Genomic DNA, 72,089 nt, shown 5'->3' with positions numbered 1-72,089 from the left:
GAATTTTTTTGCCTTATCGGTTTCAAATTGGACATGAGCCGAATTTGCCAGAGTAGCTGTAAATGGCATGGCCACATCAATGGGACATAGTGGCTGGAATCCCAAGCCCATCTGAAAAGGGTTGTGGCCAATCAAGCTATGGAGAGCCCAGTTATAATTGTGCTAGACATAGGGGAGGATCTCATCCCATCTGCATGGATGCTTTGAGTTGTACATGCGCAGAATGTGTATGATCAACTTATTGACAACCTCTGTCTGGCTGTTAGTTTGGGGATGGAAGTTATTGACTTAATGAGATTGGTGTCCAGCATTGACCAGAGACTGGACGAAAATGTACTTAGGAACATGTTGTCTGGATCTAAGATGATAGAATGTGGGATCCAAAACTGTACCCACACTCGTTCAAAGAAGAGTTTAGTAGTGTCTTCCACTGTGATACTCTTCTGGCAAGCCACCATAATGGCCATCTTCAAGAATCTGTCGACGACCACAAAAACATAGTCGTTGTCATGCTTAGTATAAGGAAGGCCCAACATGTAATCCATGGAGATGGATTCCCAAGGTCGACTAGGGGTAGGTAGCAGAGTATATAGGCCTTTATTCTTGATGGTTGGTTTGGCAATGGTGCAGGCAGTGTAAGATCTAATGTACTTCCCGATATCCTGTCAAAGATTCGGCCAATAGAAATACCTCTGGAGTAGTGCCACCATTTTCTCAACCCCGAAATGCCTAGTGGACCGACTGTAGAGTGCTTACCAAATCATCTTGGCACACTCGCTTAAAGGAACATAGAGGTGTCCTAGGTGGCATAATAGGACATCCTGGAGGTGAAAATATAGAACTTGTTGAACCTCCGAGAGAGTCTGGTATGTGTGGACAAATTTTGGGTCACTTTTATAGAGAATTGGACAATCAGAACTCTCGTGCCCACAAGAGTTGAGCATGGTTGGTAATGCCATGATCGGTGGTCGGCAAGTGCTAATGAACGAACTCAAATCAATGGTTCAAGCTTTTCCCACCCAGATCAACAGTGGGGAAATGCTTTGTAGCCCCCAGCTATAAAATGAGTTAATGGTGAGGAGACGTGCAAAAAGTGGTTTCAGCCCATGTGGGCCCGCAACCTACGTGTCGCCCTCTCAAGCTTTCACACCCCCCTACTCTAAACTACTTACCACTATACCCCCCTTAGAAATCATTATTCCTTCTCCCGCCTCTTCTCATACCAGCTCAACATCTGATCCTTCCACTCCACCTTCATCCAATATTTCCATGCCACGTGTCCACCACTATTTTCATAGCCATTCTTGATAATCATTCCCGCTATCCGTTGCTAAATAAATGTTTTAAATGTTCCACTATAAATACTTATTTGTTGCTACAATCCTTTCCCGTTAAGTCATTAATTTGCTGATTATCCCATTATTAACGACTTCTGCTGTAATGGTAGCCTAAATTTTCCTATAAATGTTCATTGTCCCCAATACTAATACTTTTATTACTATTCCACTACTTCTAAATTATTCAGTTTTCCTGCACATTTTTTATTGAGCCAACTCTGCAACCTGAATCATCTCTCAAGATATATTTGTTGTTTTATCATATGACCGTTTCTATCAAATATTACGGCTCCTAGGAAGAAGGAAAAATATTTCATTGGTTTTTCTTCAGCACAAGAAAACACGCAAACTCCTGATCCTCTTGACCTTGACCATATCCCATTAACCGAACAATAATTCAAAATCATAGATAGTGAGTGTTAATTTGAGATGCTTGAATTGCACAACTAGCTCAGACAAACATACCTTGATTTAGAGGATGAAATAAACCTTTGGGAATCAAACCTTCCTCTGTACATGTTTCCCCAAGCTCATCCATTCCCTTATTTGGGTATTTGGTGTCAATCTAAGTATAATCCCTTGCAAAGAATAAGAGTGGCTCAGAATGGTGAGATTCTGATAACCATCACTACTGAAACAATAAACAAAATGCTTTTGATACCTGAGAGTGATTCCCTCAACTTTTTCTCCCTTGCAACTCTGATTGACCTATATCATAAACTTGCATTCCCTATGAGAACTCGGACCTTTGAGATTTTTCTCCTTGAAGATGCTGAGCTTTCCAAGAAAAATCGTCCTTACTCAGCATCCATGTTTCCAGAGAGAGCCAAGAAAATTATTTCCCTCATTTCCTACTTATTAGGCTACCCATCAGATCAATGGGTAGGCGAGGCTATCTTAGGATATCTGTCTATATTTTCAAAGGAAAACAAACCTACCTTAATGTATAAATATAGTCAATTTTTGGTTGATGCTATGTATGAGCATCTTATGAGTATTACAACTAAAGGAGTATTCAAATACTCTTTTGTCTTATTTCACATGTTTATTTTTCGTCATGGAGACAAATTACCCATTGTTTTACACAAGAAGGATGATCACCCGGATGATCAATCACTTATTCATTGGATCTCGTTGATCATAAAGAACTCAAGTGACTTCAAATTTGCAAATTTCATAGACTTTTTCATTCCGCCAATATCACAACTTTTTAGCAGTCAAAGTGAACCAAGAACCGGTCCGAAAATCAAGAGGATCTTGCACCTTAGTGATCAAGTCAGAACAAGAGACTGGTATCTCTACCAGAACTACGCAGATATCAGAGTATATGGGTGTGAATTGGATCCATACAAGTTGCCAAAGTATGTTCCAATGAGAATTTTCTCTTTGGAATATATCAGGCAAATGATGAATATGGATGAGCTACATGTCATCTCAGGCAAGAGAAAATCACAGTTTAAGCTTAGATCACATGTTGGGTCATTCATTTGCAAAGCTAGATCAGTTGGCTCTATATTCAAACAGATGGTGTTTCAACCTAGCTTCAATTGGTCCTACGATACATTTAGTATTATTTCATATTTAAGGGTTGAGCTTAATACTACTTATAATCACACACCTAGGCCTGAAATTGAGAAATTTAGAGATCAGGAATAGTGGGAAGAGAATACTCTTGAAGAAGTAGAGGAACAAGTCTTACCTCCTTCTACTCATCAGACTCTAGCTTCTCAAACTAAGATAAACAAAAGGCCTAGTGAAGGATCATCACCATCATCAATGGTAGAAAAGGAGTTCATCCACTACCATAAGAAAACAAGGATTGAATAAAAATCCACTACTATTACTGCAACTCAAGTTCAAAATGAGCCTACTAGTCATCAATTTGGATGATTCACAGGTGTCTATAGGCACTAAGGAGCCTGTAATTACTACTCCTTCCTCTTCCACTTCACAAAATTTGCTAGAAATTACTCACCCTATTGGTCCAAGTGAAACAGAGGATTCAAATGTTTTCACTAACTTTCTTGAGATCGGGCAAAAGAATGAAGCTTTAAATGCTAATGTCTATGCACTGTTATGGAAATAGACTCCCACTTCACAACATAGGTTACTGACAGCATTTGACAGTGAGAATGGAAGAATGCAGATGGCCTTTCTGTAGGCTCAAGTACCTTTTCCCAAGGGTTCTATTGATTATAAGAAAATTATATTCTCATTTGATGCCAATCAGATTCATCCAATTGACCAAATGGACATGCATAGGCATTCTGGTGAGATGTTTTTCTCAACCATGACCAACACTACTATGAAACTTTCTAAGCTTAAAACTGTTCTATCAAATGTCCAGTCTCAATTGAAAATTGAGAAAATATCATCTCTGGTGAAGGATAATAGGGTTAAGTCATAGGAGGAGTTAGTCATTAAAATAGGATATGACCCTATTCATGTAAACATAGTAGAAGATGTAATCAGAAGAAAGAACACATATATTACATCATTGAGAAAATAGTTTAAAATGACTTCTACAGAGGACCCCAAAACTAAGGAAATAACAGAGTTTGAACAACATAAGGAAGAAATTCTCAAACTGATAATTGAGAAAAATGTATAGATTAAAACCATGGAGGAACAAATTGAGAAGTTGTTGAAAGAAAAAGTGAAATTTACTCAATTATCTATAGCTCCCATCATAACTATTCCTATTACATCTTCATCAGCAATGGGGGAATCTACATTGACAACAGAGGATTTGAAAAAACTTTCACATGAACTCATTCATCAAAAGAAAGAGAATGAGAGGCTCCATAAGAAATTTCAGACTTTGGAAGCACATAAAATAAAAAAATGACAGTTTGTATGTTGAGGAGATGCTAAAAACACAGGCTAAACAGAAGGATCAAAGAATTGCAAAGTTAGTCACTAATGCAAGAGACCTTGGCCCGAGCTAGGGAAAGAATTTTGTCATATATTAGTCAAGCCATAACCTGAAATATGGCCATCCATTCAGATCATTTTCAAGCACGAGGAATTCATCAACAAATGTCAAGTAGCCATTGATGAAGTGAAATAGTTGCTTAAAGATAAACCTAGTGAGGCTACTGATATGATGAGGGTTCTTAATTCAAAGAGCAGGACAGAGTTGGAGCAGATACAAATTTTAGAGAGAACATAAACCATTTTGGAGATCAAAAAGGTTCTCCAAAAGAAGAACTTGATGACACAACTTGAAACAAAATGTCAAGTATTAAGGACCTTTGTTCAAAGATTTCACTTTAAGTTTAATTTACTTAACCAGAGAGGATTTCTAGGATTATTTTCTCCAAATTATAGGATTATTAGTTTGGAAGATTACTACAAGTAACTTTACAGCAAAGAAACTCATAAGTCAAGTTTTTCTGGCATAAAAGAGCACATTATAGGGAAGCAAGCACTGGAAGCATTAGACTTTGACTTGACCATTAAGAATGAAATATTTTTTTTTTTATAAATAAGCCCATTTTTTAGAAATAAATAGAAGTAGATGAAGTTTATAGGAAGTTGGTGAATCTCACGATACCAAGTGAAGAAATATGAGATCACTTCTGCGAAGTAATTGAGTAATTTTCATCTTCAACCGATATACAGCTGAGCAACACCTTTTGGGGACCAGATATCAACAGATTCCTAAAATATAGTGCAACTACTTAGCAATTTTTAATTCCCTATTATTTTGTACTATTTTGGTAAGATTTTGTCAGAAATATCTATAGAAGATATTTAGTTTTTTTATAAATAACTCCTTATTCGATTTATTATGGGCCAAACCCTTATATGAACATTGAGAATGGAATTGTAACTGAGCTGGAGAATTGCAAATCTAATGAAAGGATTCTGAATTTTCCTACTATAGTTTTGTCTTCTTGTAAGTTTTTAATGTGCTTATTTAATTATGTATTGCTTCATATATTCAATTCTTTATGCAAAGAACTGGATAATATCATACTGAGTATTAGTCAGTCTTAAATCCCCTATGAATTTATCAACAATAACTAGGGACTATCTTATAAGACTATTTTTTATTATAAACTCCCCTATATCTAAGCATGATCTGAGGTTGTCATTGATGTCAACCCAAGCAGCACCAGGGGCTACACTGATCTTGCAAGGGAATTTTGACTTGACAACATACTCTATTTTTAACGAAGGGTCTTATAGATAGATTCTACTCATTGAGATGTTTCCGTTGATATATGGCACGCCAAGTAATTCTTCGCAATTTGAGATATATTCATGTTTGAATTTAGTAACCCCAGTTAGTGGGATAAAACGCTATGGGGTTGCTACATGGCACTCGTAATTTCTTTTGGTCATTGAATAGTTATTAATTTGTAAATTTTTAAGCTCATAAAATCCCTCCAACATTCTCTATAGAAGCCCCTCTCAACTCAATAAAGAGAAATGTCATATATCCTCTAAATGAAGTGATTGTGGAATTTTCTCTATAACTTGATTTCTGCAAAGTCTTAGATTATGAAATTAAACACCATTTGATTTTCAATCCTGATGAACGTCATGACCGAATTTCAGATATTGGTGTGTTATATATTCGGAGATATGATCTATGGAAGTTATGGTTTTTGCAGGCTGCCAAATTTCATGTCAAAGAAGTTACCATGGGAAAATCGTCATAACTCTCTCTCCGAGAAGAGGATTTGAATTTTGTAAAAAGTGGTGGATAGTGCATGGACTTTAGTTTTTTTTGTATCAATTTCAGAGCCGAAGGAGGAAAAAATAACACGTGGAACATCGTACAAGTTCCCTCTACTGAACTAGTCCATAATTATGTCATTGTGAGAGATTGGGCATAACTTTGACTTGAAGAATCCAAATCGGGTCAAACCTATGGCATTAGAAATAAGACTCAGATGGCTTCTATAGGATCGAAGATCACATGTTGGGGATCTAAATCACAGAGATACATCATATTAAATATCATGCTCCTAGAAGGTAAGCAAAACATGATCAAATGTTTTCAAGGGGTACAAAGGACCAGACTTTCTAGGGTAGCAAAGAGTAAGGTGTAGCAAAATGATGCAGAAGAGGTAAGCTATAGGTAAGTATCTTCTGTATATGCATGTTCATCTCTTAATTTCATTAGGTTATTTGTATTCTAATTTGTTGTTTTTGTTTAGCACTAACATATGCTCTACAGGATGAGTTAAGTTTTTCTATTATCATGTCAGGGGTATTTCCTTAAAGAATTTTTGCAGGTATTATATATTCATCAAGAGAAGACTCAATGCATAATCTAATGTTCTGAAGAATAAGAAAAGGTAGCATGATAAGAGCAGAAATGAAGGTGTAGAACAACAGCAAGAAGTTTACCACATGAAGTCTTCAAGTCAGCAGTGCTACATACAGACATTGTAAAGTATCATTGTACAAAGTCATTGTAAAAACATATTTGTAAAAGTTGTACAAGTGTATATCTTCCAAGAGTTGAAGAGGCAGTGTTGGGAGGTCTAGGATCATCATTAGGTGGTTGTGTCATAGTTGGGGTTATGGTCTAGTATGTCTTCTTCTTCTACATCATTCTATATCATTGTAAAGTGGACCATTTTCCCTTGTACGGGAGTCGATTCTTCTTTTATTATTCTATAGGGTGGTACGTTGGTGCTAGGCTGATGCATGAAGTCACTAACAAGTTCAAGCCTGTGAAAAATTCAAGGTGGTAGGGTGGTGGTAGGGTGAGTTGTAGCCCATTTGGTGTTGGGTCATCCGTTCTGCCGATTACTGAAGAATCACGGGCGTTGGAGCATCCATCCAGTCGGAGATGGAGAAGAATATTTTTCTAGATTCTAGGAAGTTGGATCTTTCTTTTCAATTGGAGTTGAAGATTAAAGAATTATTAGAAAAGCATTCAGTGGTTTTTGACTAAGAGGGGGTTTTCCACCTAAAACTTTGTCCCTGTTGTGTTCTTTTATTCACTGTTGTTACTGCATAAACATTAATGATAATTGAAGATTAACTAATGCACTGAAAAGATTTAAAAGTGATAATTGCTAAGGAATACTGATTCACCCCCCCCCCCTCTTAGTATTTTCCAACAATTGGTATCAGAGCTTGGTTCCTTCAATAACAGTTTAACAACCGAAGCGAGGTCATGGAGCATACCAAGAATGGTGTATCTCTATTCAATGAAGATAACTATGCACTCTGGAAAGGAAGAATGGAGGTCTATCTCTTGGCCTAAGGTTACGAAGCATGGGACATTGTTCAAAATGGCTTTACACCAACATCAGATGAACAAGGTAAGAAGAATTTGGTAAATGATGCAAAAGCAAAGAATATTATTATCAATGGACTTATTGAATTTTCTTATCATAAGGTGTTGGGTTGTAAAACCACCAAAAATGTATGGGAAAAGCTGGAGAATATATGTAGGTGACTCAAATGTGAAAGAAGCAAAGCTTCAAATCTACAGAGAAAAATTTGAGAAACTTAGAATGAAAGAAGATGACAACATTGTTCCATACTTCCAACACCTTGATGAAATAACCAACACTCTTGTAGGATTGGGAGAGCCTGTTGATGAGAAGACTATTATACGAAAGACTCTTAGAACGTTACGAGAAAGATTCAATCCAAAGGTATTGGTCTTAGAGTACAAAATCAGTAAAGAGGAATTACATGGAGTTTTGATAACATATGAAATGAGACTTGATGAAGAAGAGGGTACTTCTCATCTAGAAATTGTGTTCGCTGCATCTAAGAAAATCAATAAGGAGAAAAAAACTTCAAAGGAAAAGACCCGCACCTGCACCTGCAACTGCGAAGAAAAGGAAGATGATCAAGAAGGTTTTTTAGATGGAGAATATGCTTACTTTACGAGAAAACTAAAAAATGTTAAGGGAAAATTCAAAGGTAAACTTCCATTGATATGTTTCGGTTGTGGTGAGGTTGGGCATTTCGCAGCAAAATTTCCAAATAGAAGTGATGGAAACTCAAAAGCAAAGAAAGGCTTTAAGAAATTCAACAAGAAAGGCAAGAAGAAAGGATTCAAAAGGAACTTTCCCTCTAAATAAGATAGCTCATCATCCGATGAAGACAATGACAGAGAAGAAGAAGCCAATGAGAGAGTATTGTTTATGGCCAAGAACAATAAACAAGAGGTATCAAACAACAAAGAAGAAGGGTTGACCATAGAATAATTTTCTAAAGAGGTAATCAAGCTTATAAAAGAGCTCAAGGCTGAGAAGATCCCTTCCAGTACTCTTGAAGAACAAGTTCAAGGTCTCAAAATTGAAGTTGAAGAACACAAATGTATTGAAGAGTCACTTCAAAAGAAGTTGGAAGAAAGCAACCGAGAAAGGGAAGCATTAGAAGCCGAAGTAGTCTCGCTGCGTAAGGAAGTGAAAAAGGGAAAAATTGTCCAAAACTATGCCAATAGCTCAAGGGCATTGGAAGAACTCATCAACAATCAACAATCTTACAATGAAAGAACTAGCCTCAGTTACAAAGAGGAAGAAATAGGACCTTCTACAACAAAATACAATGAACATATGAGATCTAACAGGCATGTAGACTTCATTGAACAAGATTCACAAGAACAACCTTGGAAGACAATTCCCCGATGAATATTTCCATCTAGGTACCAAAAAAATTTTCATGGTTATTGTTACTCATGTGGAAAATTTGGTCATAAAGTTGTATAATGTCGCATGTACCCTAGGAACCAATATAATTCATAGATATCTGTCAAATATGAACCTCCCAGGGCTCAACGAAACATCAATAGATTTGAACATTTAATAAGTGATATTGAATGTTACAAATGTTGAAACTTTGAACACATAGCCATAGACTACAGACTTGAAAATCCTTCAAAAGAATCTTCGAAGCCACAGAACGAACGAACATGGAAGAAGAATAAAAAAGATAATTGTGCTCTGACTCTCAAGGCTTAAAACAACAAAGATGTTTGGTATGTGTATAGCGGTTGCTCAATGCATATGATTGGAGATAGAAAGAAATTTGTATCTTTGAAAGAGAAGAAGGATGGAACCATGGCCTTTGGAAATTATGGATCTTCAAATGTTATAGGATCAGGTACCATCAGTCTCGAAAGTGAAGAGGCTCTAGCCAAGAATGTTCTATTGGTTGAAAACATGAATCACAATTTGCTTAGTGTTGGAAAAATGTGTGATCAAGGACACACAATGCTAATCAACTCCACAAAATGTGAAATCAGGAAAGGCAGATATGGTAAAATTGTGGCTACAGCAAGTCGAGCTCCAAATGACATATATGTTATGGATGAAGCAACTAAAGCATGTCTACGAGCTAAAGAAGATGAAAGGTGGTTATGGCACAAAAGAATGGTTCACATAAACTTTGAAAATATTGTTAGGATAAGAAAAAAGGAAGCAGTATGAGAAATTCTGAAAATCTCAAAACCTTCCAACACATTATGTGATGCTTGTTGGCATGGAAAGCAGAAAAAATGTAGATTTAAAACAAGAAAATACTTTACATCACATACATTAGAATTGATATATACTGATCTATGTGGTCCTATGGGAACAAAAGGATCAGATGGAGAATTATATTTCATGTTAATGATAGATTACTATACCAGGATGACAACCATCAGTTTCCTAAAGAAAAAATCTGAATCATTTGATTGGTTCAAGATCTACCAGGAGTTGGTTGAAAATGAAATTGATCTACAAATAAAGTGTCTAAGATCAGATAATGACGGAGAATTCACTTCCAAGTTATTTCAACAATACTGTGACGAAAATGGAATAAAAAGACAATTTTCAACAGCATGAACACCTCAACAAAATGGAGTTGCTGAAAGAAAGAACAGAACCGTACAGGAAATGGATAGAACAATGTTGAAGGACTCAAAATTGGATGAAAAATTCTAGGTTCAAGCAATTGATAAGACATTCTTCATTAACAAAATTCTTCATAGAAATAATTGCAATAACACCCCATATGAATTATGGAAAGGAAAACTGGCTAATGTAAAATATTTCAGAATCTTCAGAAACAAATGTTATATCAAAAGAGAAGATCAAAATTTGGGTAAGTTTGAATCATGTGTTGATGAAGGTATCTTTATTGGTTACTCACGCAAAAGAAAAGCCTATAAATGGTATAATCTTAGATGAAAACAGATAGTGGAGAGCATAGATGTTACATTTGACAAAGATAATGTTCTAAAAAGTAATGATAAGAATCTAGAATCTTTGAAACTTGAGACAGAAGCTGAAAAGGGTACAAAGAAAATTCTAGAACAAGAAGAGACTATCAACCGGGAAGAAGTAAATAATGACCAACAAGATATATAGGAACAACAACAAGAAGCTCCTCCAAAGAGAACAAAATAATGGATTCAAAAGAACCATCCATCAAATCAAATCATTGGTGACATAAATGAAGGAATTCGAACAAGAAAAGGTTGACAACTTCGTTCATCACAACAAGCTCACATTGCTTTTCTAGAAACTTTTGAGCCTAGTAGTTTTGAGGAAGCCTTCCAGAATGAACATTGGATAGCAACTATGAATGAAGAATTCAATCAAATCGAGAAGAATAACACCTAGGAATTAGTTCCATGATCAAAAGATAAAAATGTCATTGGGACTAAATGGGTGTTCAGGAGAAAATTAAATGAAGATGGACAGGTTACTAGAAACAAAGAAAGATTGGTTTGCAAAGGCTATGCACAAGTGGAAGGAATTCATTTCGATGAAACATTTGCACTAGTTTCTATAATGGAAGCCATCCAAATGTTTCTTGCCTATGCATGTTCAAGAAAAATAAAAGTCTACCAAATGGACGTTTAGTCCCATTTCTAAATGGAGAATTAGAAGAAGAAGTTTACATCGAACAACCTCAAGGTTTTCTACTATCAGAAAAATATGTCTATGTTTGTAGGTTAAATAAGCCTTTGTATGGTCTCAAGAAGGCTCCCAGAGCATGGCATGCTCTTCTTGATGGATATCTACATCAACAAGGGTTCAAGAAAGGTATTGCTGATAGCAATCTTTACGTACAAATAGATAAGGATAATTTAACAATCGTTGAGGTATATGTGGATGATATAATCTTTGGTAGCAATGATGATTGACTAAGTAAGAACTTTGCTACAAATATGCAAAGTTAGTTCAATATGTCTTTACTTGGTGATTTGACATACTTCTTAGGGCTTCAAATATCTCAGCAGGAGAAAGGAATACTTATATGTCAAGCTGAGTACATCAAGGAAATGATCAAGAAATTCAAAATGGTAGATTGCAAACCTTTCCTTACTCTGATGGTAACATGTTGCAAATTGTGCATAGACAACTCATCTAAGGATGTGGATTAGAGGTTGTACAGATCTATGATAGGTAGTCTTCTATGTGTAACACCCTTCCGACCAGATGTTATGCAAGCAGTTGTACAAGTAGCAAGATTCTAAGAAGCACCAAAATAATCACATATTATTGTCGTCAAAAGAATTCTTCGATATATAAAGCGCATAACAAAATATGGCTTGTGGTATCCCAAGGGCAACAATCTCATTATTCAAGCCTTTACAAATTCAGATTGGGCAGGAAGCATTGATGATCGTAAGAGTACTAGTGGAGCAACATTCTATCTAGGTGGTTCTCTCATATCATGGTTGAGCAAAAAGCAAACCTCAATCTCGTTATCTACAGTAGAAGCAGAATACATTGTAGAGGCAACTTGTTGTACTCAAGCCCTTTCAATGAAACAAACTTTGCATGATCTTCAAATACAATTTAGTGAGCCTATTTCCATGTTCTGTGATAACATCAGTTCCATCAACATCTCCATGAATCCTGTCATGCATTAAAAAACAAAACACATTCCGATAAAATATCATTTTGTTAGAGAACAAGTCGCTGAAAAGAATACCAAACTTGAATATGTTGGTACAAAAAAAAATCACTGATATCCTCACTAAACCTTTACCTCGTGAAGCATTTGAATATCTTTTCCAGAAGCTTGGGATTCTCCCAAGTTCTCATTAGATTTCCCTTATTCAGAAAATAAAGGGGGAGTGGAAGTGTGTGCAGTTCCGCAGAATGGTTGTGCGTTAGGAGGGGTTGCCCTTTGCCATTGATGTCAAAGGGGGAGAGAAGGTAATAGGAAGAGGTTCCCTGATCACATGGGGAGTATGTGTCTTGCCATCAATGCCAAAGGGGGAGATTGTTGATATAAAGATGATTTGAAGTTGTCATTGATGTTAACCCAAGCAGCACCAGGGGCTACCCTGATATTGCAAAGGAATTTTGAGTTGAAAAATTACTCTATTTTTAGTCAAGGATCTTATAGATAGATTCTACTCATTGAGATGTTTCCATTGATATATGGCATGCCAAGTAATTTTTCACGGTTTGAGGGATATTCATGTTTGAAGTTAGTAACCCCAGTTAGTGGGATAAAACCCTATGGGGTTGTGGCATGGCACTCATAATTGGTTTTGGTCATTGAATAGTCATTAATTAATAATTTATTAAGCTCCTAAAATCCCTCCAACATTCTCTATAGAAGCCCCTCTCAACTCTATAAAAAGAAATCTCATATATCCTCTAAATGAATCGATTTTGACATTTTTGCTATAACTTCATTTCTACAAAGTTTTAGATTCTAAAATTAAAACCCATTTGATTCAAAATCCTCATGAACTTCGTGACCAAATTTGTGATATTGTTTCACTATATTTTCAGAGATATGATCTGTGGAATTTAGGGTTATTGCAAGCTCCCGAATTTCATTTCAAAGAAGTGACCTTGGGAAAATCATCATAACTCTCTCTTTGAGAAGACGATTGGAATTCTGTAATAGGTGGTGGATAGTGCACGGACTATAGTTTTTTGTGTATAAATTTCATCCGAAGGAGGAAAGAATGACACATGGCTTGTCGTACAAGTTTCCTCTACTGAACTAGTCCATAATGAGGTCATTGTGAGAGATTCAGCATAACTTTGTCTTGAAGAGTCCCAATCGGGTCCGACCTATGGCATTGGAAAGAAGACTTAGATGTTTTTTGCAAGACGGAAGATCACATGTTGGGGATCTGAAATCACAGAGGTATATCAGATTAAATATCATGCTCCTACAAGGGAAGAAAAACTAGATCAAGTGTTGTCAAGGGGTGCAAAGGACCAGACTTTATAGGGCAGCAATGAGCAAGGTGCAGCAAAGTGTTGCAGCAAAGGTAAGCTATAGGTAAGTATATTTTGTATATGCATGTTCATCTCTTAATTTCATTAGGTTCTTTGTATTCTAATTTTTTGTTTTTGTTTAGCACTAACATGTGCTCTACAAGATGAGATAAGTTTTGCTATTATCATGTCATAGGTATTTCCTTGAAGACTTTTTATAGGTATTATATATTCATCAAGAGAAGATTCAATGCATAATATAAATTTCTAAAGAATTAGAAAGGGTAGCATGACAAGAGCAACAATCAAGGTGCATAACAGTAGCAAGAAGTTTACCACATGAAGTCTTCAAGTGGGTAGCACTGCATACAGACATTGTAAAAGTATCATTGTACAGAGTCATTGTAAAAGCATCTTCGTAAAAGTTGTACAAGTGTCTATCTGCCAAGAGTTGAAGACGCAATGTCTGGAGGTATAGGATCATCATTAGGTGGTTGTGTCACAGTTGGGGTTATGGTCTAGTGTGTATTCTTCTTCTACAACATTCTATATCATTGTAAAGTGGACCATTTTCCCTTGTACGAGAGTCCATTCTTCTATTATTATTCTATAGGGTGGTAGGGTGGTTCTAGGCTGGTGCATGAAGTCACTGACAGGTTCAAGCCTATGAAAACTTTAGGGTGGTAGGGTGGTTCTAGGGTGAGTTGTAGCTCAGTAGGTGTTGGGGTATCCGTTCAGTTGACTACTAAAGAATCACGGGCATTGGAGTGTCCATCCAATGGGAGCTAGAGAAGAATGATTTTCTAGATTCTAGGAAGTTGGGGCTTTCTTTTCAATTGGAGTTGAAGATTAAAGAATTATTAGAAAAGAATTCAGTTGTTTTTGACTCAAACGGGGTTTTCCACCTAAAATTTGTGTGCCTCATGTGTTCTTTTATTCATTGTTGTTACTGCATAAACATTAATGATAATTGAAGATTAACTAATGCTCTGAAAATATTTAAAAGTGTTAATTGCTAAGGAATATTGATTCACCCCCCCTCTCAGTATCAGTCGGTCTTAACTCCCCCATGAAGTTATTAGCAATAACTAGGGGCTAGCTTATAAGACTATTTTTTATTATAAACTCCGCTATATCAATTAATTGTCATACAAATTTTCATTCATTTGAATATTTGTTTTTCTACAGGAAACGTTGGTTCCCTATATTCTTTTCTTATAACCAATCAAATATTTTTTTTGAATATTTAGCAAGTTATACCATCACATATTCTTCTATTCATTCACTTTAAATCAATTAAATGTAGCTAGACACATAGAAGCCCTTTCATCTAGTTCAGTAATTGTTAAGGCTTAAGAACATGTTTTAAATATTTGATATCATTGTTCATCCATAAAATTTAAAAGAAAAAAAATATTTTAGATGCTCTGGCATGCCTAACTAACCTAGAGTCATCCCAGGGGACAACATCATATTGGCATCACTGTCAGGGAGTGAAAATTGTGTTATTTTCCTTGGGAAAATGATTAAATTTTTTTCTTGAAGGTGAATAAAGAAATTGTAGGTTCAAAATAATTCACGTGGTGAATCCACTTGACCAAGTTGGCTCCTTCAAAACATATCAGATCTCACTCTGGCTCTCAAATTATATCTCCTTTATCTGATCCTGAGAGACTGGTGAGAGAGGCCTCGTTTAGAAGGAGACTTGGAGCTTGTGCTTCTTCTTCTATACCATTACAACCTCAAGATATTCCAGCTTCTGATCCCTTCACCTTTGTTTCATCCCAATTAGATTTGGCTGATCTAACACCTAGGGTTTTCGAGCTTTTATCTAAAGGAGTTGATCTGCAGTCAGCTCTGTTAGTCCAATCTTTGGAATCTTACAAACTTCCTGAAATATTTTCAGATTCTCCCAAGTCAGAGGAAAAACTAGATGTACATTTACCAGAGCTAAAACCAACTGATTTTATCTCACCAACTCATTATATATTCCCATCCAGTTCTGCCCAACCTGAAGAAACCTTCTCTGTATATCCAAACCCACTTCTTCAAAGTAAATAGCAGGTTGAAACAGAAGTTCAGAAGTTAGTAATAAAAACACCTTTGAAAACTTTTAGATCTCCTCCACTTTACCATTCTCCTCCTCCCACTTTTACACCTCCATCTTCAACCACTGCCTCACCACTTGCTTCATCATCCTCCACTACATCATCTCTTACCACTTTTACTGAATCATCTTCTTCTTCATCTTCAGATATGGCATTTCAACCTATAGTTCAAGATATGCCACCTTACATCTTCCCAACCAGTTAAACAATTTTCCTCCTGGGTATTTGAAAAAGATGCCCAGGTATAATGGTGAATCTAGCCCGATTGCAGAAGATCATCTAGCTACATTTTTATATTTTTCAGATAATATGAATATAGAGCATGAGTATGTTTATATGTGTTTATTTGTTTAGTCTTTAGAGGGAAATGTTAGCATATGGTTCAGGTAATTGAGGGTTGTTTCAATTCATTCATGGAATGATTTAAAATATATATTCAAGAATCAGTGGGGTGTAAAAAGGGATGCAGTTTACTTCCTTATTCTGTTTGAATAACTTGAAAGGTACCATGGAGAACCTATGGAATATTTCACTAAACAATTAAATAAAATCTACCACAAAATGCCCCTTGATAGTAAACCTCCTATTGCAGCCTTTGATGATGACTTTGTAGTCATGCTGAGGGAAAGGATATCTCCCACCCTTCAAGACATGCAAACTAATGTTATTGAAGTTGAGGCTAACAGACCAACTTCATCTAAACTCAAAGCTAAAGCTGAAAAGGTTGAAAGAAAAATCAAGTCGAAAGAGGAAGGATCCTCCTCAAAGTCCAAAAATGATGATAAAAAAATAGACGAGATAACATATTTACTTAGAAACTTATCTAATAGAATTTATAAGATTTAAACTCAGCCTAGAACCATACAACAAACTGTTGTTAGACCACAGAACCAGTTTAAAAGAGCCCCCCAAACTCGAATTTTACAGAGTCCTAACACTAATCAACAAATCCAACCTCCTCTGATGATTGATGACCAACAACCAGATGATATTGGTCCTCTAATTTTTTAATACATAAATAATTTTGATTCTACATATGTACATAGTGTTATTGTTCCTCACCCTTCAAATTAGTCTTCCCAAAATCAAGAAGACAATCAAATTTCTAAATTACAAGCCTTCTATGAATTCCTAATTGGTGAATTAAATAGAACATATGATCTTAGACCTAGGGAAGGACTTGGTAGATCTCCAAAGGGCCCCATACAAAATGAACCTCACATAAAATCTGTTGAAACCCAGACAACTATCATTCAACCCTTAAATCAAATAGGTGAAACAAGTCAAATTGATAAAATTATTTTGACAACCTTTAATGTTGAAAGAGAACTAGAAAGGGTTAAAATACTAATTCCCCTAGTTGAACTGTCAAAAATTCTAGGGTATAAGAACCAATTTTAAAAATGGATTTCATCATCGAGTGTGGATGCTGAAGGGGATGTGATAAGCCTGCAGGATGAAAAACCCTCAGTAGTTTCTGGTCCTAGTTCTGACATGATAGATGAGAATGTACCACCGTTTTGTGTGACTGAAAATTCATGATTTCCTGCTATATAGCTGTATGCTATATTTTAGAGCTTCCCGTAATCGAATGCCTAAAGTGATCATGGACCAATTGCAATTAGAAGTCACTAGAACTTATCATGATCTTGACACTTTTGACCCCAAGAAATTTCCTTGTCTTGGACTCATTAAAGATTTGGTGGTAACCTTAGCTTAGATCCCTGTCAAAAGTGTGGTTTTAGACATAGCATTCACTAACATTCCTCCGAAATTTGGCATGCTGCTTTCAAGATCTTGTTGTGCTAAACTAGAAAGGAGCCTACAAATGGATATGTCTTATGCCACAATCCTAGTTTATGGGGGTGAACATCTCAGGTTGTATACAGAAGTCAAATTTATGAACACTGTTTGTAGAGATGATTAGGCTAGGAATCATCCTATTTGTGATGTTTATCAAGACTTTGGGGTTTTGAACTATCTGTAAATAATTCACAAAATACTCAACCAACTATCAAAGATATTGTTAATCAACCTAAAAGCATTGAAACAGATATTTGGAGAATGTACTTTGATGGTTCTTGCTCAAAGGAAGGAGCAGGAGCTGGAATTGTATTAATTTCTCCACATAAAGAAAACATTACCCAATCATACAAAATTGAATTTGAGGTAACCAATAATGTAGCAAAGTATGAATATTTTCTACTAGGATTGGACTAAGAAAGAAGTCTTAAGGTACAGAACTTAAGTGTATACAGTGATTCTGAACTTATTGTCAGACAAGTTAGGAATCAGTGTCAAACCAAATGCCCAAGGTTGACATCTTATAGGAATGAATTTTGGGATTTAATTGAAAATTTCTTTTCATCATTCACTATTACTATTATTCCTAGAGATCAAAACATGCATGTAGATTCCCTAGTTGTTTTTGCAAGTTCCTTTAAAATACTTGATAAGATGCTTGTCCACTATCAAATTCAACTCAAGTATAAACCATCTATTCATGAAAATCTTAAGTACTGGAAAATTTTTGATGATGACGAGTAACTAAAATCCTTTTTGCAAGTCATAGATGGATTTTCAAACATGCAAATTGTTATGAAACCAGCTCACAAAAAGATAGAAAAGAGAGATCCACGCCTTAGAATTCAGCCTCTTCGAGGGGGAAACCTCCTTTACATTACATAAATGAACAATTCTTGGATGATACAAATGACAAAACCTCCTTTCTATATATAGGAGTCTAAGGAGTCACAATATAATCTAGCCAACCTAACAATAATAATATAAAGCCACAAAAATAACAATAGAGGGATTCTATGGGGCACAGAAGTAACAATATGGGGGTAATAGGGGCACAACAATATAAATAAGGGGTATAACTACAATAGTAATGGGGTAATCACTAGTAGTATAGGGGCCTAACATGCCCCTCTCCTTCAAAAAGCGTTGTCCTCAACGCTTGAGTAGTTCTTGATGCTTCTGTATAAAATTCTTGTCCTCCCATGTGGAATCTTCAGCGGGTAAGTTCTTCCACTTGATGAGATACTCTGAAATTGATCGATTTCATAGCTGTTGGGTTCTTGTTTCTGTGACTGCTCCAGGTTCCAATATGATTTTTCCTTCCTTTTCAATATCTGGCAATATTGTTTGAATTGGGATCTTTTGCAAGTTTTGAATAAGTGTCCATACTTCTTTGTCCTTCTTCCATTCATCCCTTGCTTCATTTATCCAATCTGGTTGGATAATAGAAATAGCACAAAAAATTGCTTCCACATCCTCATCCTTGAAGAGTCTTCCCATTTGGTAAGGTCGCCATTTTTTAAGTGCATGTAGTATTGCCAACGTTTCCTTCTCATAAATAGCTTGCTTTAGATGTAGCAGTAAAAATACCCAATCGCTTACATTAAAACATTTTTCACTATGATGTTGATCTACCTGTTGTTTCATTTGATTTTGCACCGAAGTGGTGCTATCCCTTAAAAGTTGGAGAACTTGTTGTTGATGCTCGATGTGATCTTTCACTGCTTGAACCTTTTTCTTCTTGATATGTCCTTCTATCTTTAGATTTTGAGGAGTGGTAATTTCTTCCAATCCTTTACAAGATATGGTCGGATTCATTTCTTGATGCTCGATGTGATCTTTCACTTCTTGAACATTTTTCTTCTTGATATGTCCTTCTGTCTCGCTAGTTTGAGGAGTGGTAATTCCGACCAGTGAATTACAAGATATGGTTGGATTCATTTCTTCTTTCTTGATGTGATCTTTCACTTCTTGCACCTTTTTCTTCTTGATATTTCCTTCCATCTTGAGCGTTTTATGAGTGGTCATTCTTGCCAATAGTTTACAAGATATGTTCTGATTCATTTCTTCTTTCTCTGGGGTCGGGTCCTGGAATATATCCTCTTCTTTTGATGTTTCTTGATCATTTTCTTCCTCCTCTTCATACTCTATGTAAAATAATTTCTTCTCTGCACACTTATGACCTTTAGTGCATTTTCTATCACAATTGTAACAAAGCCCTTTTTCTCTTTTTCCTTCCAATTGTTGTGGTGTAACTCTTGTACGTTGTGGAAGGCTAGGAGGAACAACACGTCCATCTTTATAGTTGTGAGGGGTAGACTTCCTTGTTGCCATAATTTTACTTTCAAATATGTCACAAAGCCCTTTTACTCTTTCCAATTGTTGTGGTGTTGCTCTAAAGAAGGTGTTGCTTTTTCTATCCTCATAATGTGCTATCATTTCCTCCATGAGAATTGACCACGTAACAAGTTTTTTACGAGAACAAAGCCCTTTATACCATAAAAATTGATCCGGTTCTAAATATGAAGATGCAATACATACCTTTTTTAATAGTGGTACACCATGTAGATCAAAATATTGCTCCATCTGAAGTATCCAATTTACCGGATCCTTGCCATCAAACTTCCTCATCTTGCTTTTTCTTGATTTTAGGACCTCGAACTTGAAACGACTGTAACTCTGTACTTGCAAATATTTAAGTTCTGAAATTGCTACCTGTAGTATCCCTCTATGTCCTCTTTCCAATGCCACCAGTCTGATCCAAATTGGATTCCCCAAAAAATAGTTATGCACAATCTCCCAAGATGACCTGATTATAGACCTTTCCAGAATAGAGAACTTGTATGAAGTGCCACATGTCAATTTTTCGACCTATGGATCTGAAAAATGTATACAAAAAACTACAGTCCGTCCTCTTTCTATACCTTCTTACGAAATTTTAATCTGATCCTCAGAGAGAAAGTTATGAAGATTTTCCCCAGGTCACTTGTTTTGAATGTAATTCAGGAGTCCGCAAAAAGGCCAACTTCCTCAGATCATATCTCCGAAAATATCATGCAAAAATCTCTGAAATTCGGAACCAAGGTTCAGCGCGATTTCTTCTCAAATGGGTTTTTGTTGTGACTTCTGAAACGTCACAGAAAAAAAGTTATAGCGAAAATGCCGCAATGACCTGTTTGGAGCAGCGAAACCCTAGAATCCAATGCTCTAATACCAAATGTTATGAAACCAACTCACAAAAAGATAGAAAAGAGAGATCCACGCCTTAGAATTCAGCCTCTTCGAAGGGGCAGCCTCCTTTACATTACATAAATGAACAATTCTTGGATGATACAAATGACAAAACCTCCTTTCTATATATAGGAGTCTAAGGAGTCACAATATAATCTAGCCGACCTAACAATAATAATATAAAGCCACAAAAATAAAATAGAGGGATTCTATGGGGCACAGAAGTAACAATATGGGGGTAATAGGGGCACAACAGTATAAATAAGGGGTATAACTACAATAGTAATGGGGTAATCACTAGTAGTATAGGGGCCTAACACAAATTGAGGAAGAACCACTCGATAATGTTGAAATTGGTATTGAAGGTCAAACACCACAATTTGATTCTACAATTGTTGATCATAACATTATCCAACTCTCTAACAATTTTATTCTGAAAGGGTTAATCCCTCTTGAGAAGCTCTTTGATCATAATGATGTTCCCAAAAATACACTTTTTGATTCACATCATGAAAATATTCAAATTTATAACATTGGAAGTTCTAAAGAGATCAGAAACGTTAAAATTTCTGCATCCCTGTCAATGGAAGCTAAAAACGAATATTTAGCCCTCCTAAAATCCCAGAAAGATTTTTTTTTCCTGGTCACACTACGAATTTAAAACCTATGATACATCTCTTATTGAACACAAAACTACATTAAAACTAGAAGAAAAACCTTTCAAACAAAAATTGAGGAGAATTAATCTTGTACTTCTTCCTGTAATTGTAAAAGAACTAAGGAAGTTACTAAATGCTAAAATAATACTTCCATTAAGATATTTAGATTGGGTAGACAATCTAGTTCCCGTGAGGAAAAAGAATAGTGAAATTAGATTATGTGTAGATTTTAGGAATCTGAATAAATCTTCCGTGAACGACAATTATCCATTACCTAAGATAGATCAATTACTTCATAAAGTTTCACAAGCCCAAAGAATTTCCATGTTATATGGTTTCTCCAGATATAGCCAGATTATGGTTAGTCCACAAGATAGAGAAAAAACTGCATTTACAACTCCATGGGGCACATTCATGTATAATCAGATGCCTCTTGGGTTAACTAATGATGGAGAAACATTTCAACGTCTTATGGATCTTGCATTTGTAGGTAAGATCAATAAATTTTTTTTTATCTATTTAGATGATTTAACTGTCTTTTCCAACTCTGATGAAAAGCATTTGAAGCATTCAAGAAAGGTTTTTGAGAGGTGCAGAAAATTTGGGATTTCTCTTAATCCCAAGAAGTTTTTGTTTGCACTTCAAGAAGGAAAAATTCTTGGCCACATCATTTACAAATAAGGAGTAGTGACTGATCCTAAAAGAGTCTCAACAATTCAGGTACTCATATTACCAAGGAACAAGAAGGAAGTTCAAGCTTTCCTTAGAAAAATTAATTTTTTAAGAAGATTTATCCCTAACTATGCATAAATAGTTAAGGAAATAACAGATATGCTGGAAAAGAATCATGAAATCAAATGGAATTTTCCTTCTAGGTATGCATTTGATCAGATTAAGAAGGCCATTGCAGAAGCTCCCATCTTAGCCAGTCTAGATTACTCCCAACCTTTTTGTGTCTTTTTTTTTTGCTTCTGAAACCACATAAGACATGGGAGGACTCAACCAACATAAGACACGGGAAGACCCGGTCTTTTTCCCTCGCAGAACATGTGGACAAGTTGAACCATGACATATGTATTAAGGAAGCCTGTGTTATTGCTAAGATTGCGCCTTTTCATCATCAGAAATTTAGGGAAGCCATAGAAATCAAAAAAGTCTGAGCAATCTCAATAGGGATGACGACTGGAAATTAGTAGTTGTTGGATCCCTGCCCTTTCATGCTAGCCACCCCCTTGTGTTTTCATTTCATTATTATTATCTCTGGTCCTTTCACCCTCATCCTCTGGTTGGTTTTTCTATTTCTTCTCTTTGATTTTTATTCTGTAATTTATTTATTCATTTTAATCTTAAATTTTCTAACTTAAAATTAAGAATTAGTTGTTTTTTGGTTCTAAAAATTATTTTTGACATAATATAATAATAATCTTTTTGTCCTAATCATAGATAAATAAGATTATAATAAGATAAACCTATTAAACATGTTGTACCTTCAGTAAAATAAATAAAATTTCTGAGTTTAGACTTCTGTGATCCATATTAATCTTAGAAAATTATTTTGGAAAAAATCACATAGGAGCAATTTCGTCGATGCGTTTCGAACCATCCAGTGTGGTTCATCTTCAGGACAAGATGATGAATCAGATCCAGGCATTGAAATAAATAGACAAAGAGAACAACTAACTAGCCGTTAGAAAAAATAGCTAGTTTGACTAAGTTATTTATTTTCTATTTTATTTCTATTTTTTATTTTAATTTGTTTAATTTTAACTAAAAATGATTTTAATTATTATTAATATTGTTATTATTATTTATTTATATTTTTTTCATAGTTAAAATGTTGTAATAAAATAAATAAATAAAATGTATAAAAATGAATAATAATTATAAAAACAAAATAACGAATTTAGCCCTTTATTAATATTAATTATTATTATAATATAGATGTTATTTATCTAATAAAATCATAATATAGATATTATTTAATTTTATTATTATTATATAGATATTAATTTACATTAATATCTATATTATTTATTTATTATTATCTATATATACATATATATATCTATATATATATATATATATATATATATATATATATATATATATATATATATATATATATATATATATATATATATATATATATATATGAGATGAGGGCAGGGATCCAACACCTGTTGATGCTCCAACCATCATTTCTGTTAAGATTAATGGGCCTTTTTTAAATTTCTAAGGCCTCTCTGAATTTATGATGATAAAAATGGTCAACCCTAGCTATGATTTTAGCATCTTCTATACATATGAGATGATTGGTATTTTCTACATGTTCTGCCAAGGCTTAGGAGCGAGACCTCCCATGTTTGATGTCCGCAGCATGTTCACAAATCCTCTGATTTATGGATCGATCAGTCTCTCCAATGTAAGGAGTCCCACACGAACAAGGAATAATATAAACTCCCTTCACATCCTTGGGGTTAACCGAGTCCTTGACAGAATGAAGAGAACTTCGAGTAGTGCGAAGGGGTCTGAAAGAATAAGGAATATTATATTTCTTCAAGATCTTTGTGATTTTGTCCATGGTCCCCTGAATAAAAGAAATATGAACCCCATAAATTCAATCCTTGGGATTGATCCTCTTCTTAGGTCCTCTTTCCGCATTATGGAAAGCTCTCAGACCTTGGGATTTGTTATAACCATTCTTTTTAAAGACATTAAGGAGGTGGGCCATTTTCATCATCAATATGATTATCATCAGAAACTCGTAAAGCCCTAGTGGCTAAGGTGTTGAGAACACCTAGTTTCTGGGCCGAGAAATGATGGGAATTTGCATGAAGATATGGCTCTGTGTGAATTTTATTTCAAAAAACTTGGGAGAGAAAGAACCATCCTCCTTTTTTGAAATGAGAACATCAAGGAAAGGAAGGCTACCATCAACCTCAATTTCCATGGTGAACATTATGGAATCTAACTAATTGTTAAGGTGATGGAAAAATAACTCCAACTTCTCTTTACCATGAGACCAAACAGTACACGTGTCATCCACAAACCTTTTCCACAATGTAGGTTGGAAAAGTGTCGATGACAAGGCTTTGGATTCAAAGAATTCCATAAAGATATTGGCAACCACAGGGGAAAGGGGGGAACCCATAGCAACACCATAGGTTTGTTCATAAAATTCTCCCTCAAAACTAAAGAAAGTAGAGGTAAGGCAAATCTGAACTAAAAACGTAGTATCAGGATCCGTGATACAATTAACGATGTCAATGGCCTCATTAATAGGAATATTACTGAATAATGAGACCACATTGAAACTAACTAACATATCACTTGGATCAATTCTAATATCCTTTAGAAGAGGCTAAAGTCATAGCTAGGGTTGATCATTTTCATCATCGTAACTTCAGAGAGGCCTTAGAAATTGAAAAAAGGTCGATTAATCTTTACAAAGACGATGGTTGGAGCATCAGCAGGTGTTGAATCCCTACCCTGATCTCTTTTATATATATATATATATATATATATATATATATATATATAATCTATATTAAATAATACAGATATTAATTTAAATTAATATTAATAAAGGGCTAAATTCATTATTTTATTTTGTAAAATAAATAAAATTATAAATCTATTTAACTAACTAATTGATAATAATTATTTTTCCATAATTCTTCTTTGACTTTTATTTATATCCTAATAAAAAATTGCTACATAACTAATATAGTTAAAATTTTTACTAAACTAATAATTAAGTCAAATAACTAACTAATTAGGTCATCACTCATTTCTTTTTTCTTCTTATTATTTCATACAATAATATTAATATAAGTCTTTCAAAATATTTTTTGAAAATTTAAATAAGAAAAGTTTATTACTTAGTACTTAGTTTACTATCAACTTAGTTGTATACAAAAAATTCCATTTAATCAAAAAGAAATTAATATAATAAAACAGACTAATTAATTGAATAACTAATTATATTTTCCTTGGTCTCGTCTGGTTACCTAGTCTAATGTAGTCATTTCCTAGTCAAATGTAGCCATTCTTGGTGAAATATAATCGTTGGATGATCTTCTCTCCTTATTTATCCTATAGCCATGGTCTAGTTCTTCAATTTGACCTGACGATGAACCACACTTGTTGGTTCAAAACACGTCGACAAATTAATTATGATGTGATTTTCCTAGAAAAATCTTCTCAAAACCACATTAATTGTTGTTCTTTTGCAAAGGAACAAATATGGAGATGACCAACCCATTGCATTTTTAGCAAGGTTATGAGAGATGTTGAGCTAAAGTATGACATCATTGAAAAACAAGCCTACTCATTACTTCAAGCTCTGAAATCCTTTAGAGTCCATCTCCTCGACTCTTTTATCATTTCTTATGTGCCTAATAGTTTTGTCAAAACTGTTCTAACTCAGCTTGACACTAATGGAAGGAGAGGGAGATGGATAACTAAAATTTTAGAGTATGATCTCATCATCAAGACTACCAAACTAATAAAAGGTCAAGGCCTCACCAAGCTCCTTACTGAATCCAATTGAAAGATATTAGGAATAAATTATTTTTTTGACATCCTAGCTCAGAAGAATACATAAGAACCTTCTGCAACCCGTACACAAGAGAACCCACAAAAACCTTCTGAGAACCAAACTAAGAAGAATCCACAAGAACCTTCTAAGAGCCCAACTAAGAAGAATCCACAAGAACCTTCTGAAATCCCCACACAGGAGAATCCATAAGAACCTTCTACTTCATCTAAGACAATTTTGATTCACATTGATGAAAAAAATTGTTATCAGATTGGAACTTTGACATTGTGAACTTTCTTAAAGAATTTGAATATCCAACTTAATTTAGCAAAAATCAATGTAAAACACTGAAATTGAAAGTTGTTAAGTATTGTATTGTGAATGAAAATTTGTACTGGAAGGATCCTCTTAATATCCTTCAACGTTTCCTAACAAATAATGATATAGAAGGGATCATTGATGAATTTCATGCAAGAATTTATGGATTCCATTATGCCTGGAGGGCCACAACATACAAGATCCTAAGGGCAAGGTTTTATTGGCCTACTTCTTTTGCACAGATAGGAGCAAAGGTTAGGAGTTGTAAACAGTGCCAAATGTTTGCTGGAAAGTAGAGATTAGCAACTCTTCCATTGGTTCCAGTCTTAGTCCAAGCACCATTTTTCCAATGGGGAATGGATTTCATTGGTGAAATTCATCCTCCATCAAGCAATCAGCACAAATGGATATTAACTACTACAAACTACTTTACCAAGTGGGTAGAAGCCATTCTATCATAAATGAAACTGATACTGTTGTGATCAAGTTCATTGAAGAATATATATTGTCTAGATTTGAATCCCCTCAGCAAATAGTGACACATAATGTACAAGCATTCAAAAGTACAAAGATGATTGAGTTATGTGAGAAATATCAGATCTTGTTGCATCATTCTACACTATATTATGCATAGGGAAATGGACTAGTAAAGTCCTCAAATAAAAGCTTGGTTAAAGTAATAAGGAAAATATTAGAGGATCATAAAAGGAGTTGGGATATTCATCTTATTTATGCTCTTTGGGCCAACATGATTTCACCAAAAACTCAATACATAAATCCCTTTTTCATCTTGTTTATGGAAAAGAGGCAATATTTCCCACACATATAGCTTTCCCTGTTTTAACGTTTTTGCAAGAGTGAAATGAAGAAGTTGATGGCTTCTCTCAAAGAATAAATTAGATCATAGAATTGAATGAAGATGGAGATGAAGTACAATGCAAGCTCAAGAAATATCAAAGTAAAATTAAAAGCTTGTTTGATAGGAAAGCCAAGGAAAGAGATTCCAGGCAAGATGATTTGGTACTGAGATGGGATGCTATGAGAGAAGACAAAAGAAAACATGGAAAGTTTGAAAATGTTTGGTTGGGACCTTTTAGTATTGCTGAAGTCAAGGGTAATAACACTATATTCCTCATTTCCTGTCAATGGGAAGTAATTGAATCACTATATTCAGTATTGAGAGGTTTCCATTCATTCATCGTTGTATTATAGTGGAGAATTTTATTTTACATGCAATGTGTATTTGTTTCTACAAAAGATGACATTAGTCCGAGGAGAAGGAACATGGATCTGTAAGTTCTCTACCTAGTGTAGGAGGAAGCAGTCCCCATTTGGAGCCAATGTTGTAACATAATTTATTTTTGGTAAGTTTGTTGTTATTTTATAAAAGAGGGTATAAAAAAATAAAGGAAAAAATGAAATATGAAAAAATAGAAAAATCAAAAGAGATGAAATAGAACCCCATCCAAATAAAGTCAAAAATATTTGAATAAGTGTGCATGTTTAAAGTGGCACTTCATGAAAAATGCCATTTGTAATAATAAAGGCCTGCGTGCAGTTTGTTTTTATGGCATAGCCCTCTCTTCTGATCTGAATCAAACTATTTAATATTGATCAGATCGTTTAAATTTTTGTTATAGTCTAGAGAATTAATTCAATCAAGAAGTTTGATCTTGGTTGAAATTTATAAATTAGGTTAGATTAGGACAAATAAAAGGCCAAATATGCTTAAAAAGTGGCCTAAAATCATATAGATTAGGTTTAGAATGGTTGATTAGTTGATTAGTGATTGTATTAATTCTTATTATTGTCAATTACCCTATTTAAGTGGTGATTAATGATTGAAAAGGGTTATATGTAAATGTTTTTAATCAAGCTCATATACGAAAAAAATGCTTATCGGAAAGTGTTAATGGATGAACTCAAATCAACAGTTGAAGCATTTCCTGCCCAGATCAACAGTGGAGAAACGCTTCGCACCCCCAGCTATGAAACGAGTTAATGGTGAGCGGGGCTACGAAAAATGGTTTCTGCCCATGCAGGCCCCCCGCCTACCTGTTTCCCTCTCAACCTTTTGCACCACCCTCCTCCCCCCTTGCGCTCTAAACTACTTACTGCTACCCCCCCTTCCGAAATCTGCTATTCCCAGTCCCACCTCTTCTGATACCACCTCAGCATATGATCCTTTTGCACCACCTTCATCCAATATTTTGTGCCATGTGTCTGCCACTATTTTCATAATCGTTCCCGATAACCATTCCTGCTATCCATTGTCAAATAAATGCCTATTCCATTGTTGAATAAATGTTTTAATTGTTCCACTGTAAGTACTTATCTGTTGCTATAATCCTTTCCCGTTATGTCATTAATTTGCTGATTAGCCCATTATTAACGACTTCTGCTGTAACAAGAGCTTAAATTTTCCTATAAATACTCATTGTTCCCATTACAACTGGTTTTCTTACTATTATGATACTTCTAAATTATTCAATTTTCTTGCACATTTTCTATTGAGCCAACTATGCAACTTGAATCATTGTTCAAGCTATCTTTGTTGTTTTATCATATTGCCATTTCTGTCAAACATTATGGCTCCTAGGAAGAAGGAAAACCCTTCCACTGGTTCTTCTTCAACATAGGAAAACCCACAAACTCTTGATTCTCTTGACCTAGACCATATCCCATTAACCAACCAATACTTCAAAATTATAGATACCAATTGTGAATTTGACATGCTTGAATTGTACAACTGGCTCAGACAAACATACCTTGATTCAGAGGATGAAATAAACCTATGGGAATCATACCTTCCTATGTACATGTTTCCCAAAGCTCATTCTTTCCCTGATTTGGTTATTTGGTGTCAATCTAAGTATAATCCCTTGCAAAGAACAGTAGTGGCTTAGAATGGTGATATTCTGATAACCATCATTGCTAAAGCCATAAAAAAAATGCTTTTGATACTTGAGAGTGATTCCCTTAGATTTTTCTCCCCTGCAGCTCTGATTGACTTATATCATAAACTTACATTCCCTCAAAAAGCTCAGATCTTTGAGATTTTTCTCCCTAAAAACGCTGACCTTCCCAAGAAAAATCCTCCTTACTCAGCATCCATGTTTCCAAAGAGAGCCAAGGAAATTATTTCCCTCATTTCCTGTGTGGTAGGTTACCCATGAGATCAATGGGTAGATGAGGCTATCTTAGGATATTTTTCTACGTTTTCAAAGGAAAACAAGCCTACCTTCATTTATAACTACTATCAATTTTTGGCTGATGCTATGCATGAGCAGCTTATGAATATTACAGCTGAAGGAGTATTCAAATACTCTTCTGTCTTATTTCACATGTTTATTTTTCAGCAGGGAGACAAATTACCCATTTTTTTACACAAGCATGATGAGCAGCAAGAAGATCAATCAGTTATTCATTAGACCTCGTTGATCAGGTAGAACTCAACTCAGTTCAAATTTGCAGATTTCATAGACTGTTTCATTCACCCAATAGCACAACTTTTCAGCAGTGAAAGTGAACCAAGAATGAATCTTGAAATCAAGAGGATCTTTCACCTTAGTGATCAAGTCAGAACAGGAGACTGCTATCTCTACCAAAACTACATAGAGATCAGAGTATATGGGTGTGTGTTGTCTCCATACAAGTTTCCAAAGTATGTTCCAATGAGAATTTTATCTTTGAAATATATTAGGAAAATGATGAATACGGATGAGTTTCATTTCATCTCAGGCAAGATAAAATCACAGTTTAAGCTTAAATCATAGGGTGGGTCATTCATTTGCAACACTAGATCAGCTGGCTCAGAGGCAGATGCCATACACAAATAGATGGGTTTTCAACCTAGCTTCACTTGGTCCTACGATCCATTCAATATTATTTCAGATTTATGGGTGGAGCTTAAGTCTACTCCTTATAATCACACACCTAGGCCTGAAATTGAGAAATTTAGAAATCAGGAACAATGGGAAGAGAATACTCTTCAAGAAGCAGAGGAAAAAGTCTTGCCTCCTTCTACTCATCCGACTCTAGTTTCTCAATCTAAGCTAAATCGTCTGCCACTACTACTACTACAAATTAAGGTCAAAAGGAGCCTATTAGAATCAATCTGGATGATCCACAGGTGTCTATAGGCACTAGGGAGCCTATAATTACTACTCCTTCTTCCTCTTCCACTTCACAAAATTTGCTAGAAATTACTCACTCTGTTGGTCCAATTGAAATAGAGGAGTCTAATGTTTTCACTAACTTTCTTGTGATCAAACAAAAGAATGAAGCTTTAAAAGCTAATGTATATGTGTAGTTCTGGAATCAGAATCAATGTAGGTTATTGAGAACATTTGAGAGTGAGAAGGGAAGAATGAAGATGGCCGTTCTACAGGCTCAAGTACCTTTTCCCAAGGGTTTTGCTGATTATAAGAAAACTATATTCTCATTTTATGCCAAACAAATTCATCCATTAAGAAAATGGACATGCATAGGTAGGCTGGTGAGATGTTGTTCTCAACCATGACCAACACTGCTATGGCATTCCCTAAGCTTAAAACTGCTCTATCAAATGTCTAGTCTCAATTGAAAATTGAGAAAATATCATCTCTGCCCAAGGATAATAGGGTTAAGTTATTGGAGGACTTAGTCATTAAAATAGGATATGACCCTACCGATGTAAAATAACCAAAAGATATAATCAGAAGAAAGAACAAAGATATTGCAGTAATGAGAAAATAGTTGAATGCCTTCTACAGAGGACCCCTGGACTAAGGAAATAGCAAAGACTGAACAACATAAGGAAGAAATTCTCATACTAATAACAGAGTAAAATGTATAGATTAAATCCATGGAGGAACAAATTGAGAAGTTGCTTAAAGAAAAAGAGAAATTTACTCAATTATCTGTAGCCCCCATCACAACTATTCTATTACATATTCATTAGCCATAGGGGAATCTGCATGGACAAAAGAGGATTTGAATGAAATCTCACAGGAACTCATTCATAAAAATCAAGAGAATGAGAGGCTCCATAAGAAATTTTATAGTTTGGAAGCACAAAAAATAAAAAATGACAGTTTTTATGTTGAGGAAATGTAGAAAACACACAGCTTGAATAGAAGGATCGGAGAATTGCAAAGTCAGTCACTAATGGCACAAACCTTGGCCCAAGCCAAGGAAAGAATTTGGTAAAAAATTAGTCAAGCCATAACTAGAATATGGCCATCCATTTAGATCATTTTCGAGCAGGAGGAACTCATCAACAAATATCAAGTAGCCATTGATGAAGGGAAACAATTGCTTAAAGATAAACCTAGTGAGGCTACTGATATGATCAGAGTTCTTAATTCAAAGAGCAGGTCGGAGTTGGAGCAGATACATATTTTAGACAAAACAAAAACCATTTTGGAGATCAAAAAGGTTGTCCAAAATAAGAACTTGATGACACAACTTGAAAAAAATGTCAATTATTAAGGACCTATGTTCAAATATTTCACTTTAATCTTAATTTACGCAATCATAGAGGATTGCCAGGATTAGTGGCTCCAAATGATAGTCTTATTAGTTTAGAAGATTTCTTCCATAAACTTTACAGCAAAGCAACTGACAAATCAAGTTTTGCAGGCATAAAAGGGCATAGGGAAGCAAGCATTGGAAGCATTCGATTTTGACTTGACCATTAAGTATGAAATAAAACATCTTTCTATAAATAAGCCCACTTTTGAGAAATATACAGAAGTAGATGAAGCCTACAGGAAGTTGGTGAATGTCACCATACCAAGTGAAGAAATATAGGATCATTTCTATCAAATAATTGAGTAACTTTCATTTTCAACCAACACAGCTCGGCAACACTTTTTGGGGACCAGTCATCAACAAATTCCTAAAAGATAGTGCCACCACTTAGCAGTTTTTAATTTCCCATTATTCTGTACAATTTTCATAATATTTTGTAAGAAATATCTATAGCAGATATTTAGTTTTGTATAACTAACTCCTCATTCGAGTTATTATGAGTTGAAACCTTGTATGAACATTGAAAACATAATTGTACCTGAGATGGAGAATTGCAAAGCTAATGAAAGGATCTTGAATTTGCCTACTATAGTTCTATCTTCTTCTAGGTTTTCACATGTGTTTATTTCATTATGTATTGCTTCATATATTGAATTCTTTATGTAGAGAACTGGGTAAGATCATACTGAGTATTAGTCAGTCTTAAATCCCCTGTGAAGTTATCAGCAATAACTAGGGACTAGCTTATAATACAATTTGTTATTACAAACTCCCCTATATCAATTAATTGTCGCATAAATCTACATTCGTTTGAATATATTTTGTTCTACAGGAAATGTTGTTTTCATTTATTCTTTGCTTATAACCAATTAAATATTAGGTTTGAATATTTAGCAATTTATACCATTACATATTCTGCTATTCATTCACTTTAAATCAATTAACTATAGCTAGACAAATAACAGCCCTTTCATCTAGTTGAGTAATTGTTAAGGCTTAAGAACCTATTTTAAATAATTCATATCATTGGTCATCCATAAAATTTAAAACCAACAAAAATATTTTAGATGCTCTGGGATGAATAACTGACCTAAAGTCATCTTAGACGACAAGAGAGTCGATGGTGACTATCGTAGGTAGGAGACAGAGATGGAGATTATTGGGTCAATGCAGCAATGACCATGATTACACAAGATGATTTAAATGGAGTATGTCATTGAGTTGTGCCAATTCATCCATGTGGTTCCTTGCATGCTACAAGGAACTAAATGAATATCAGAGCCTCTGGGACAGGATATTTCTTCACAGAAAGGACAAGAGCCTTGTTGGAGTGTGTAGGTTGACTAAGATTTAATTCTCAGCACAGAGAATCACATAGTGACCCATTCTCTAAATTGATTTTTGAGTGGCTGGGGAGGACAAAATTCTCAGAAGCCCATGCTTCACATTTAGTATGATTACAGTAGCAGAATTCAAGAAAGAGATGCAACAGAAGGATGAATATGCCATGTAGGAGTACACTTGGGAAGTGTGAATAGTAGAGTGATGGCTGAAAGGGACTCCATAGTTCTTTGTGTGACAATGAAATAAAACCTAGGATTGCAGTTAAGCAAAGGTGGGAAAGCAACATTGTGGCCAGTGAGTTCAAAGGAGAGGTATGTGTGTGTGCATTGCTGAGGGAAGACTGAGTGAGCGTAAGCTACAGAGAAAGGAAGAGAGTGCCTTTGCAAAGGAAAAAGGCCCAGAGTGTGCTAAGACTACTGTGTGAGGCCGAGAAAGCCTGTGGAATAAGAAATGAGGTTGAGTGCATTGAGTGTTATAGTGTGGCGCCAAGAGAGCTTGTGAAAAAATAGAGGGTTGAGAGAAGAAGGACGATGTTGCATTAGGGAAAGCAGTTTTAGGGTTGTGTATGAATGACTATTGTTGAGTAAAATAGTGGGATGCTACAGAGTGAGTAGAGGGCATAGTGCAACATGGGATATGTAGAGGAAACATATTTTAGGAGAACATAAATGATATCAGGCACAATAGCTACCATGTACATTGAGCAGTGAGTTTCATTTTGAGTGTGTGTTGGAGCATGCATGGAGGAAGTTGGTGCTTCCATCTCCAGTGGGTGTATGAGAAGTCTTAGGGGTTGGTTCCTCCTACAAGTTGGTGCTTGCATAGATCGAAGGAGTTGCGAGTTTGTGTTTGCAACAAATACATGAAGTTGGTGCTTCAATTGGTGCTTCTGGTAGGTTGATCACGTGTTTGCATAAGGAGTGAGTTGGTGCTTCCTACTAGTGGACGCTAGTAAACAATCAAAGTAGTTGGTGCTTCTTGTGAGTGGTGGCTCACAAACATATTAATGTAATAAAGTAGGTTCTCTAATTTTTTCATCAACAACAACAACAAGCTTTGGTGGTTTTTTCCTGAAATGGTTTCCACATTAAACCTTTGTGTCATATTTGTGATTCTCATGATGTGTATTCTTCTGTTGATTCATATGGTTACTGTTATGGTTTTGTTATTGGTTTCTCTCATTTAGTGGATGCCAAGTTTGAATGAGTAACGAAAAATCTATATAAAAGTTTGAATTAGCCTTAATATTCATTCACTCCCCCTTGCCTCTCAGTATTAACATTGCTTCCAACAATTATTCTTGGACATTTGATAAATCAACGCTCCTCATGTGTTTCATGACATCTGCTTAACTACCTCTTGTGGATCTCTTAACACTGGTGATGCGTCTGTTTACTAACACCTGTAGGTTTTGGTGTAACGACAATTGTGATTCTAAGAAGCGGTATCCGAGACAAAGGTCCCGAGTTCGAATCACACCTAGTTCGAATTGGGAGTGAGATTAATGGACATTGGATAAACTAGCACTCCATGTGTGTTTCATGACATGTGCTTGACCGCCTCTTGTGGATCCGTTAAGTCTCGCGATGCATCCATTTACTAACACCTGAAGGATTTTGGTGTAACAACAATCGTAATTTTAATATTGTTAGGAAACTTTAACAAAGATGGGTTAAAAAGAAAATCAAAATATATGCAAGTTAAAGGAAAATTTTCATTAAGAGTTTAAGTGTGTATATATCATAGAAGACTCTGAATAAGGTGAAATTAAGTGAGAAAAGTATCTTGATAAAATATTGTTACATTACTCTTACCAATACTCTTATTTTCTTCGGTATGTAGAATCCTCCTACCGTCACAACCTCTACAGATTCGTGAGGCAGACCTAGCCGTGCGGGTGGGTATAATCGGAGAGTCTCTTTCACCACATAGTAGAGGTATTTCATGCTTGCCAAATCCGACTCCTTTACCCTACCATGTTTTCCAACGACCGATTCAATTTCTTCCTGCAATCGCGTCATTGCATTGGGATGTCTGAGCAGCTCACTAATTGCCCATTCAAACGTAGTGGATGTCGACTCCAGGCAACCCACGAACATGTCTTACACACAAACACATACAAATCCAATTAATGCAAAATGATGATGGACTGAAGTTCAAGAATGAGGATGTCAAATAATATAAAAAAGCAGAATCCCAAGATATGTACAATCACAAGGGCCTTGATGGTTTCCCGTGTGATATTGGTGTCCGCCTCGGCCATTCGGAGCAACACATCCACGAAGTCTTGAACGCGAGGCTCTCCGTCTGCGCTTTTCTAGAAATTGAAATGATTGAGATTAACATGCTCATTTATCATTCTCTCGACGAATCCATCGAATGTTTTACGGAGCTTCTTGAGGCGTTGATTGATACCTTTCAAATCAAGCCAATCCAAATACGAAATGAAGTCTCCAATATTGAACTCTCCAACCGCAGCTGTCATCTCTACCATCAGATCCTTGAACCCTTTGAATTCGCCACCCAAATCATCGTCACTAAATTTTCTCCCCGCCAATATCCGCAAAATTATATTGGAGTTGACAGTAGTGACGGCCTTGCTCACATTCACGCTCACTATTCCGCTCTTACTCTCCTCCCATATTGATTGGACCATGGCAGACACCTCTTCCTCTCGCACATGCCTAAAGGTCTCGATTCTTTTGGCAGTCAGGAGTTCTAATACGCATATTTTTCTCACATGCCTCCAGTGATCTCCGTACGGAGAGAACCCCACATCTTTACAATTGTAGAACATTAATCTCCCAGCAGCGATTGGTGGTCGGCTGGCAAAGATCAAATCATGAGTTTTGAGAAACTGTTTTGCTGTCGTAGAAGAAGAAACTACGACTGCAGGGACGGAGCCCAAGCGGAGAAACAAAATGGGACCATATTTGTGAGCAAGGGCTTTAAGATTACAGTGAGCAGGCAGTTTCAATTGGTGCAGATTTCCGATGATGGGCCATGCACGGGGGCCTGGTGGCAATGTGGCAGTAACCCTTCTCTTGTGCAATAACCATATGAAGAAGAAAGGGGAGAACATACAAAGAATGTCTATTGTTAATGTTAATGCAGGCAAAGCTAGAGACAGAGGCAAACTATGAAAACCGATATCGTGCACACCCTTTATTGTTGGGGATTTTTCTGTCAAAATCCCAAAAAAAATATAAACTGCCACAGAGACAATACTCTGATGCTGCTACAGATACAATACTCTGATGCTGCCACAGGATCTTTAACACAGCGGAATTTTAAAAGATTGTTTCTGAGAACAGAGTATAACATGCATAAAATGGATTTGTATTAAAAAGAACTTGGTACAAAATTCATCCTCTTTCACTCAGAGGGATTCACCAGAAAGAAATATAGTGCTATTCTATTCATTCATTTCCCTTTACATTCAGTATGCTACGCTGCTGCCTATTACAAACATTCACTTGCGCTGCTGCCTATTACAAACATTCACTTGCGCTGCTACGCTTTTGCACGCACTCACTCTCTCTGTGGACTTCTGAGCTCTACTACTTTTTCTTTTTTTACACAACTACATAAAAACTGATTACATACAAAACTTGAGCGAATTAATGAATGAGGATGGAGACCCATGCTGTGAGCTGCTCGAGGCTGTCCTTCTTGTCCTCGACTGAGTTTCATATTTACTGTGGTGGCTGAGAAATTCAATGTGAAAGAGTTGGATTGCAACCTATTTCCTTCTTCAGCCATACTAAGAATTGAATGCAGTCGCCTACTGCTGTACTGCTTCACGTCAGCTCTTAACTAGCTCCGCGCCAATTCTCTGTTTCTCCTCATATTTGAAAATATATGAAAATCACTGCAAAACACACAAAGTTTCCTTTTGACGGACTTCAAAAGTTAAACCATTATGCTTCGGAAACCCATCGGGTCCGGGCTTCATCGCATAGCACTCATATAAAAGATTGTGTACCCATGGTTTCCCCGATTGCGATATGCCGATCGCGCTATGGGCCGATACCTCCGATCATATATATATATATATATATATATGCCTGAAATACATTAAAACACGAAAAAGAGCCGCTTACGGAACTGAAATAATATTAAACAAAATTTTGAATACTCGTCAGGTCCGGGTTATCGGGTCACAACATAACCCATGAAAAGCCTGCCATATTGAAAATGCTGATAGCGATACACCGATGCGATATCGGCAATCGCTCATTGCAACCTTTAAATGCATTTTTGTAAGTCCTCCACTGCGACTTCGCCGATGCGATATCGGCGATCGCTCATCGGCGATATTTCTTATCACTGCCACTGCCTACCTGCAATTTGGTTTTTCTCATAATATTGGAGTGTTTATGCCTCCCGATCCTTGGTAACTTTCCGGCGCTATTTTGGTAGGAATGCAAGCGCTCGGTCATTAGCTTAGTGCTGCTGCACGCCTCAACTGTTGCACAGTTGAAATTACATTTTCAACACTCCCCTTTAATTTCAACTGTTGGGCATTCAATCATACCCAAACACTTCCTCAAAAATTCAAAGCTTTTCTGATCCAATGGCTTTGTCAAAATGTCTGCTACCTGTTCCTGAGTCCTGCAATGTTGTAAACTGATTTCTCCATTGCTTACCAATTCTCTGATATAATGAAACCTTGTATCAATGTGTTTCGTTCGTTTGTGAAACACAGAATTCTTGGACAAGGCAATAGCAGAGCTATTGTCACAATAAATCACTGTTGCTTTTGCCTGCTCTTGGCCTAAGCTCCTCAACATTCTTCTCATCCACACTACTTGACATGCTGCTGCTGTAGCTGCCACGTACTCTGCTTCTGTTGTGGACAATGCCACAATTGGCTGTTTCTTGGAAGCCCATGAAATGGCTCCTGAACCCATATGAAAAGCATAACCAGAAGTGCTTTTCCGATCATCCACACTTCTAGCCCAATCGCTATCGGTGTAGCCAACTAAATCTGAATTTTCTGAAAAAGTATATAAAATGCCAAACCTCTTTGTACCTTTGACATACCTCAGAATTCTTTTTGCTTCCTGCCAGTGTGCCTCTTTTGGCCTCAAAATGAATCTGGAAATCAAACTAACAGCAAACATTATGTCAGGCCTAGTTGCAGTTAAATACATAAGACTGCCAACTATGCTCTTATATAAGCTAGGATCAAAATCCTTGCTGCTGTCCTCTTTGCTGAGTTTTAATCCCATTACCGTGGGAGTGTTTGCTGCTTTGCATTCTTGCATATTAAACCTGCTCAACACTTCATTTACATATCTTGCCTGAGAGATAAAAATTCCATTTTCATTTTGATTTACTTCTATCCCTAAGAAGTATCTCAGCAAGCCCATGTCAGTCATCTCAAACTCTTCTTTCATGACTGATTTAAAATTTTCAATGAGGTAGTCATCATTACCTGTAAAAATCACATCATCAACATACAAGACAACTATTAAAATCTTACCATCCTTTTCTTTGATGTAGACAGTGGGTTCTCCCTCACATTTGTCAAATTCATTTTCCAGTAGATAGGAATCTATTCTACTGTACCACGCTCTTGGCGCTTGCTTCAGCCCATAAAGAGCTTTCTTCAATTTGCAAACTTTGTGTTCTTGGCCTTTCTTCTCATAGCCTAGAGGCTGCTCAATATATACCTCCTCCTTTAACACTCCATTTAGGAATGCCGACTTCACATCCATTTGGTAGACTTTCCATTTGCTTTGTGCTGCTATGGATAGCACTGCTCTCACGGTTTCCATTCTTGCAACCGGTGTGAAAGTCTCCTCATAATCTCTCCCATATTGCTGCTTGTATCCCTTGAAAACCAGCCCTGCCTTGTGCCTTTCTATCTTGCCTTCAGCATTGCACTTGGTCTTGTAGACCCATTTAACTCCTATGACCTCTTTACCTTTTGGTAGCTCTACCAAATCCCATGTCTTGTTTCTTTCTATGGCATTCATCTCCTCATCCATAGCTTCTATCCATTTCTTATCTTTAATAGCATCTTCGAAATGAATAGGGTCTTCAACATGACAATACAAGGAAAATAAGGAATTCATTCCTTCATTATAAATGTCACTTAAGTTTCTGAATTTCTTACCTCTTTCACTTGGTGTGCAAATGCTTGAAGATGCACTTGAATCTCCTCCTTGTGGTGTGCTTGGAGAAGCACTCTCATTTCTCCTCAAGGGTGTTCCTTGCTGTCCTTGTGTTGGCGCTGTTGTTTGGGGACGTATTTCAGCCACCTCTTCATCATCTTCATCATGAGACAAACAGTTTTTAACATTAACTGTTTTCTCTATGCTTCCATCCCAAGCTTCCTCCTCAATGAACTAAACATCTCTGGTCACAAAGAATTTCTTGGTGGATGGGATATACAGCCTGTAAGCTTTGGACTCCTCACTGTATCCAATGAAGATACATTTCTCCCCTTTGCTGTCCAACGTCCTCCTTAGCTGGTCGGGAATGTGTGCATAGGCCACACATCCAAAAACTTTCATGTGGGTGACTACTTGCTTTCTCCCACTCCATGCTTCTTCCGGCACTTTGTTCATCACAGCTTTTGTAGGACACCTGTTCAAAATATATACTGCACAGTTTACAGCTTCAGCCTAATAATCATTTGGCAAATGCTTTTCCTTCAACATGCTCCTCGCCATATCCATAATGGTCCTGTTCTTCCTTTCAGCAACTCCATTTTGCTGTGGGGTGTACCTAGTTGTAAACTGTTTATGAATTCCATTTTCTCTGCAAAACCGTAGGAATTCCTTGGAGATATACTCACCTCCTTTGTCTGTTCTCAAGACTTTAATACGCAGCCCACTTTGATTTTCCACAAGTGCTTTGAAATTCCGGAATTTTTCAAACACTTCACTTTTATTCTTCAAGAAATAAACCCAAGCTTTTCTTGTAAAATCATCAATAAATGTTAGAAAATATTGGCTGCTTTCTAAAGATTGATTTTGCATCCGTCCACATAAGTCTGAGTGGACAATCTCTAAGGGTGCTTTTGCCCTTATGCTTTTCGCGCTTGGAAAACTTTCTCTGTGTTGTTTTCCCAATATGCAGCCTTCACAAAGGCTGTCCGGTTTCTCTATCAATGGCAATCCTCTTACCATTCCTTTTTTGCTCAACAAGTTAAGACCTCCAAAGTTGAGATGTCCAAATCTCAAGTGCCACAACCAATTTTCATCCTTTGGCACACTTTGGAGAGCCTCTTGGGAAACTGTTGCAGTTACTTCTTTGTTTTTCAATTCTGCTCTTATTCTGAGAGGGAACATCCTGTTCCTTGTCATCTTCACTTCAGCAATGCATCTTTTGCTGGGTGCTATATCCATGATGGTGCATACATCATTCTCAAAGAAAACATTGTAACCTTTTTGGACAAGTTGTCCAATACTCAAAAGATTACATCTCATTCCAGGAACATAATAGACATCTGCTATGGTTTTCTTTTCACCTTGCTTTGTAAATATTTTAACTTCTCCTTTACCCATAATAGAAATTTTGCTATCAGTCCCAAGTGTGACTTGTGACTTCACACTTTGATATAAAGCAGAAAACAAAGCTATGTTTCCTGTCATATGGTTGCTGCAACCGGAGTCTAGAAACCATATATCTTCACTGTTTGTTTCAGCCATATTACAAGCTAACAGTACATTATCTTGGCTGATATTTTCTCTAGTAATATTTACATTAGATCTATTATTCACATCATGCTGCTTCTTCCTACATTCACTGGCATAATGCCCATATTTTTTACAATAATAACATTGGACATTGGGTTTTTCATACCTTTGTCCTTGAGCATGATTTTGTCCTCCTTGTTGGCTGCTGCCTTGACCTTGGTTCTGATTTGGATTGCTGCCTCTTCCTTGAGCATTCGCTGGACTGTTCCTTCCACCTCTGTTCTGGCTTCTGCCTCTTCCTCTCTTTTTTCCTCTGCCTTGACCTCTTCCTCTTCCAAAGGACATCTGAGTCTTGAAGGCTTGCTCTAGAGATGAGTTTTCATTTCTACTCAACCTCTGCTCATGTGTGATCAATGATGCATGAAGCTCATCAACTGAAAATTTTGAGAGATCCTTTGTCTCTTCTATGGTGGTGACAATCACATGGAACCTTGAGGGTAGGCACCTCAATAGTTTCTCCACAATCCTCCTTTCTTCAAGTATCTCTCCATGAGATCTTATTTGTGTGACCAGGCCAATTACATGAGTGAAGAATGAGTCAATATTGTCTGACTCCTTCATGTTCAGATTCTCAAAATCTTTCCTCAGCAACTCTAGCTTTGTTGTTTTCACTTTCTCCATGCCTTGATAGGCTGTTTTAAGAGTTTGCCATGCTTCTTTGGATGTCTTAGATGCTGCTAACCTTGGAAACACGCTTCCATGCACTGCCTGATACAAGAAGAAGAGGGATTTTGAGTCCTTCTTCTTGTGGCTCTTTAACAGATCCTTCTCTCCCTGAGTTAATGCATTAAACTCATTTTCATCTGCTGGTTGTTCAAAACCATCTTCAACTATTTCCCATAAGTCTTGGGAAGCAAACAAGGCTTTCATTGTTATTTCCCAATAGTCATAGTTTTTACCATCAAATAATGGGAGCTGCATACCCATGCTATTGCTGGTGCTGGTGCCAGCCATTCTTGCACTACTTGACTATGTATTAAAAATCACTGAAAAATACCTTGGATTCTTTTGCCTGAGTCTTCACACTGCTGGAGAAGTTGCTGCAGTAAGAATCCTTCCTTCAGCTTCTTTGAACCCTTCAAAGAGCCTAAACTTGCTCTGATACCACTGTTGGGGATTTTTCTGTCAAAATCCCAAAAACAATATAAACTGCCACAGAGACAATACTCTGATGCTGCTACAGAGACAATACTCTGATGCTGCCATAGGATCTTTAACACAGCGGAAGTTTAAAAGATTGTTTCTGAGAACAGAGTATAACATGCATAAAAGGGATTTGTATTAAAAAGAACTTGGTACAAAATTCATCCTCTTTCACTCAGAGGGATTCACCAGAAAGAAATACAGTGCTATTCTATTCATTCATTTCCCATTACATTCAGTATGCTACGCTGCTGCGTATTACAAACATTCACTTGCGCTGCTGCGCTTTTGCACGCACTCACTCTCTCTGCGGACTTCTGAGCTCTACTACTTTTTTTTTTTTTACACAACTACATAAAAACTGATTACATACAAAATTTGAGCGAATTAATGAATGAGGATGGAGACCCATGCTGTGAGCTGCTCGAGGCTGTCCTTCTTGTCCTCGACTGAGTTTCATATTTACTGTGGTGGCTGAGAAATTCAATGTGAAAGAGTTGGATTGCAACCTGTTTCCTTCTTCGGCCATACTAAGAATTGAATGCAGTCGCCTACTGCTGTACTGCTTCACGTCCGCTCTTAACTAGCTCCGCGCCAATTCTCTGTTTCTCCTCATATTTGAAAATATATGAAAAGCACTGCAGAACACATAAAGTTTCCTTTTGACGGACTTCAAAAGTTAAACCATTATGCTTCGGAAACCCATCGGGTTCGGGCTTCATCACATAGCACTAATATAAAAGATTGTGTACCCATGGTTTCCCCAATTGTGATATGCCGATTGTGCTATGGGCCGATATCTCCGATCATATATATATATATATATATATATGCCTGAAATACATTAAAACATGAAAAAGAGCCGCTTACGGAACTGAAATAATATTAAACAAAATTTTGAATACCCGTCGGGTCCGAGTTATCGGGTCACAACATAACCCATGAAAAGCCTGCCATATTGAAAATGTCGATAGTGATACGCCGATGCGATATCGGCGATCGCTCATCGCAACCTTTAAATGCATCTTTGTAAGTCCTCCACTGCGACTTCGCCGATGCGATATCGGCGATCGCTCATCGGCGATATTTCTTATCGCTGCCACTGCCTGCTTGCGATTTGGTTTTTCTCATAATATTGGAGTGTTTATGCCTCCCGATCCTTGGTAACTTTCTAGCGTTGTTTTGGTAGGAATGCAAGCGCTGGGTCATTAGCTTAGTGCTGCTGCACGCCTCAACTGTTGCACAGCTGAAATTACATTTTCAAAATTTGTAAGTAGTGCACTTGCTCTATGTTTGGAAAGGAAGCTGCTCTCCTCTTCTCTTTAAAGCCGTCAATATGTAATTCAATAAACTACCGCAGTTGAAGTGGTAGTTTAGTGGGTCAGTGTGGAATTTAGGTTTTTTTTTTTTAAATATATTTCATAATGGACTGGAGTTGTTTTTAGTATGATTTTTTTGATTTTCTTGTGTTGGAATTTGACTCAAAGAAAAATTGAAATGAAATTTGTATTTGTGTTATTTAAATTTATTTTTTGAACCAAAAAACTGAAAACAACTCCTTTATTATTTTACACATCGAATATCTCATTTCTTAATCTGCACATCGAATATCTCATTCATCAGTGTATGATATAAAAATAAAAACAGAACATCAAATGTGTCATTCATCCGCATACAGTATAAAAATAAATAAAAGCAGAAACATCAAATGCGTCATTCATCCGCGTACGATATAAAAATAAAAATCCAGTTTTCTTAAAACAAGGTTTTGGATGTCGATGTTGACAATAATGATGACGACAATATATTTATATTAATATAAGATAGCTAATGATGACAATGGTTATGTTTAATATTCCTTTGATGGTCATGATGATCACAGCGATATCCCTTTGATGATCATGATGACGACGATGACAATCAAAATGATGGTTTGGAGATTTCTGTGGATATTCCTTTGATGATCATAATGATGATGATGACAATCAAAATGATGGTTTGGAGATTTCTGTGGTGTGGTTTTTGAGGTTCTCAATTCAGATATTCCACAGTCTTCATTTTTACGTTGTCGAAGTTTCAAGTCTAGAACAAGACTCATCATCATTAGGAAGAGGAGGAGGACAATGATGATGGCAATACATGTTTATTAGTATAAGCTTGCTAATGATGATGGTGATTATGTTTAATATTCCTTTGATTATCATGATGAATATGATGACAACGAAAATGATTAGAACATTCCCATATAAAAGGCCAAATTTGATGTTCTAAATTTCAACCCTTTACAACTTGATAACAACGTTTGATGTGGAGTTTGGTGGCATTTGAATCTGTTCGTTGCAAGTCCATTATGTTTACATTTCCAAATCCTATGATATCCTAATATCCATCAACTATACAAAAAAAAATCCAAATCCTAATAGAAAATGTTTCCATCTAAATGTCCACGAGAGCACTACTACATGTAGGGGGGTTTTAAGACAATTTTCAAGCCAATTTCTTAACTTGAGACAAAAAGAAACTTGTGTATTGTCTTAAATATTATCTTTAATTTGGTGTCTCAAAATTAGTGTCTCAAAATTATTGCCTTAAAAAATTTTCTATATAAAGACAATATAGAACACATATTATTATTGTGTATAAAGACACACAAATTATTGTCTCTTGAGAGATAATTTTATTTGTCTCTCTAGAGAAAATTTTGTTTGTCTCTCTAGAGACGCTTCCATTTTGTCTCTTTAGAGATAATTACATTTTTGTCTCTTAAGGGACAATAGCTGAGATTAAAAGCATATTGTCTCTATAGAGACTATATGTCCATAATTCCGACTATTAGAGACAATATGAAAAAATATTTTTAAAAAATAAACAAAATCATTTTAAATGTTCTTTTAAGGTGGTTTCATCATTCAATGTTCCCAAATAATGATTTTAATTACCTTAAATCTTTTTTCTTAATGGAAAAAAACAAACAGTTCCAATTTTTTAAAAGCTAACACCAAATTCATTTTAAATCTATATGAAAAAACAATTTCAAAACTTAACAATTCTAGAAAGCAACCTTGAAAATAATAAGGCAACACACTTATATTTGTTGAAAATACATTCATATCATTGAATTTGAACATGCAAGATCCTCATTTGGAACTCCATTTCATGATATTTTATGAGGGAAAAGAAAAACGTTCAAGATTTCTCCATCCTACAAGAGAGTTTACTCTCTCACATATAAATCCAAAAGCTTGAATCACATTAAATGGTGGAAAATTGAATTTATATCCAACGGTTAGCTCCACATTTTCAATTCCTATATATTATTCGAATTGGCTTCCTTGATAACAAAACATTGTAATAATGTATATGCATTCAAATCTACAATTGATTGGCAATCCTGTCCTGATGAAGGTTTTAAAAAATATGGAAAATTGACACAAGTCCTTGCAACATGATATAGGCCAATTCTCAATCTATTGGTGACCTACAAATTTATCACCTCCATTACTTGATCCAGATTTCAACAGGAACGCAACAAATTATAGATATAACCATAAATCCAAAGATGTAGTAGAAATAACACTTCATTTCATTAATATCAAATACTGAAATATGCTTACAAACATAATGGAAATAAGAATAGCTCGGGCGATGGTAGCTTATCTCTAAAAAGAGATATGGTGGCTACATGCCTCTGAACTCTGTTACAATGAGTCTCCAAGGCGTATTTATTATTTAGAAACAATGGAAAATGTTAAACATCCAAAAACCTAACCCTAGGAGATGACGTGCCAAACTATGGGCCCCGTTTGGGTAAATTAGTACACCAACTTCTCAGGGTCGTAACTTGGGCATATGATCTCCATTTGACATGCAAAATACCTCGTTAGAAAGATTTGTCAGAGGACTACAACTTTTGAGTGAGCTCCAGAAGTTCAAGACTCGAAAAAATGCCAAAAATAGTAAATTGTGCTACAAATAAGGAAACTTAAAAACTAAAAGAAATAATGGTGGGGGTCCAAGTGGAAAAGGCAGGTGGCCGCCAATATCCACCTGGATCATTCCTCCCCTGTTAGGAAGCAATGGTCCCCATTGCGTTGAGTTCCTCAATAAGATGAGGAAACTTCTACTGAAATTGGTCCCTGGTGAGCTACTTGCCCTGGTGAAGGAGTTGGACTGCTTTGCCAACTTGATATAGTTTGATCCTTTGTTGTCAGGTGTTCTTGATCTATTTGTCCATGATCTGATCAGTTGTGGCTTGTTCCATGCAATATGGATTTAACTTTGTAGGTGTGAGCTGTTCTACAATGTTTCATGTGTCTAGCTATGGTGGTAAGTATGGTCAAAGGCAGTCCACATGGAACACTAGGTGCAAGCCAATGAATGGGGGGATGTTGAGCTCAAATGCATTGTCTCCCACAGCCTTGGTAATGGTGTAAGGACCATATCAAAGTGGTTTGAGTTTCTGATAGGCTCCAGTGATGTGCTCCTGTTGCAAATGCAATTACACTTTGTCGCGCAGTTGAAACTTGTATGGCACCCGATGTTGATCATGTCGCTACTTGTACTTGGCATTTGATTTCTCCAGAATGTCGTGAACCTGCTTACAGATATGTTGGATGTGCTCAATGAATTTGTTTGCCTTATCGGTTTCCAACTAGACATGAACCCAATCTGTCAGAGTAGCTGCAAATGGATGGCCACATCAGTGGGACATAGTGGCTGGAATCCCAAGCCCACCTGAAAAGGGTTTTGGTCAGTCGAGCTGTGGAGAGCCTGGTTATAACTGTTCTGGACATAGGGGAGGCTCTCATCCCATGTGCATGGATACTTTGAGTTGCACATGTGCAGAATGTGTACCATCGACTTGTTGACGACATCTGTCTGGCCATCAGTTTGGGGATGGAAAGTTGTGGACTTAGTGAGCTTGGTGTTTAGCATCGACCAGAGACTGGACCAAAATGTACTAAGGAACCTGTTGTCCCAATCAGAGATGATAGACTCTCGCATCCCAAAGTGTACCCACATTCATTCAAAGAAGAGTTTAGCAGTGGCTTCCGCCGTGATATTCTTCTTGTAAGTCACCATGATAGCCATCTTTGAGAATCTGTTGACAACCACAAAAACATAGTCGTTTCCATGCTTAGTAGAAGGAAGGCCTAGCATGTAATCCATGTATATGGATTCCCAAGGTCAACTAGGGGTAGGCAGCGGAGTATAGAGGCCTTGCTTCTTGATGGTCGGTTTGGAAATGGCACAGGAAGTGTAGGATCTAATGTACTTCTCGACATCTTGTCGAAGATTTGGCGAATAGAAATACTTCTACAGTACTGCCACCGTTTTCTTGACCCCAAAATGCCCAGTAGCCCGACTGTAGTGTGCTTCCCAAATCATCTTAGCACGCTCGCTTGAAGGAACGCAAAAGTGTACCAAGTGGCATAATAGGGCAACTTGGAGGTGAAAATCTCGAACTATGTGTGGACGAATTCTGGGTCACTTTTCTAGATAATTGGCCAATTAAAAGTCTCGTGCCCACAAGAGTTGAGCATGGTGGTTAACACCATGATCGTATTATCAAGAAATGAGATATTCAATGTGTATATATGCCTTTTCGAATGTTTGGTTCTGCCTTTTGGGTTGACGAATGCTCCTGCAATTTTCATGAGGCTGATGGATGACATCTTGCAGCCATTCACCAACTCATTTGTGGTGATATACTTGGATGACATCTTGATCTTTAGCGAGAGTTGGGAAGAGCACCTCCACCACATCTGACAGGTTCTCCAAACACTGCGACAACACAAGATATGTGCTAATTTGGAGAAATGCATTTTTGGCATGACCAGTGTTTAGTATCTTGGGTACATTATTGATGAACAGGGGGTTCATGTGGATCCAGCCAAGATCCAGATGGGCTGGAATCCCAAGCCCATCTGAAAAGGGTTGTGGCCAGTCAAGCTATGGAGAACCCAGTTATAACTGCGCTAGACATAGGGGAGGATCTCATCCCATGTGCATGGATTCTTTGAGTTGTACATGCGCAGAATGTGTATGATCATCCTATTGACAACCTCTGTCTGGCTATTAGTTTGGGGATGGAAGTTATTGACTTAATGAGATTGGTGTCCAGCATTGACTAGAGACTGGACAAAAATGTACTTAGGAACATGTTGTCTGGATCTAAGATGATAGAATGTGGGATCCAAAACTATACCCACACTCGTTCAAAGAAGAGTTTAGTAGTGTCTTCCATTGTGATATTCTTCTGGCAGGCCACCATAATGGCCATCTTCAAGAATCTGTCGACGGCCACAAAAACATAGTCATTGTCATGCTTAGTATAAGGAAGGCCTGACATGTAATCCATGGAGATGGATTCCCAAGGTTGACTAGGGCTAGGTAGCGGAGTACATAGGCCTTTATTCTTGATGGTTGGTTTGGCAATGGTGTAGGAAATGTAAGATCTGATGTACTTCCTGATATCTTGTCGAAGATTTGGCCAATAGAAATACCTCTGGAGTAGTGCCACCATTTTCTCAACCTTGAAACGCCTAGTGGACCGACTGTAGAGTGCTTATCAAATCATCTTGGCACGCTCGCTTAAAGGAACACAGAGGTTTCCCAAGTGGCATAATAGGACATCCTGGAGGTGAAAATATAGAACTTGTTGACCCTCCGAGAGATTCTGATATGTGTGGACAAATTTTGGGTCACTTTTATAGAGAATTGGCTAATCAGAAGTCTCGTGCCAACAAGAGTTGAGCATGGTGGTTAATGCCATGATCGGTGGTCGGTTGAGGCAATCCGCTACATTATTTGTGCTTCCCTTCTTATACTTGATATTCAAATGGAATTGTTGCATGTATGTGGACTAGTTTTGATGGCGATCATTCTGCAACTTCCCTTGCATTTGTATGAACTACGGGGGCTGGTGGTCTGTGTGGATGATCGTTTCCTTCCACAAAATGTAATGCTTCCATTTTCGGTAGGCCTGCACAATGGAATACATCTCTTTTTCATAAGTGGGATACTTCAGGATTGTGTCCGAAAGTGTCTCACTGTGATATGCCACTAAATGCTCCTGCTGAGTAAGGACTTCCCCAATAGCATAATCAAAGGAATTTGTCACGATTTCAAATGGTTGTTGCAAGTATGGTAATGTGAGCACTGGTGCAAAGCAGAGGTGATGTTTCAACTCTGTGAACGCCTTGTGTTCAGATTCAGACCAAAATAATTTTTCTTTGGCTCCTCCCTTAGTGACTTGACTCAAAGGCCAAGTGATATGAGAGAGTTGCAACATGAACCTGTCGTAGAAATTGGCAAGACCCAGAAAGCTATGAAGCTCTGTCAAAGTGGTTGGAACTGGGCAATCGCGAATGACTTGGATCTTGGCTAGATCCATATGCACCCGCAATTCATAAATAATGTATCCCAGATACTGAACCTGGGTCATGCCAAAAGTTCATTTCTCCAAATTGGCACATATCTTGTGTTGTCGCAATGTTTGAAGAACCTATCGGATGTGGTGGAGGTGCTCTTCCCAACTCTGGCTGAAGATTAGGATGTCATCCAAGTATACCACTACAAATGAGTTGGTGAATGGCCACAAGATATCATCCATCAGCCTCATGAAGGTTGCAGGAGCATTCATCAAACCAAAAGGCATAACCAATCATTCGAAAAGGCCCTCCTTGGATTTGAAGGGAGTCCTCCGCACATCAGATGGTTCGATTGGTACCTATGCATATCTTGATTTCAAGTCGATCTTGTGGAAATATTTCCCCCCTTTAGTTGGTCCATAACATCATCAATCCGTGGGATCGGGTACCTATTCTGGACAGTGATCTTGTTCAGCATCGGATAGTCAATACAGAGTCTCCAAGTCCCATCCTTCTTTTGTACCAACACGATTGGGCTCCCACAGGGTGATGAACTCAGTCAGATGTGACCTTTTTGCAGCATTTCCTAAATCTGCCTCTTGATTTTTTCGTTCTCCAGAATAGAGCACCAATAGATGGTTCCATTGGGAAGGGGTGCACTTGGGGTCAGATCGATGGAGTGCTTGACCTGACAGTGCAGAGGCACCCCTGTAGGCAAGGTGAAGATGTCCTCATACTCCTCCATGACCTTGTCAATCTGTTGTTGTTATGCGTAGTGGCCCTGTCTGGAGGTTGTGGCCACCATCTTCTTCATTCGCTGAGGACGTATTATCAGGAAAACGAATTTCCTGGTTTTGGAAATGAGCTTACTGCATTGTTTTGTAGTAACCAAAGAGATGGCGGTAGACGATAGTACCTCCGGTATCCTATACAAATTATTTCCCAAAGTAACAATAATAGCATGAGGCCTTGACTCATACATATCATGTCACTTCCATAAGTATGTTTGGCCTAATAATACATCACAAACATCAACGGGAGCAACGTCACATAGTACCTCATCCATGAAGGGCTTGATGATGTATGGAAGGCGGCACTGCTAACTCATGCGAAGATCCTGTCCTTGGTGGAGCCACTCGATGGTGTATAGTTGTGGATGTGCTATGGTCGGTAAGCCTAGCAGCTTCAAGACCTCTGCCAAAATGACGTTCTTCTAGCTCCTGCTGTCGACAATGAACTGTAGCGGGGAACTCTTTACCCATATCTAGGAGTGGAATAGGTGCTCCTCCTCCTCTAGATCTTCAAGTTCCTTCGTTTAGATCTTCATGGTGGAAATGGTGGCGTTGGGCTCCACATTGATATTCTTCTTCCCTTTGACATTCCCCTTGTTGGGTTTTTACTCAGAGTCGAAACATGCATCTGATCTTAAAGCCTTTATCTCAGCCACTAGTGACGACTTTGCCCAACACTAACTTGTGTTGTGAGTGGAGCTCTCATGGAACTCACACCACTTTCTTGTGTCCTTCTTCAGCCTCGTTGTGTTTCTCTTTGCTTGTGGCTTTGGCGAGTTGTCCTGGGCCACCCTGCGTTGGATTTGTCCTTTGTTCTACAATTTGGGGGCACCTTTCCCTTGATTCGGATTCGTAGATCCAAGGTCTTGCTTCTTTTGTTTAAACTTTTTCTCGATCTTGACGGCATATCGGTATGCTGTGCTGAGTGAAGAGATGTCCAGGAACTCCATCTTGTCCTTGATGTACCTATGTAGGCAGTCGTAGTACATGAGAACCAAATGCTTCTCAGAATCCTTGATACCCAACTATGTGAGAAGGGTATGAAAAACATTCGTAAACTCCGGCACATCTTGGACACTTCCCTGTCGAAGATTTGTCCAATTTATGTATTTATCCTCATAGCTCCCGACAAGGTAGTACTGCTCCTTAGTGGCATCATGAAATGAGTTCCAAGTGGGTGCAACTGAAAACAATGAGTTCGCACTTTCATACTTCTGCTCACAGTAGGTTTCGCAGTAGTCCTTAACGTGGGGGGCTGCTTTGGGAACTGCAATAGTCATCTTTTCCCGACTGGAAAATCATAAATGAAAACATATCCTTCTATCATATTTAACAATTTATCTACAGCGTCTGCATCCATCTGACCCTCAAATATGGGAATGTCAATGTTAACTTGTACCTTAAAGGGTGTGCTGCTTCCAAAGTAGCTGCAAAAGGTAGATGCGTCGCCCTTGGGTAGCCGCTAAAGGATTTAGGAAAAGTTGTCCATCATCGTGTTCCTTTATCACTCTAGGGCTTCTTCGAGAAAGATTTTGATAAGATCTCTTGGCCCCTCATCTATATTTTCATCCACCATGGGAGGCCTTTGGTGGATGAAAATATAGATGAGGGGTCAAGAGATTATAGTTTACTTATAATCAGCAGTTTTGCTGATTATAAGAAAACTATACTCTCATTTTATGCCAATCAAATTCATCCAATTAAGCAAATGGACATGCATAGGCAGGCTGGTGAGATGTTGTTCTCAACCATGACCAACACTGCTATGGCATTGCCTAAGCTTAAAATTGCTCTATCAAATGTCTAGTCTCAATTGAAAATTGAGAAAATATCATCTCTGCCCAAGGATAATAGGGTTAAGCTATTGGAGGACTTATTCATTAAAATAGGATATGACCCTACCGATGTAAAATAACCAAAAGATATAATCAGAAGAAAGAACAAAGATATTGCAGCAATGAGAAAATAGTTGAATGCCTTCTACATAGGACCCCTAGACTAAGTAAATAGCAGAGACTGAACAACATAAGGAATAAATTCTCATACTAATAACAGAGTAAAATGTATAGATTAAATCCATGGACGAACAAATTGAGAAGTTTCTTAAAGAAAAAGAGAAATTTACTCAATTATTTGTAGCCCCCATCACAACTATTATATTACATCTTCATTAGCCATAGGGGAATCTGCATGGAAAAAAGAGGATTTGAACGAAATCTCACAGGAACTCATTCATGAAAAGAAAGAGAATGAGAGGCTCCATAAGAAATTTTCTAGTTTGGAAGCACAAAAAATAAAAAATGATAGCTTTTATGTTAAGGAAATGTAGAAAACACGCAGGTTGAATAGAAGGATCGGAGAATTGCAAAGTCAGTCACTAATGGCACAAACCTTGGCCCAAGCCAAGGAAAGCATTTGGTCAAAAATTAGTCAAGCCATAACTGGAATATGGCCATCCATTTAGACCATTTTCGAGCAGGAGGAACTCATCAACAAATATCAAGTAGCCATTGATGAAGGGAAATAATTGCTTAAAGATAAACCTAGTGAGGCTACTGATATGATCAGAGTTCTTAATTCAAAGAGAAGGACGGAGTTGGAGCAGATACATATTTTAGACAAAACAAAAACCATTTTGGAGATAAAAAAGGTTGTCCAAAATAAGAAATTGATGACACAACTTGAAAAAAAATGTCAATTATTAAGGACCTACGTTCAAATATTTCACTTTAATCTTAATTTACATAATCAGAGAGGATTGCCAGGATTAGTGGCTCCAAATGATAGTCTTATTAGTTTAGAAGATTTCTTCCATAAACTTTACAGCAAAGCAACTGACAAATCAAGTTTTGCAGGCATAAAAGGGGACAGGGAAGCAAGCATTGGAAGCATTAGATTTTGACTTGACCATTGAGTATGAAATAAAACATCTTTCTATAAATAAGCCCACTGTTGAGAAATATACAGAAGTAGATGAAGCCTACAGGAAGTTGGTGAATGTCACCATACCAAGTGAAGAAATATAGGATCATTTCTATCAAGTAATTGAGTAACTTTCATTTTCAACCAACACAGCTCAGCAACACGTTTTGGGGACCAGTCAACAAATTCCTAAAAGATAGTGCCACCACTTAGCAGTTTTAATTTCCCATTATTTTGTACAATTTTCGGAATATTTTGTAAGAAATATCTATAGCAGATATTTAGTTTTGTATAAGTAACTCCTCATTCAAGTTACTATGAGTTGAAACCTTGTATGAACATTGAAAACATAATTGTACCCGAGATGGAGAATTGCAAAGCTAATGAAAGGATCTTGAATTTTCCTACTATAGTTCTTTCTTCTTGTAGGTTTTCACATGTGTTTATTTCATTATGTATTGCTTCATATATTGAATTCTTTATGTAGAGAACTGGGTAAGATCATACTGAGTATTAGTCAGTCTTAAATCCCTTGTGAAGTTATCAACAATAACTAGGGACTATCTTATAAGACAATTTGTTATTATAAACTCCCCTATATCAATTAATTGTCGCATAAATCTACATTCGTTTGAATATATTTTGTTCTACAGGAAATGTTGTTTTCCTGTATTCTTTGCTTATAACCAATTAAATATTAGGTTTGAATATTTAGCAAGTTATACCATTACATATTCTGCTATTCATTCACTTTAAATCAATTAACTATAGCTAGACAAATAACAACCCTTTCATCTAGTTGAGTAATTGTTAAGGCTTAAGAACCTGTTTTAAATAATTCATATCATTGGTCATCCATAAAATTTAAAACCAACAAAAATATTTTAGATGCTCTGGGATGAATAACTGACCTAAAGTCATCTCAGAGGACAAGAGAGTCAGTGGTGACTATCGTAGGTAGGAGACAGAGATGGAGATTATTGGGTCAATGCAGCAATGACCATGATTACACAAGATGATTTAAATGGAGTCTGTCATTGAGTTGTGCCAATTCATCCCTGTGGTTCCTTGCGTGCTACAAGGAACTAAATGAATATCAGAGCCTCTGGGACAGGATATTTCTTCACAGAAAGGACAAGAGCCTTGTTGGAGTGTGTAGGTTGACTAAGATTTAATTCTCAGCACAGAGAATGACATAGTGACCCATTCTCCAAATTGATTTTTGAGTGACTGGGGAGGACAAAATTTTCAGAAGCCCATGCTTCACATTTAGTATGATTATAGTAGCAGAATTCAATAAAGAGATGCAACAGAGGGATGGATATGCCATGGAGGAGTACACTTGGGAAGTGTGAATAGTAGAGTGATGGCTGACAGGGACTCCATAGTTCTTTGTGTGACAATGAAATAAAACCTAGGATTGCAGTTAAGCAAAGGTGGGAAAGCAACATTGTGGCCAGTGAGTTCAAAGGAGAGGTATGTGTGTGTGCATTGCTGAGGGTAAACTGAGTGAGCGTAAGCTACAGAGAAAGGAAGAGAGTGCCTTTGCAAAGGAAAAAGGCCCAGAGTGTGCTAAGACTACTGTGTGAGGCCGAGAAAGCCTGTGGAATAAGAAATGAGGTTGAGTGCATTGAGTGTTATAGTGTGGGACCAAGAGAGCTTGTGAAAAAATAGAGGGTTGAGAGAAGAAGGACGATGTTGCATTATGGAAAGCAGTTTTAGGGTTGTGTATGAGTGACTATTGTTGAGTAAAATAGTGGGATGCTGCAGAGTGAGTAGAGGGCATAGTGCAACATGGGATATGTAGAGGAAACATATTTTAGGAGAACATAAATGATATCAGGCACAATAGCTACCATGTACACTGAGTAGTGAGTTTCCTTTTGAGTGTGCGTTGGAGCATGCATGGAGGAAGTTGGTGCTTCCATCTCTAGTGGGTGTATGTGAAGTCTTAGGGGTTGGTTCCTCCTACAAGTTGGTGCTTGCATAGATCCAAGGAGTTGCGAGTTTGTGTTTGCAACAAATACATGAAGTTGGTGCTTCAATTGGTGCTTCTGGTAGGTTGATCACGTGTTTGCATAAGGAGTGAGTTGGTGCTTCCTACTAGTGGGCGCTAGTAAACAATCAAAGTAGTTGGTGCTTCCCTTGAGTGGTGGCTCACAAACATATTAATGTAATAAAGTAGGTGCTCTAATTTTTTCATCAATAACAACAACAAGCTTTGGTGGTTTTTTCCTGAAATGGTTTCCACATTAAACCTTTGTGTCATATTTGTGATTCTCATGATGTGTATTCTTCTGTTGATTCATATGGTTACTGTTATGGTTTTGTTATTGGTTTCTCTCATTTAGTGGATGCCAAGTTTGAATGAGTAACGAAAAATCTATATAAAAGTTTGAATTAGCCTTAATATTGATTCACTCCCCCTTGCCTCTCAGTATTAACATTGCTTCCAACAATTATTCTTGGACATTCGATAAATCAATGCTGCTCATGTGTTTCATGACATCTGCTTAACCGCCTCTTGTGGATCTCTTAACACTGGTGATGTGTCTGTTTACTAACACCTGTAGGTTTTGGTGTAACGACAATTGTGATTCTAACAAGCGGTATCACACACAAAGGTCCCGAGTTTGAATCACACCTAGTTCAAATTGGGGCCGAGATTATTGGACATTGGATAAACCAGCACTCCATGTGTGTTTCGTGACATGTGCTTGACCGCCTCTTGTGGATCCGTTAAGTCTAGCGATGCATCCATTTACTAACACCTGAAGGATTTTGGTGTAACAACAATCGTAATTTTAATATTGTTAGGAAACTTTAACAAAGATGGGTTAAAAAGAAAATCAAAATATATGCAAGTTAAAGGAAAATTTTCATTAAGAGTTTAAGTGTGTATATATCATAGAAGACTCTGAGTAAGGTGAAAGGAAGTGAGAAAAGTATCTTGATAAAATATTGTTACATGCAGGAGTAGGGGATTAAACTACAAAGTTCAATTAAACAAACCATTAAAAGGAAATTATAGTGGGTAATTTAATATTTTGAATTGGTTGAGCCGAGTGTACAAGGCATATGTTGACGATAACTATGTCAAAAGGAACAAAGTCTCTTGTTTTTAATCTAACAACCATACCAAGAAAATAGAAAATCAAAATATTGTTACATATACATCTGTAAATCTAAAGAGAATGCAATACCATTATATAGTAGATGAGGAAAAAAATATTTCAGGTGCATGTCTTTAATGTTATATAGAATAAAATATCAATTGTGAGTTATGAGTAAAATATTTTAATATAAATTAATATTGACATATATTTAAAAATATATTATTAATAAAAAATCAAATTTAATGTCTGTTGATTAAATCACTCAATACACATGTTATGTAATCTCTATAACATTCAAAAATACAATTTAAATAATAAATATTACACATTGTTTTTTGCTCTCTAAAATAAGTTTGCACCTAAAGAAATTTGATCCCTCTAGGCTCAGGTTAGATCCATACTTAAGATGGATCTACGTTGGTTCTACAACCCATTATAAGGGGATGTGTAATTATGTTTGTGTTCAACCCCCTTATTAACACATGTTCCTTTAAAAATAAAGTAAAATATTATTAAATAAAATAACAAATGTGAACTACAATAAAATAAAATATAATAAAAAAATGATTTACATATTAGTTAGTTTTATTTAAAAGTATTAAAAAAGTATGCTCTTGCATTGGATTGTGGTGAAGTTGTATAATTCTTACGATTTTTAAAATCTTTTAATATAATACTTTAATAAATTATTTGAAAAAACATGTTCACTAATTTGTTTCAATATCAACTTTATATATATATAATAAAAGGGCTAAATTTTTTTAAGATAATAAAATATTTCTGAGTAATTAAAAAAAAAAATCAATTACTTCTTAATAAAAATAATAAGGGAAAGTTGTGTAATTCATTTAATTTTTAATATGAAATTAATATGTATCATAAAAAGTATTATTAATAATAAAAGAAATTGCAAAAATTAAAATTTTAGTGTCACTATTATATATTTTGGTCATTTTCTTTCCATCAATTTTATTTAAAATCAAGTAATTATGCATTGGAATTGCAATCTTATGAGATGTACTAAAAAAATGGAAATGACCAAGTAAATTTTGAAGACGTTAAATCTTTTTATATATTCTAAAACACAATTTAAACCAGCGCTACATAGTAGTCACTCCTCCTGATTAGTTTAAATATAGCTAAATTACAATGAAAATAATGAATTCAAATTAGTGTTAAGGTTTAGAATTCCATCAATATGAATTTTACAGATTGGTAAAGTCCCCCTCTATGCAATTAAAGAGCAAGGCCCTAATTTCAATGCTAATGCAAACGTATCTTTAATTTACATTTGCACTATATTAGTCATCAAATTCAAGGTTGTCTATCCAAATCAAGAATTATATATTTTATTTCTTTAAATTTAAACCAAAATATTCAATAATTTTTTTTTAATATAACTATTAACTTATAAAAATACAAATTTTGTCCATATGGGGTAGCTCAAGTGGCAATGGCCGTGGAAATGAAGTCTCACCGAACCAAAGATTTTGGGTTTGATTCTTGTGCTACCGTCCCCGGAAATTGGGTAAATAATGGACATGTAAAAACTCGAAAATGAGAAGGTCGTACCAAACTTAGAAAAAAAATACAAATTTTATTTTTTAAATTTTAATTTTAATTTAAAAAAATAATAATAACACTGATTTATTACTTAATTTATAAAAATGGATGTCTTATTTTATTTTATTGAAATTTAAATTTAGATATTCTTTTTCCATTCTGTCTAAATTATACGTAGACGATGCCAATTGCGTCTGAGCAGTATTGATTTTCGTGTTTTGGTTGTTACACCCAAACGAATTCGATAATCTCTCCATTCATGATATCTGTGTCTTCGCAATCGTTAGAATTTGTAATTATGTTGAAGTCATGCATAAGTGAAAAATAATTGTCAAAAATAATCGTCATACCTCTTAGCAGAGATGTGAGATCCTTTATAAATATACGTTAATTTCAAGGGTCAAGAGACCTTTTCGTAACATATCCAATTTGGGGTAAACGCAAATAGAAGTTGATGGAAGTTTGATTGCGTCTGTTATCCCTGGTATCCAAAATTGGGAAGTAAATTTATTTATTCTATAATACCAGAGAATGACGCAAATGTCTTTTAATAAAAATTTACATATTAATTTTAAAACCTAAAATATTATTTTATATATATAATGAATTATATATCATAATATAATATTCATAAAACTTTGTAACTGTGTAGCCCATCTTAATTAGTGATTGAGATGTTTTGAATTGATATCTAAATTTTGGGATTATATATTTAAATATAATTAATGTATAAGAATTTTTTGGGAAATCACTTTTTGGTCGAGGCGTTTTGAATCATTGATCCATACGATGGGTTGACTTTTTAGGTTAGAAAGTATTTAAATAGAAAGTATTTCCAAATTTTAAAGTAAATTTATTTTTGGAATAATAGAAATATTTAAAAAAAAAAAGAAGAGTTATTAATTTTAGAATATAAAATATTATTTTATATAGAAAATAAAAAACATATATTAATATAATATTCATATTAAATTGTATTTTTTAAAATTTAAATAGTAGAGAATTAATAAAACATTATTTGGATCCCATTTGGGATTTGAAACGTTGGTGTAAAAATTCTACTACTGTGGATTCTCCGGTCGAAAATTCAAGAAGCACAAACCACAGATCTCTGAAATCCAAAACATTATTTATATTTATTTAATAAATATAATAAAACAAGTTATATTATTATTATTGAGCCCAGAGGCTTATTCTATAGCTCAGTGTTAGAGGATGTGTAAATTTGTCTTTTAGTCTATAGAGTGACACATGCTTCTTTAAAATAAATGTAAATTATACTTGAAATAGAAAAATGGTGTGAATTATAATAAAAAAAATGAATGTGGTAAAGTAATCAGAAATAAAAAATGTTTAAACTTTATGCTTTTAAAAAATATTTCAACAAGTTATTTGAGAATCTATGTTAACTAATTTATGTAGATATTGTTAAAATAAAATATTTTAAAGCTGTATATAAAAAAATATGAAATGTGAATTATCAATAAATTTTTTTAATATAAATTAGTATTGACATATACTTAAAAATATAATAATAATAATAATAATAAACCATTTTAATTTGACAAATGTGATGTACATGTTATATAAAACATTTTAATGTCAATTATATATAATATATATCATTTAAAAATAATTATGAAAATATCTTGAAAAAAAAAGTCTATTGGATTAAAAAAAATTTAATCTATATAACATTCAAAAATATAACTCCAACGATGAAAATATATTTATACCCGAAAAAATTTGATTCATCTCACCTCATCTTAAATCCATAATAGAATAAATCTATACTTATATAAAAAAAGTGGACCTTCATACCACAATAAGAAATTGTAAACTGATTGTGCACTTGTATATTCTAACGACCATGTTTGCCAACGACCGATTCAATTTCTTCCTGCAATCTCGTCATTGCATTGGGATGTCTGAACAGCTCACTAATTACCCATTCAAACGTAGTGGATGTCGTCTCCTGGCCAGCCCCGAACATGTTCTACACACATACACATACAAATCCAATTAATGCAAAATGATGATGGACTGAAGTTCAAGAATGAGGATGCCAAATAATATAAAAAAAGCAGAATCCCAAGATATGTACCATCACAAGGGCCTTGATGGTTTCCCGTGTGATATTGGTGTCCGTCTCAGCCATTCGGAGCAGCACATCCACGAAGTCTTGAACGCGAGGCTCTGCGTCTGCGCCTTTCTGGAAATTGAAATGATTGAGATTAACATGCTCGTTTATCATTCTCTCGACGAATCCATCGAATGTTTTACGGAGCTTCTTGAGGCGTTGATTGATACCTTGCAAATCAAGCCAATCCAAATACGGAATGAAGTCTCCAATATTGAACTCTCCAACCGCAGCTGTCATCTCCACCATCAGATCCTTGAACCCTTTGAATTCGCCACCCAAATCATCGTCACTAAATTTCCTCCCCGCCAGTATCCGCAAAATTATATTGGAGTTGACAGTATTGACGGCCTTGCTCACATTCACGCTCACTATTCCGCTCTTACTCTCCTCCCATATTGATTGGACCATGGCAGACACCTCTTCCTCTCGCACGTGCCTGAAGGTCTCGATTCTTTTGGCAGTCAGGAGTTCTAATACGCATATTTTTCTCACATGCCTCCAGTGATCTCCGTACGGAGAGAACCCCACATCTTTACAATCGTAGAACATTAATCTCCCAGCAGCGGTTGGTGGTCGGCTGGCAAAGATCAAATCATGAGTTTTGAGAAACTGTTTTGCTGTCGCAGAAGAAGAAACTACGACTGCAGGGACGGAGCCCAAGCGGAGAAACAAAATGGGACCATATTTGTGAGCAAGGGCTTTAAGATTACGGTGAGCAGGCAGTTTCAATTGGTGCAGATTTCCGATGATGGGCCATGCAGGGGGGCCTGGTGGCAATGTGGCACTAACCCTTCTCTTGTGCAATAACCATATGAAGAAGAAAGGGGAGAAAATACAAAGAATGCCTACTGTTAATGTTAATGCAGGCAAAGCTAGAGACACCCTTTGTAAGTAGTGCACTCGCTCTATGTTTGGAAAGGAAGGTGCTCTCCTCTTCTCTTTAAAGCCGTCAATATGTAATTCACAAAACTACCGCAGTTGAAGTGGTAGTTCAGTGGGTCGGTGTGGAATTTAGTTTTTTTTTTTTTAAATATATTTTATAATGGAGTTGTTGTTAGTATGATTTTTTTTATTTTCTTGTGTTGGAATTTGACTGAAAAAAAATTGAAATGAAATTTGTATCTGTGTCATTTAAAGTTATTTTTTAAACAAAAAAAAACTGAAAACAACTCCTTTACTAATTTACACATCATTCATCAGTTTACGATATAAAAATAAAAACAGAACATCAAATGTGACATTCATCTGCATACGGTATAAAAATAAATAAAAGCAGAACATCGAATGCGTACGATATAAAAATAAAAATCCAGTTTTCGTAAAACAAAGTTTTGGATGTCGATGTTGACAATAATGATGACGACCATATATTTATATTAGTATAAGCTAGTTAATGATGACAATGGTTATGTTTAATATTCCTTTGATGGTCATGATGATCACAGCGATATTCCTTTGATGATCACGATGATGATGATGACAATCAAAATGATGGTTTGGAGATTTCTGTGGATATTCTTTTGATGATCATGATGATGACGATGACAATCAAAATGTGGTTTGGAGATTTCTGTGGTGTGGTATTTGAGGTTCTCAATTCAGATATTCCACAGTCTTCATTTTTACGTTGTCAAAGTTTCAAGTCTAGAACAAGACTCATCATCATTAGGAAGAGGAGGAGGACAATGATGATGGCAATACATGTTTATTAGTATAAGCTTGCTAATGATGATGGTGATTATGTTTAATATTCCTTTGATTATCATGATGAATATGATGACAACGAAAATGATTAGAACATTCCCATATAAAAGGCCAAATTTGATGTTCTAAATTTCAACCCTTTACAACTTGATAACAACGTTTGATGTGGAGTCTGGTGGCATTTGAATCTGTTCGTTGCAAGTCCATTATGTTTACATTTCCAAATCCTATGATATCCTAATATCCATCAACTATACAAAAAAAAAATCCAAATCCTAATAGAAAATGTTCCCATCTAAATGTCCACGAGAGCACTACTACATGTAGGGGGGTTTTAAGACAATATTTAAGACAATTTTCGAGCCAATGTCTTAACTTGAGAGAAAAAGAAACTTGTGTATTGTCTTAAATATTATCTTTAATTTGGTGTCTCAAAATTATTGTGTTAAAAAACTGTCTATATAAAGACAATATAGAACACATATTATTATTGCGTGTATAAGGACACACAAATTATTGTCTCTTGAGAGATAATTTTATTTGTCTCTCTAGAGACAATTTTGTTTGTCTCTCTAGAGACGCTTCCATTTTGTCTCTTTAGAGATAATTACATTTTTGACTCTTAAGGGACAATAGCTTAGATTAAAAACATATTGTCTCTATAGAGACTATATATCCATAATTCCGACCATTAGAGACAATACGAAAAAATATTTTAAAAAAATAAACAAAATCATTTTAAATGTTCGTTTACGGTGGTTTCATCATTCAATGTTCCCAAATAATGATTTTAATTACCTTAAATCTTTTTTCTTAATGGAAAAAAATGAACAGTTCCAATTTTTTAAAAGCTAACACCAAATTCATTTTAAATCTAAATGAAAAATCAATTTCAAAACTTAACAATTCTGGAAAGCAACCTTGAAAATAATAAGGCAACACACTTATATTTGTTGAAAATGCATTCATATCATTGAATTTGAACATGCAAGATCCTCATTTGGAACTCCATTTCATGACATTTTATGAGGGAAAAGAAAAACGTTCAAGATTTCTCCATCCTACAAGAGAGTTTACTCTCTAACATATAAATCCAAAAGCTTGAATCACATTAAATGGTGGAAAATTAAATTTATATCCAATGGTTAGCTCCACATTTTCAATTCCTATATATAATTGGAATTGGCTTCCTTGATAAGAAAACATTGTAATAATGTATATGCATTCACTTCTACAATTGATTGGCAATCCTGTCCTGATGAAGGTTTTAAGAAAGATGGAAAATTGACACAAGTCCTTGCAACATGATATAGGCCAATTCTCAATCTATTGGTGACCTACAAATTTATCACCTCCATTACTTGATCCAGATTTCAACAGGAACTTAACAAATTATAGATATAACCATAAATCCAAAGATGTAGTAGAAATAACACTTCATTTCATTAATATCAAATACTGAAATATGCTTACAAACATAATGGAAATAAGAATAGCTCGGGCGATGGTAGCTTATCTCTAAAAAGAGATATGGTGGCTACATGCCTTTGAACTCTGTTACAATGAGTCTCCAAGGCCTATTTATTATTAGAAACAATGGAAAATGTTAAACATCCAAAAACCTAAACCTAGGAGATGATGTGCCAAACTATGGGCCCCGTTTGTGTAAATTAGTACACCAACTTCCCGGGGTCGTAACTTTGGCATATGATCTCCGTTTTACGTGCACAATACCTCGTTAGAAAGATTTGTCAGAGGACTACAACTTTTGAGTGAGCTCCAGAAGTTCACGACTCGAAAAACTGCCAAAAATAGTAAATTGTGTTACAAATAAGGAAACTTAAAAACTAAAAGAAATAATGGTGGGGGTCCAAGTGGAAAAGGCAGGTGGCCACCAATATCCACCTGGATCATTCCTCCCCTGTTAGGAAGCAATGGTCCCCATTGCATTGAATTCCTCCATAAGATGAGGAAACTTCTACTGAAATTGGTCCTTGGTGAACCACTTGCCTTGGTGAAGGAGTTGGACTGCTTTGCCAACTTGATATAGTTTAATCCTTTGTTGTCATGTGTTATTGATCTATTTGTCCATGATCTGATCAGTTGTGGATTGTTCCATGCAATATGGATTTAACTTTGTAGGTGTGAGTTGTTCTACAATGTTTCATGTGTCTAGCTATAGTGGTAAGTGTGGTCAAAGGTAGTCCACATGGAACACTAGGTTCAAGCCAAGGAATGGGGGGATGCTGAGCTCAAATGCATTGTCTCCCATAGCCTTGGTAATGGTGTAAGGACCATATCAGAGTTGTCTGAGTTTCTGATAGGCTCCAGTGACGCGTTCAAGTTGCAAATGCAATTACACTTTGTCGCGCACTTGAAACATGTGTGGCGCCCGATGTTGATCATGCCGCTACTTGTACTTGGCATTTGATTTCTCCAGAATATCGTGAACCTGCTCACAGATATGTTGGATGTGCTCAATGAATTTGTTTGCCTTATCGGTTTCCGGCTAGACATGAACCCAATCTGTCAAAGTAGCTGCAAATGGATGGCCACATCAATGGGACATAGTGGCTGGAATCCCAAGCCCACCTGAAAAGGGTTTTGGTCAGTCGAGCTGTGGAGAGCCTGGTTATAACTATTCTGGATGTAGGGGAGGCTCTCATCCCATGTGCATGGATACTTTGAGTTTCACATCTACAGAATGTGTACCATCGTCTTGTTGACGACATCTACTTGGCCATCCGTTTGGGGATGGAAAGTTGTGGACTTATTGAGCTTGGTGTTTAGCATCGACTAGAGGCTGGACCAAAATATACTAAGGAATATGTTGTCTCGACCAAAGATGATAGACTCTGGCATCCCAAAGTGTACCCACACTCATTCGAAGAAGAGTTTAGCAGTGGCTTCCGCCGTGATATTCTTCTTGCAGGTCACCATGATAGCCATTTTTGAGAATCTGTTGACAACCACAAAAACATAGTCGTTTCCATGCTTAGTAGAAGGAATGCCTGGCATGTAATCCATGGATATGGATTCCCAAGGTCTACTAGGGGTAGGCAGCGGAGTATAGAGGCCTTGCTTCTTAATGGTTGGTTTGGCAATGGCACAGACAGTGTAGGATCTAATGTACTTCTCGACATCTTGTCGAAGATTTGGCGAATAGAAATACTTCTACAGTACTGCCACCATTTTCTCGACCTCAAAATGCCCAGTAGCCCGATTGTAGTGTGCTTCCAAAATCATCTTAGCATGCTTGCTTGAAGGAACACAAAAGTGTACCAAGTGGCATAATAGGGCATCTTGGAGGTGAAAATCTCGAACTTGCTGACGCTCCAAGAGCGTCTGGTATGTGTGGACGAATTCTGGGTCACTTTTCTAGATAATTGGCCAATTAAAAGTCTCGTGCCTGCAAGAGTTGAGCGTAGTGGTTAACACCATGATTGGTGGTTGACTGAGGCAATCTGCAAAATTATTGGTGTTGCCCTTCTTATACTTGATATTCAAATGCAACTATTGCAAGAATGTGGACTACTTCTAATGGAAATCATTCTGCAACTTCCCTTGCATCTGTATGAACTGTAGGTGTCGGTGGTCTGTGTGGATGACCATTTCCTTCCCTAAATTGTAGTGCTTCCATTGCCGGTAGGCCTGCACAATGAAATACATCTCTTTGTCATAAGTGGGATACTTTTGGACTGTGTCTGAAAGTGTCTCATTGTGATATGCCATTGGATGTCATTGTTGAGTAAGGACTGCCCCAATAGCATAGTTAAAGACATTTGTCTTCATCTCAAATGGTTGTTGTAAGTCTAGTAATGTGAGCACTGGTACAGAGCAGAGGTAATGTTTCAACTTTGTGAATGCCTTCTGTTGAGATCCAGACCAAAAGAATTTTGCTTTCGCTCCTTCCTTAGTGACTTGACTCAAGGGCCAAGTGATATGACAAAATCCCAACATGAATGTGAAGTAGAAATTGGCAAGACCTAGAAAGCTACGAAGCTCTGTCAAAGTGGTTGGAGCTAGCCAATCCCGAATGACTTGGATCTTGGCTGGATCCACATGAAACCCCTGTTCATCAATAATGTACCCAAGATACTAAACATCGGTCATGCCAAAAATGCATTTCTCCAAATTAGCACATATCTTGTGTTGTCGCAGTGTTTGGAGAACCTGTTAGATGTTGTGGAGGTGCTCTTCCCAACTCTCGCTAAAGATCAGGATGTCATCCAAGTATATCGCCACAAATGAGTTGGTGAATGGCCGCAAGATGTCATCCATCAGCCTCATGAAAATTCCAGGAGCATTCGTCAACCCAAAAGGAAAAACCAAACATTCGAAAAGGCATATATACACATCGAATATCTCATTTCTTAATCTTCGCATTTAATATATCATTCATCATCAAATGTGTCATTCATACATGTACGATATAAAAATAAATAAAAACAGAACAACGAATGTGTTATTCATCCACGTACGATATAAAAATAAATAACAACAGAACATCAAATGTGTCATTCATCCACGTACGATATAGAAATAAAAACATAATTTAGATAATAAAATATAATATAATAAAAATGACCAATTTCAAATAATTTCTTACTTCTCGTAAGATTTGCACAAACATAGCGCAAATGGTCATAAATTAATTTAGTTGTTTGAATAACGTCCTTACGGACGTTGTTTGTTTGATAACTTTTTAAAATACTTAATATATTTTAATAGTTGATGATCACTTTATGATAAAATAGTTAATATTTTTTAAATTTATGGCGTTGATGACCACGACCAAATGACATCATAAAATACTTTTATTCATACTTGAAATAAATTCTTTTACCATCGATAAAATATTGAATATCTTTTTAAATATATTATTATAATAAAGTTCTTGTTGATGATGATATCATGGATGATGTTAACCACAATGATGATAATGACCATGATCAAAATAATGATGATGTCATTTTTTAAATATTTAATATAAAATCAATTCATATTAAAAACATGACATGGTAATGACGATGAAAAATACAATGATGACAACATTAGTAAAAATAGGAAGAGGAGGACGCAGATAATTCAATTTTCTTAAACAAGGTTTTTGATGTTGGTGTTGACAATAATGATGATGACAATATATTTATATTAGTATAAGCTAGCTAATGATAACAATGGTTATGTTTAATATTCCTTTGATGATCATGATGATATTCCTTTGATGACCATGATGATGATGATGACAATGAAAATGATTAGGAAGAGGTGGAGGACAAGGATGATGGCAATACATGTTTATTAGTATAAGCTTGCTAATGATGATGGTGATCATGCTTAATATTCCTTTGATGATCATGATGAAGATGATGACAACAAAAATGATTAGGACATTCCCATATAAAAGGAAAAATTTGGCGTTCTGAATTTCAACCCTTTACAACCTGATAACAACATTTGATGTGGAGTTTGGTGACATTTGAATATGTTCATTGCAAGCTCATTATGTTTACATTTCCAAATCCTATGATATCCTAATATACATCAAGTATCCAAAAAAAAAACCCAAATCCTAATAGAAAATGTTTCCATCTAAATGTCCACGAGAGCACTAATACATGTAGGGGGGTTTTAAGACAATTTTTGAGTCAATTGTCTTAACTTGAGACAAAAACGAAATTGTGCATTGCCTTAAATATTATCTTTAAGTCGGTGTCTCAAAATTAGTGTCACAAAATTATTGTCTTAAAAAATAGTCTATATAAAGACAATATAGAACACATATTATTATTGTATGTATAAAGACACAGACAAATTATTGTCTCTTGAGAGATAATTTTATTTGTCTCTCTAGGGAAAATTTCATTTGTCTCTCTAGAGACACTTTCATTTTGTCTCTTTAGAGATAATTACATTTTTGTCTCTTAAGGGACAATAGCTGATATTAAAAACATATTGTCTCTACAGAGACTATATGTCCATAATTCCGACTATTGTCTCTATAGAGACAATATGAAAAGATATTTAAAAAAATAAAGAAAATCATTTTAGATGTTCTTTTAAGGTGGTTTCATCATTAAAAGTTCCCAAATAATGATTTTAATTACCTTAAATATTTTTTCTTCATGGAAAAAAAGAAAAGTTCCAATTTTTTAAAAGCTAACACCAAATTCATTTCAAATCTAAATGAAAAAACAATTTCCGAAACTTAACAATTCTGGAAGGCATCCTTGAAAGTAATAAGGCAACACACTTATATTTGTTGGAAATACATTCATGTCATTGAATTTGAACATGCAAGAACCTCATTTGGAACGTCATTTCATGAAATTTTATGAGGGAAAAGAAAAATGTTCAAGATTTCTCCATCCTACAAGAGAGTTTACTCTCTAACATATAAATCCAAAAGCTTGAATCACATTAAATGGTGGAAAAATAAATTTATATCCAGTGGTTAGCTCCACATTTTCAATACCCATATATAATTGGAATTGGCTTCCTTGATAACAAAACATTGTAAGAATGTATATGCATTCAAATCTACAGTTGATTGGAAATCCTATCCTGATGAAGGTTTTACAAAACATGGAAAATCAATAAAAGTCCTCGCAACATGATATAGGCCAATTCTCAATCTATCAGTGACCTCCAAGTTTATCTCCTCCATTACTTGATCCGGATTTCAAAATGAATGAAACAGATTATAGATATAACCATAAATACAAAGATGTAGTAGAAGTAACACTTCATTTCGTTAATATCAAATACTAAAATATGCTTGCAAACATAATAGAAACAAGAATAGCTCGGGCGATGGTAGCTTATCTCTAAAAAGAGATATGGCGGCTACATGCCTCTGAACTATGTCATAATGAGTCTCCAAGGCCTATTTATTATTTAGAAACAATGGAAAACTTTAAACATCCAAAAACGTAACCCTAGGAGATGACGTGCCAAACTATGGGCCCCATTTTGGTAAATTAGTACATCAACTTCCAAGGGTCATAACATTGGCATACGATCTCCATTTAACACACACAATACCTCGTTAGAAAGATATATCAAAGGACTACAACTTTTGAGGGAGCCTCGGAAATTCACGACCCGAAAACTGTCAAAAATAGTAAATTGTGCTACAAATAAGGAAACTTAAAAACTAAAACAAACAATGGTGGGGGTACAAGTGGAATAGTCGGGTGGCCACCAATATCCGACTGGATCATTCCTCCCTTGTTAGGAAGCAATGGTCCCCATTGTATTGAGTTCCTCCATGAGATGAAGAAACTTCTAGTGAACTTGGTCGCTGGTGAGCCACTTTCCCTGGTGAAGGAGTTGGCCTGCTTTGACAACTCGATATAGTTTGATCCTTTGTTGTCGGGTGTTCTTGATCTGTGTGTCCATGATCCAATCAGTTGTGGCTTCTTCCATGCAATATGGATTTAACCATGTAGGTGTGAGCTTTTATGCAATGTTTGATGTCTTTAGCAATGGTGGTAAGTATGGTCAAAGGCGGTCACATGGAACACTAAGTGGAAGCCAAGGAATGGGGGAATGTTGAGCTCAAATGCATTGTCTCCCATAGCCTTGGTAATGGTGTAAGGACCATGTCCGAGTGGTCTGAGTTTCTGGTAGGCTCCCATAAGGCGTTCCTTTTGCAAATGCAACTAAACTTTGTCACCCACCTGAAACTTATGTGGCACCCAATGTTGGTCATGTCGCTACTTGCACTTGGCATTCGATTTCTGTAGAATATCATGAACCTGTTGGTAGAGATGTTAGATGTGCTCAATGAATTTGTTTTCCTTGCTGGTTTTGGACTGGACGTGAGCTGAATCTGTCGAAATAACTGCAAATGGCATGGCCACATCAATGGGACATAATGTCTGGAATCCCAAGCCCACCTGAAAAGGGTTGTGGTCAGTCGAGCTGTGGAGAGCCTGGTTATAGCTGTGCTGGATGTAGGGGAGGCTCTCATCCCATGTGCTTGGATGCTTTGAATTGTACATGCGTAGAATGTGTACCATCATCCTGTTGATGACCTATGTCTAGCCATCAGTTTGGGGATGAAAAGTTGTGGAGTTAGTGACCTTGGTGTTCAACACCGACCAGAGACTGCAACAAAATGTACTAAGGAACCTATTGGCCTGATCTAAGATGATAGACTGTGGCATTCCAAAGTGTACCCACAATCGTTCAAAGAAGCGTTTAGCAGTGGCTTCTGCTATGATATTCTTCTTGCAGGTTGCCAAAATGGCCATCTTCGCGAATCTGTCGACAACCACAAAAGCATAGTCATTTCCATGCTTAGTAGAAGGAAGGCCGGACATGTAATCCATGGATATGGATTCCCAAGGTCGACTAGGGGTAGGCAGCAGAGTCTAGAGGCCTTGCTTCTTTATGGTTGGTTTAGCAATGGCACAGGCTATGCGGGATATGATGTACTTCTCGACATCCTGTTGAAGATTCGGCCAATAGAAATACTTCTGCAGTACTTCCACCGTTTTCTCGACTGTGAAATGCCCAGTGTTCCGACTGTAGTGTGCTTCCCAAATCATCTTGGCAAGCCTGCTTGAAGGAACAGAAAGGTGTCCCAAATGGCATAATAGGGAATCCTGGAGATGAAAATCTAGAACTTGTTGACCCTCCAAGTGCGTCTGACATGCGTGGACGAATTCTGGGTTACATTTCTAGATAATTGGCCAATCAGAAGTCTCGTGCCCACAAGAGTTGAGCACGGTCGTTAACACCATGATCAGTGGTTGGCTGAGGCAATCTACAACATTATTGGTGTTGCCCTTCTTATACTTGATATTCAAATGGAACTGTAGCAGGTATGTGGACCACTTCTGATGGAAACATTTTGCAACTTCCCTTACATCTGTATGAACTGCAGGTGTTGGTGGTCTGTGTGGATGACTATTTCCTTCACCAAAATGTAATGCTTCCATTGTTGGCATGCCTACACAATGGAATACATCTCTTTGTCATGAGTTGGATAATTGCAAACTGTGTCTAAAAGTGTCTCATTGTGATATGCCATCGGATGTTGTTGTTGAGTAAGGACTGCCCCAATAGCATAGTTAGAGACATTTGTCTCAATCTCAAATGGTTGTTGCAAGTCTGGTAATTTGAGCACTGGTACAGAGCAGAGGCGATATATCAACTCTATGAATGCCTTCTATTGAGATTCAGACCAAAAGAATTTTGCTTTCGCTCCTCCCTCGGTGACTTTACTGACGGGCCAAGTGAAATGAGAGAATCCCAACATGAACCTGCAGTAGAAATTGGCAAGACCCAGAAAGCTGCAGAGTTCTATTAGAGTGGTTGGAGCTGGCCAATCCCGTGTGACTAGGATCTTGGTTGGATCCAAATGCACCCCCCGTTCATCAATAGTGTATCCCAGATACTAAACCTGGGTCATGCAAAAAGTGCATTTCTCCAAATTAGCACATATCTTGTGTTGTCGTAGTGTTTTGAGAACCTGTTGGATGTGGCGGAGTTGGTCTTTCGAACTTTGGCTAAAGATCAGGATCTCATCCAAGTATACCACTTCAAATGAGTTGGTGAATGGCCGCAAGATGTCATCCATTAGCCTCATGAAGTTTGCAAGAGCACTCGCCAACCCAAAAGGCATAACCAAACATTTGAAAAGGCCGTCCTTGGCTTTGGAGGTAGTCTTCCACACATCAGAGGGTTTGATTGGTATGTGGTGATATCTTGATTTCAAGTCGATATTGTTAAGTGCCTGATAGTCAATACAGAGTCTCCAAGTCTCGTCCTTCTTTTGTACCAACACGATTGGGCTCCCATAGGGTGATGAACTTGGTCGGATGTGACCTTTCTGGAGTAGCTCCTAAATATACCTATTGATTTCTCCGTTCTCTAGAACGGAGTACCGATAGATGGGTCCATTGGGTAGCGGCACACCTCAGGTCAAATCAATGGAGTGGTTGACCTCACAGTGTAGAGGCACCACTGCGGGCGAGGTGAAGATGTCCTTGTACTCCTCCATGACCTTGTCCATCTATTGTTTTCATGCGTAGGGGCCCTGTTTGGAGGTTGTGGGCATCATCTTCTTCTTTCCCTAAGGGCGTATCATCAGGAAAATGAATTTCTCGGTTTTGGAAATGAGCTTACAACATTTGTTTGTAGTAACCAATGAGATGGCGATAGATGGTGCTACCTCAAGTATCCTATACAACTTATTTCCCAAAGTAATAATAACAGCACGAGGCCTTGACTCATACACAACATTTCGCTTCCATAAGTATGGTTTGCCTAATAATACATCACAAACATCAAGGGGAGCAATGTCACATAATACCTTATCGGTCAAGGGCTTGATGTTGTATAGACGGCGGCACTACTGGCTCATGTGAAGATCCCATCCTTAGTGAAGCCACCCAATGGTGTACGGTTGTGGATGTGCTATGCTCGGTAACCCCATCAGCTTCATGACCTCTACTAAAATAAGGTTCTTCTGGCTCCCGTTGTCAAAAATGCACTGTAGCGAGGAACTCTTTACCCACATTTGGGAGTGGAAGAGGCGCTCCTCCTCCTCTCGATCTTCGAGTTTCTCCTTCTGGATCTTTGTGGTG

General features: G+C 36.4%; 1 protein-coding gene and 1 pseudogene across 1 annotated transcript; both read right to left on the bottom strand.

Annotated features, from left to right (window-relative positions):
- Positions 1-34,820: 34,820 nt before the first annotated feature.
- Positions 34,821-36,783, bottom strand: LOC149252135 (cytochrome P450 750A1-like). The gene is made up of 4 exons (XM_089454084.1): positions 36,663-36,783; positions 35,437-36,204; positions 35,231-35,338; positions 34,821-35,122 (listed from the first exon to the last, which is right to left on the bottom strand). The coding sequence occupies exons 1-4, from the start codon at positions 36,781-36,783 to the stop codon at positions 34,821-34,823; spliced, it is 1,299 nt and encodes a 432-aa protein (XP_089310210.1).
- A 22,719-nt stretch (positions 36,784-59,502) lies between these two features.
- Positions 59,503-60,333, bottom strand: LOC149252134 (cytochrome P450 750A1 pseudogene; annotated as a pseudogene).
- Positions 60,334-72,089: the final 11,756 nt, after the last annotated feature.

This window comes from Pinus tabuliformis, chromosome 7 (genome assembly GCF_031772625.1).
Source record: "Pinus tabuliformis cultivar Carrire ecotype Pingquan chromosome 7, CPIR1, whole genome shotgun sequence".
Classification (NCBI taxonomy): Eukaryota; Viridiplantae; Streptophyta; class Pinopsida; order Pinales; family Pinaceae; genus Pinus; species Pinus tabuliformis.
This window is presented reverse-complemented; position numbering and strand designations above follow the sequence as displayed.

What these genes read in the sequence shown, in the direction of transcription:
- LOC149252135 (XM_089454084.1), bottom strand. Translation starts at nt 36,783, where the DNA reads ATGGCTGAAGAAGGAAATAGGTTGCAATCCAACTCTTTCACATTGAAT. An exon ending in TCGAGCAGCTCACAGCATGG is followed by an intron (nt 36,205 to 36,662) that starts GTCTCCATCCTC and finishes GGATTTTGACAG; the next exon opens with AAAAATCCCCAACAATAAAG. An exon ending in GGATTGGCTTGATTTGAAAG is followed by an intron (nt 35,339 to 35,436) that starts GTATCAATCAAC and finishes TTCAATTTCTAG; the next exon opens with AAAAGCGCAGACGGAGAGCC.